The following is a 72089-nucleotide window of genomic DNA, read 5'->3' as shown; positions in this document are numbered from 1 at the left end:
AGAGGAAAACGAAGAGGACTGAGGAATAAAGACACTACAAGATATTTCACTGAAAATCCATTTCTGCACGTCTTCCGAGATACACCCACATTGGCTTCTAGGAGATTCTTCAGGCAGCTCTGCTGCTTTTCAAAAGAGGTAGCTTAAAAGTTGGGAGGCGAAGAGGTGTTTTTTTCCAGATTTTTTTTTCATAGTCTAAATGGTAGATGAAATCTTCTGAAAGCCTTGCTGTGATAGTAGGTGATGATCAGGTGAGCGTTTGGCTGAAAGCTTCAGAAAATCAAGCCTGTGATGCTGAATAATAGAATATATAGCTGGCAAAGAGCTGATCTCCTCCCCCAGAAAAATTGCTACCAGCAACACATTTTCCAGCATCCATTTCCATGTTAGACAATGGCTCGCGCTTTCAATCTGTGCAATAGGAGAAAGATGAAAGAAGAAACTACATCCTGCTTTTTGGGCAAAAGGCTTCTTGATGAGCAGAGTCTGAAAAAGTGCTGCAAAGGTAGACAGTTGTTTTTCCTTCTCATATTCACCTGAAAAGTCTAGGCTGTGAGATTCTTCATGCCGGGCACTGCTTGGAGGTCTGCCATAGGATGGGAGCAATGGTACATCTGGCAAAGTAGTGACAGCAGTGCCAGCAACAGCCACAGGATATGGAAAAGGCAAGGTGACTAAGTGTTGGCAATAGCTTTTATTAGGTCAGCTAAAAAAAAAAGAAAAAATGTATTGACACAAACAAACAAACAAAAAAGCATTTTTCTGGCCCATAGTCCAGAACATTTCTTTCTCATTAAACCATCTGGTAATAGCTGAGGCTGAGGAGAGATGTTATCTCTTGCACAAGCCACAGCCCAAGGAAATAAGGTTTTTTGTTTATGACTGGATAATCTGACCTCCCTTCAACCACAGCCCCCTGTACCTTTCTTTTATTAAATTCTGTCATGAAACTTAAATGGGGCAGAGTTCCCCCAATATATATATTGCTTTGCAGTGACAGAGATCAGAGAAGACCTTTCCAACAGAGGCTCCAACCATTAAATCCTATGAGCCAAACTCACCATGCTCAGTTCCTTGATGTACCATCTGAAATCATGCGTGCCTGTGCCAGAAAACTATAATAATGCTGGGCCAAAGGGCAGCAGAATGTCAGGTGTTTTGCAGTGGTGTAAATGAGATTGGGATGGGCTCCAGCTGCAAAGCACTGGAGAATCAGACCCAGGAAGCAGAATGAGGGACATCTGCAAACTCTTTCTCTGCGTGTGTGGCCAGCTTCTTTGACCCACTGACATTAGTGCTGATTTATGCCATAAGGTACAAAAAGTGCAGGAATAAAAGCAAGAGTTCCTTTTGTGATGGAGTAAATTACTCACTTTGGTGCAGAGTTTAATTCACCATCTGAATCTGAAAGTAATTCTTAGTCTAAATGAAGATCAAACTGAGAACATTCAACAGGTTCTTACATTAGCAGGGAAGATACTGACCCTACGCTTTAACCCTCTGAAGATAATTAGATTCTGGAGTTAAAATGAAAACTTTTAAATGAGAAGTACGGTTTGGTTTCTTTTTTTTTTTTATTTTTGTAACAGTGGGATTTAAGGGCAGGTTATGAAGCACTGTGGCAAACCTCTTTTCTCCTGAAACCTCACTCTCTAACTACTTGCTTAAGAAAACACAAATTACTGGAATTGGTTCAAAAGTCAATAGAGGAAGTCCTTTCTCTGCTGTCAGATAGAGGTTAAGGTAAACATGATACTGGCTCTCCTGATTAAATACTGCAAAATCCTGTAATATACCACTTATCTATGTGCCTAGGGTAAACAATTGCATGCTCTCTCTGCCATCAGTCCAGGGTGATTAAGGTTGGAACAAACCACTGTGACCACCAAGTCCAACCCCAACCCATCCCCTCCATGCCCACTGACCATGTCCCTCAGTGCCACATCTCTGTTTCTTGAACGCCCATTCTGTTTGGCCACAGTAATGACCAAAGATGCTCATGCTGCAATTCCCCATCCTCCATGGAGGCATACAAACAGCATCAGAGTCCTGATTGTATCCACAAGTAGAATGAGGGGCAGTTTCCTCCCCCTAACCACATATGCAATATCATTAGGCTTATTAATAGGAACTCCTGTCTTCTAAGTAACAGCAGATACGTTAATAAACTTATCAGTTGCCTTCAGGCTGTTGTCTACAAATCCCAAAGGGAAGTGTGGATTGTGGACTGCTTCCAAGCCTGTGAAAAGTAATTAGGAAACCAAAGCTATTGTCAGCAAGCTTAAGTGTGCTATTCAGGGATCAGCCACTCAGCAGAAAACATGAAGATACCTGCAAACGAAAAATAGGGCGAGGACTTCTGCAACAGGGAAACTCTGAAAGAATCTCTTTGTACAGCTGTAAATTCCAATACCTACTCTTACCCAGGGCATTTCAGGGGCTGATGTATTTCTTCCTCCTGGAGCACCACAATCCCTGGAGAGCTAGCTGCCCTCCTGCCACTCTTGCCATTGTTGGACAAGCTCTGGTTTTCATCCACTGTGACATTTTGTGAAAAACACCAGGCACGCTGTTTTTTTCCTTGCTGTTCGTAAAACTGCCCAGCATAAAAAAGAAGAGCTGGAATTCAAGTCTCCTTTACTGATGTTTTGAGTGTTATTTACAACCTGTGCTTATTTTCAGAGGAGACCTGTTGTCCAGCCTGTGTTTCCTTCTTGTTTTACCTTTCTGTCTTTAGCCTGTAACTGAAATGTCATCCCCGTTTATGTAGAAATGTTTTTTTCTCACTCACCTACGCATTAGATATTCTTCTGCTGGGACAGTTGTTTTCCTTCCACTGTCATATCCCCTTAATTTATTTCTGTTTGTGTAGACTTAGGGTCTATGCCCATTCCTGCATCTACCAAATGCAAGACACAAGCATTGTGGCAACCAAGGTGTTACGATCACATAGCAGATCATTTCCCTCATTTCCTTGGGTACCCAAAAGATCCAGGCAGCTTGAATTTACCCAGAATTTCAAGGTGAAAAGAGGAAGAGAAGGCTGCAGGAGAAATGAGGCAAGGTGCAGCACTGAACCTTGTCTATAATGGTGTCAGCAGTGGCTGAGCTCTTTTGAAGCTGAGCCTCCATGGACTCAGTATTTGCACAGGCATCAAGGCAGATTCTGACTATTGCACTGAGCTGACTGACATGCCACACACTCAAACCCACCTGAAGCACAGGGGAACTAAGAGGATGAAGGTGCTCTTGCTAATGATGCCAACAGCCAAAACCCAGGCTGCAACAATTGCTCATTTTCAGCAAGTAGAGGAGGAAGCTGTCAAATGACGAATGGCCTTGCCTCTGCTCACCTCCAAGTGCAGGAAACTTCCTTAAGTGAGGAAAAAACTGGGCTGCAGAGGCAGGTTGGAGAGGAGGAGACAAACTGACAAACGAGGTGCATGTTCTACGTTTCAGTCTATTCCTATTTCCTGCTCAGTATTTTTAATCTGAAAATAGTCAGACTACACCAAATAACATCCAGGAACACCTGAAGTTCTTCTGCAACAGAATGAAATCCACCAACTAAGAGACAACTTCCACAAGACCACGTCATCTAGCACTAAAAAAGAGATTGACAGTGTCTCAATCTCCTGAGGAAGGGCACTGACTGAGAATAAGTCACACACATAGGATCAGAGACAGAGAGGTCAGGTTGGATATTAGGAAACATTATTACTCTGAAAGAGTGGTCAGATATTGGAATAGGCTGCCCAGGGAAGTGGAGATGTTCAAGAACCGTGGAGATTTGGCACTGAGGGACATGGTCAGTAGACACGGTAAGGATGGGTTGGGTTTGGACCTGGGGATCTTAGAGCTTTTTTCCAAACTTAATGATTTTATGATTCTGTGATAAGGATACATCTACCCTAACCAAGTCCTCTGTCATATAATCATATACCTGGATGGTTGTTTCTCCTGTGAATTTTATTTCCATAAATTCCTCTGTTCGCTTTCTGAAGCCTTGTAAATTTTGGACATCCAAAGGGTCTTGAGATGAGGAGTGCTATGGGTGACAGCATGAACTGTGAAAAGGATTCTTCCTTTGTCTGTCCCCTTTCAATTTATTTTCAAGTCATTGCTAAAAATATGCAAATAATCCAGTCTTGAGGTTTTGAAAAATATTTTCTGTTGGATATGAGAAGAAAATAATTATCTCTACTTTGAAATGGGTGAAATTTTACTTGCAACCCTATATCCAGTCTGACAGACTTCACCTTAAGAAAGTCAGAAGTATATTGGAGGAAATCCAGGGTACAGCAAGCATGGCAGGTGTTAAAAAGTGACCTGAATGAATCACTGAATCACTGAGCTTTCTTAGACCAGAAATAAAAAGGCTGAAGAGAGGACATAATGGTCAGGCACTCTGAAGAACGTACTGCGTATAAAAAGACTGATTGTTGTTCTTTGTGTCTTGGAAATACTCTTTGGGTCAGGACACAAAGTCATTATATTCCTTTATGGGAAAGGAGATTTTGTTTCCAGATGAAGACAGTCTTTCTGGCTAGCTCTCAGCAAATGGGCTGGGAAGGGTGGGAATCCCGAAATCCTGGTGAGATGCAGGAAGATGGCAGGCACCCCAGATCGACAGATGGATGAACCTTGGGTCTGCTCCCACAGCCTGTATGGCCTCGTGCTGTTCCTGCATCCCTGACTGCGTTCAGAGGATGAGCAGTCTTTGAAGAACTTTAGTTCTTCAGTCAGTCTTTCCCAAAACATCGTTTTCATTCTGAACAAATCTTTTTTGATCAATTGGAATTGTTTGTTTTCTCAAAATAAGGATGGGGAATGAAAACTTCAGAAAATAACAAAATGACTCCACATTTCTTTTTTTTTTTTTAATTTTTATTTTTTTGTCTTTTTTTGCTGGTGAAATTTGATATAAAATACTTAAGCGTGTGTATGGCACCACTCCAGAGACTGGTTCCTTGCCTGTCCTACAGATGGGCCATCAATGTAAAGCACCTTTCATTGCTCTCTCTTCTAAAGACCAAATTCCTCCCCTCTCCATCTCTGCTTTTGGGTCTACAATTCAACTCTGAATATGAAAAAGGATTTTCCATCCAGACATACACAAAAGGAATTTTAGAAGCACAGAGGCAGTTTGCTCTTCTTAGTGTTATACTTTCTGGACTACCTCTGTTGCAGTCTCCTGAGGGACAGATATTTACCCTTATATAGGACTCTGGTTTGAAAATCCATCTTCGGGAGTTTCAGTAGCTTCTTCTCCTTACAGTTCACCTCACTGAAATGCATTTTGTTAATGTACAATTGGTTTTCCAAGTTTTCAGTCCCTACACCCAACACAAAAAACCTACTCTGTGAGTGTTAGTAGCACCAATGCAGATGGGAGATCATTAGCATTGGGCTGTATTTGTTTCACACCATTTATAGTACAACAGGGATTCAGTACTAATGGTCTAGACAGTGATTGACTGTTCATATTTTGAGGCAATCAAAGCTTCCCACTGACAGAATGCAAGGGGCAAGGGACTTTCTATAGATGAAATGGTAAGAAAGGCAAGAGCACATTGTAGCTTCTGCAAAAAGCAAGCATATAAGACTCATTGTAATAGTGATCCATTTCCTTACTATGATGACTCCAGAGCCTTGAAAGAAGTCCTAACAACACTGAAGAGTAAATGAATGGCAAGTTTGAAGTGATTATTTTCTGTACTGTCTCTTAGCAGTTGATCTTTTCCCGTAGGGGAAGCACATAACCATATATGTCAGTGGCTTTCAATATGACTCCTAGGGGAACCACTTACTTTTCCTTGCATCAGTAGAAAACCTTGTATAATAAAAGTAAGCTTACTAAAATCAAGCTCCTGGCTCATCTTCTCCATACCTCTTGTAGTACTTCATGGACTACCCGACTTTAAGACCAAAGCAAAAACTGCTTCTGATAATGCTTCAATAGATATTATTATGCAACATATGCCTACAACTTTTAAAAACATCTGTCAATTTATTTTCAATGATAATTTGTGGCAGTGAGTTAAATAAGTGATATATGTATTGTTAATAAGGCACCTTGGATAAAGTATATCCCAACCCCACTCCTCTGAGCTTCAAAGTTCAACCTCTTCAACCACTTTCTAAAGAGGTTGATTAGAACAGTCTATCAACCACGTGCTCACTGTACAATGGCAGTTTTGTACCATTCCTCTACAATATTTCTTGCTGGTATAAACTACATAACAAAAATATTTAGTTTTCAAACTTTCCTTGAGAGTCCACCTTGCAGAAATATTGATTGTTTTTGACAGTATAAAAATATATATATATATAAAAATTTATATATATATAAAAGGGTTTTGTGAAAGGAGCTGCCTGGCACTGAACAAAACAATCCTGTTGAAGATATTTTCCAGAGCTGAGGAATTAACTGGAGTCTCAAGTAACGTGATAAAAGTTATTCGAGGCTCTGTGAAGTTCCGGGACCTGTGGAAGGACAGATATTCAAGAATACAACAAACATAAATTAGCATAACTCCAATGAGGATATCACACATTTGTCAAAGGAACAAATAAAATGAAGTCCATTTTAGCAGTATTGATCTTCAGTAGCCAGGGAGTTTCTTGTTTTCCACCCTGGGAGACAATGGAAATCTTATAGCATCCCTGTAGAATAGGAAAACTGAAGAACAAAGTACTGAGAACGAGGTCTCTTACTTTTCAGCCTACTTTCATAGGCAAACAAGGCAGCACAGTCACACTATCCATGTCATCATCTGCCTTCCTCTGCCAGCCCTAAAACAATTTTAGCCCTTTTTACAGTGTTTACCCAATTTGACAAGAAGGGTGAAGTCTGAAGGATATTATGTCATACTGAAGATAAAATTTTCATTAAAGTACTACAAGGGACTGATCCCCAGTGCCTCTGTGATGCGACTAATGGAGTCTGCAGCTTGTTTCATATCAAAAAGCTGCAAAATATGTGGGCTCCTTTTTTGTATCTCTTCCATCTGAGCAAGATGCTCTCTAGCCACATGATTACTATTGCTCTTTAAGGAAAGAGAGCTTTTATTTTCTGCTGATCCTTTTTAGCCCAGAATGGCAAACTGCTACATGCACAATAATGTGAGCTAAAGGCTAAGAAAAATTAAAGCATAAGCAGGAGAAGAGCATAGCTTTCATCTTTGCCCTGTTATTGTTCACACTGCAGTCTTTCTCAGCACTTCTCTCCCACTTGTCTGGCAAATTAAAAACATAGGGAGATAAAATAAAAGGTTTCATTTCCAAAAATTCTCTTTTCTTTCTTGAAAATTATTTTCAAACCCTTTCTGTTCCACTGTGTATGGGACTCCTACAGTCATGCTTTCTTTGAAGCATGAAAGGATATCAAACATTCAAGAGCTGTGCTAAACATTTGACATATGATGCGGAAAATCAATAATAGCATTTTGGAGCACCTCCAAAGCAGAACAATCTCGCTAATGGCCAGGTCAGCATGCACAGTCCTTGCAGCCTGGCATTGTCTCTATTTCATTTCTGGCTAAACCGAGGTGCAGAATAAGGTTGTGGATTTATTACAGATCAAGCCAATACTTTTTAAATAGGAAGTTTACCTATGACTGCCCTAGAGGCTGGCCTAAGCTGTGCTGTAAGGCTTCCCTTCCTTATTATAAACCTCTGCTTGAAGAGGCAATTGGCTGAACTGGAAGGCATTCATCAGAGTCACACTGTCACAGTACTTAGATAAGAGACATTCAGACAGAAAAGAGCCACAAACTCCAAGCCCCAAGACCATCAGCAGGTGCTGAGCACCCTGTTGTCCAAAGATGTTAATTGCTATCTCAGTAGTACAGAAGGAACAAACACAAATTTCACATCTTTGGTAACGTGATGATTCAAAGTCTTTTCACAGTACAGAGATGGACAGATAAGGATGAGCCATTTCTGAGGACTGGAACCCACACTGGCTGTCCATGGTGATGCATGGCAGTAACATCTTCCATTTGCGCTGATAATGGCTTCTTCAATGAGAAGGTTTTTTTAACTCTGCTTTCGATGCTGAGAACTCTGCCACGAGAAAGTGGCCAATCCAAAATCACAGAAAGGCAGTTGGCAGTTAGTACTGATGACATGCTGGCAGAGAGCAAAAAAAAGGAGTTTTATAGAATCATTGAAGTTGAAAAAGACCACTATGATCATCAAGTCCAACCGCCAACCCATCACAATCACGCCCATTGAGCCATGTCCTGAATATATATAAATACTCATTTCTTCTTCTAGAGACCATTGAAGTAAGGGAGAAATAAAATGAAAAGCATATACGGTCTTTATTTTCTCATCATGTACAGGAGAGGGGAAAAAAAACACTGATCACCTGTAAAAGGAGTGATTTTCTCTTCTGGGAAAAGAATCTATTGAATCCATAAGAGGCTGTTGACAGCCACCAGAAAGCATTGAAAGCACTGAGCATCCGAGATGCCTCCCTTGTTTACAGCCATTGACAATGCCAGGGAGTTGGATGCAGATGAAAGGTGAGGCACAGAAGTGACAAATGGATTTTCAAAACTAGTGAAAGCATATCTAAAACTGGGATTAGTGGTTGTTGTGGTGGTTTAATCCATCAGGCAGCAAACCACACGCAGTCTTCTGCTGCTTCTCCCCAGGTGGGACGAGGGAGAGAACTGGAAGAAAAGCAGAAGCTGTAGATTGAGATAAAAATCATTTATTATGATAAAAGAGGAAGATGGAAATGAAAACGCAATGATAATTACACATACATATATATACTATATCTGCAATGCAGTCATTCACCACTCACCAACTGATGCACAGCAACAGTACAACTGCCTGCCAATGGTTGTTCCCTGTGCTGTGCTTTAAGTGTCTCCAAGAGTTTCTGAAATGAAGCAATGGGACCTTGTGTGCCAAACCGTGGGTTGGTTTTCTTTCCTGTGACCTCCATGTCCTGCCAAGCTGGGCAAGCATTACCACAACATAAGATCAGCTTAAGAGATATCTTTCAGCATTAGATTAAAAATAAAACAAAATAATAAAACGAAATAAAATATACTGCGTGGCCAAGAAGAAGTTATCATCTGAATGCCAACTCTTTGCCCTGTATTGCAAAGGAACTCCTGGAAGGCATTTGCAATGGCCCCTCACAGTTGTTATGGTCCATGAAACACTCATTGTGACTACTTCAGGCAAGCAGTCACCTCTTCCAGGGTCTATGCATGCACACAAAGGTAAGTTTCAGGTTGCCTTTCCCATATTCTGCTGCCATTTCCAGGGCTGCAGCTCCCATTAATGATTATTTGCTCAGGGCAGAACCTGGCAGGACATCGTGACATCACAGAGCACTGATGATAAAGATGTTTTGGATGTGACTGTGGGATTGCTGAACACCAAGTGCCAGAAGGGCCTTTCCAGCATGGAAAATCACCATTTTTATGACAGCTGTATGTAGTTTGTTTTTTAAATGTGCTTTGGAGTTGTAAGGTAATTTTTTGCTTTCTCAGACAGCGGCACACAGTGAGCAGTGCATTGCTCAGGAGGCTTGGTTGTATTTCCAGCACTGACAATGGTAGAAGATACATGACCAGGAGAAATTCATTTCACCAGCAAGAACCTCATCTTTCCTCCTGTTAAATGAGGTAAATAATCTTGTCTCATTTTTTGATGAAGCAGAAAGCTTTGAGATTCCTGAAAAACAAACAAGCAAACAAAAAAAAAAACAAACCAAAACACAACAATAGAAATGTAACAGCTGGGAAAATTAAGGTTCTTGACTTTTTTTCTTCTTATTTTTCCCTTTTAGAAATCCATCCAGAAGATTCCCCATTAATCATCAGCAACAAGGAGTCTCTCACCTGTGAGGGAATATTTAACTCGAACTTGCATGTGAACACTGAAATCTGACTGTGTAGATCCCATCATATGGGTATTTCAGAGTCTCACCCAAGTAGATAATAAAAGCATGTTGTGGCTTTGCATGAAAATAAAATTTAGCATAATGACTTTCTGAGCTAAAGCTTAGTTCAGGTAATGCACTAAGGGGGCTTTCTGTTGCCTGGCCATTTCCCCACTCTGTTGTAAAAGATTAAGTTGTTGAAAAGAAAATCATGATTGCTAAACTGGGTGGCTGATGGAAGGAATAAAGAGTTTTGGATACGTGTCAATTGTTTTGGAAGACTGGCTGATCTAAACCACTTCAAGGGTGATCATTATCAGTACATCTGAGCAATTAGTCTCATTTTCCAGCAGATAACAGCTACTAACCACAGCTGAGTGCTTTGTGGATCATAGCCATTTCTCTAGCTGTTTGATGCAACCCGCCTCTGACTTTTCAGGGGTCTGCTCAGAGCTGTTCTGTAGCCCAGGCAATTGGATCAAATCTAACTGCTCTGAACCAAGACCAAGAAATTCCTCTGTAAGTGATACATTTCTAGTGTGAATGCCATAACTTGGTGCTCAGCTGCTCCATGATATTGAATGTAGAAACTGTTTAAAATAGCAAAGTGAACTTTTGAAGTGCTCTTTTGCTGTCACAAAAGCATTTTCAGGTTGGATATTCAGAGAAATTTATTCTCTGAAAGAGTAGTCAGGCGTAGATCAGGCTGCCCAGGGAGGCAGAGAAGTTAACATCCCTGGAGAAGTTCAAGGAGCATGAAGACCACACAATGGCTTGGGTTGGGTTGGAAGGGGCCTCAAAGATAATCTAGTTCCAACCATCAGTGTTACTGATGGGACTGGTCAGTGGTATGGTGGTATGGACGTGGTCAGTGGTATGGTGGTGATCTTGATGATCTCAATGACCTTTTCCAACTTTAATGGTTCTACAGTTTTGATCAACAGGACTGAAGAACGAGACCCTTAATGTATCCTCCAAATGCACAGGATGTAGAGAAGCTTTTCTCCCCACACCAGGCCTGGGAACAATTTCACCATTCAGCTTTGTGTTCTCAGACATGCCAAGGAGATGATTGGTCTGAATAGTTCATAACTGGCAGTATATCTTTGCCTCTGCTAGGCCAAGATGGGCTTTACCCATGTTCTTGAAGTGCTGAGGAATTGCAGAGCATGTAAGAAGTCTCAGATTCCACACTGCTTCCAGTACAAGATCACCTGCATTCAGATAACTAGGAAGATGATACATGGTATGAGTCACCATGATCTGTGAGTTTATTCCCTGATGAAACAAAAAGTTGTGTAATTTCAGAGACGTGAATACTCACAAGTTGAAACAAGATCAGTAAATCCATCTTTTAACTAATGCATCCATCCACCCAACACATTTTTTACCTGAACAAAGTCAGGTTTCAATACTGACTCTAAGCACTGGAACTCTAAAAGTATTAGGAAAAAAAAAAAAACAACTCCTATTATAATGCTATTACTATTAAATTGGCTGGCAGCTTGTTGCAGCTCTGCATTGCTCATGTGCCCTTTTTCTTAAAGCTTTCCAATCTCAAATTAATTAATACATGATGCTGTTTTAAAGGCACTTTACCCTTGACAGTGACCCTTGAAAGTGGTCTTATCACTTGTCTTAACTATCTTCAGCTTCTCTTTCTTTGTGCTGAGATTGTCATTATTTAATATGAGGTGGTTTCTTCTGAAAATTGCTCTCATGTTTTTGGGTATTTAATAGTTACTGGTTGTACCCTGAAGTGCTCTTGTAAGTTCTCTGCTGTTATCTCACTGGCCCGTGACAAGCTCCAGCTTATCAGCCACTGTGAAATGGCACTATTTCATGTTACATTAATTGCCATAAAAGCATGGTTTGATATGAAAAGCACTCCAAATTTCGAAGTGCCAGGCTCAATCTATCGGATTATTACTAAAAAGTAAAGGCAGCTTTGGAGTGGATAAGGCAAAGTGCTCTCCTTCAAGAGCAGAATCGTGAGGGTTATCTCAAATCTGCTCAGACATGGATGCTCAGATGCAGTCCCTGTTGGACTGCACTAAATATGCTGCCACAAGATTCCTAAAATACTTGAGATTATACTCTTATCTTAATTTTCCTTGGGAGGACTTTACATATCTCAAACTCAGCAAATATGCCATTTACTTAGCTTATTTACTCATTATGACATCTCTGTTTTCAGTATCACCAGAGCCATGTGCTTGATGTCCTCATGAATTATGAGGACAGCAATTTCAGACAATTTGAGCAGAATTGAAAAACATTGCAAGGCTGTGGTTCACCACTACTTTGCTTAAACAAACTCCTCTAAGTAGACGTTGGCTATCATTTCATTCCCTCCCTCCCCAGTATCCTCAGTTATTCTGTCATCTTTTGTTAAATGGATATAAATGATAAATGTCAACAAATTCATGTGCCAGACACACAGGTCAAGAAAAGAAGTAAACATGAAATTAGCACAAGGTAATCTCATACTGTTTGCAGAATATTTAAAGTCTTGAAATGTAACTTCTTGTGGTTTAAAGTAATGACCAAAATAATCACATGTGATTATTTTCTGCATTATGAGTTTCAGCCCTAAATTTAATGATAATTATCTTTCTAGTCTACCAATGTTCTTTGGATTTAAAGTCAGTAGATTAATATGCACATGAAAAATAGATAAAGCACCTCTAATATTTTCCTGGTGGTAAGGTTTTACTTTGCATGACTGACTCATTATGTGCAATTAACATTGGCATGATTGCAGTTTGGTAAATTAAACTACAAGCCCACGATGAAAAGACAGAACCACAGAATAACTTCAGTGCAGGTGAGGCAGCCACGTAAAATCACAATTTGCAACAAACTGCTAAAAAAGGAGCCAAATAAATCTAATGCTTAATTTGCTGTTGGCTGTGGTAACAAAGTTCACTGCCCGTAAGAAATTGGCAGAGATTTGAATCTGAACAAGAACCTTTGCAATAACTTCAGCTTAGTCTGTGATGCTGCTGACCTCAATTTTTGAACAGAAAGGAATTAGCAAACATAATCACATGCACTGCTCAAATGAAATTGTGCTCTGTGCAGTGCTGTAGTTCTGGTGGTCACGTCCATCAAACACATCTCCAGTGCTGCAGACCAGCTACATGCTGACCATCACAGATTCCACTCCAGAAAGGAGTAAGGGATGATTCAAATGATGCATTCCCCTTACCTTCTGTCTAGGCTTTCTATTACTGTCTACAAAGGCGATGATTTCAGTTACTAGAGAACCAGCCACATAAGGCAGATTATGCTCAAGGAAGAAGAACACTTTCACTTTTTATTCTCCATCCTTTCACTTGATGAAGAATAAAACATCATTTTTGAACTTTCCGGACTATGAGCTTCCCACACTTTGCCAAAGTCCATCTAGTAAAACCACAACACTCTACAACTGCTTTTACATGTACTTTTCTCACAGAGCACATTCTAAATTGTGTAAATATAGGAAGTCATGTACAGGAGACGACTGCCCTCCCTTTTTCTCCATCAGCAAAGCACCTGGCCTCATCTCCTCCCTCTTCCCATCTCCCTAGCTATTGCAGTGCAACCACGAAATTAAGCCTTCCTGCTTTTTTAATTCATTCCCTATGCCTTTCCCTGCCACTCTCTACCCTAACTTTGGTTAAGAGGTTCCATTTTTTGATGCTTCCAGGGTGCTTTTTAAATTCCTCTTACAACCAGCATAGAAACCTCTTACTTATCTTTGGCTGCAGCCTTCCCACGACCAGTTTTCAACAGGCTGCTCAGTTTATCTACGTTTTCTGCAACCAGCACTAAACATGGCCAGCTACGGGGTAAAACATAAACCTCAAGGGAAACTGTGCTTCACTTTCTTGTTTGCTCTGGCTTTAATGCTGCAAAGTGTTTCTGTGTGACCTCTTTCTGGAAGGCATTTCACCAAACAGAAGTGTTTTGCTGCAGTAACCCAATCGGTTGTTCCTGGAGCCATTGGAAGTTCTGTCATTGTCAAAGCAGCGTGGCTTGCATTGGGTGATCATGCAAATAAAATCCAGCATTACAAACCTGCAGACACAGTGCAAACACTATTAGCAGCTGATTCACTGATCACTGCTTTATTATCACTTGTCATTAATATGAGCTGTGAGGAATAACTCAGGGTACCAATGGATAACAATCTACATGTGAATGGTCATTATTTTTGGCAGTGCAATTTAAAACTACCCAGTTCAAACAATTACTTCATTAATAAATGCTGATAGCAGGATGTCACCTGTAGCATTATCCATGTCAGAGATAGAGTGCAAAACAAATGGTCTGAGATATCTGATTTTATCACTGTAATTGGAAGTTTTTTTCCTTTATTAGATGTATCTCCTGCAATTGTCCTTCCACATGTCCCAGAAATGAGCTGATTTTGCTTTGGGAATCTTTAGTGTTTCCAAAAATCCATATGGATTCTCTTGTGAAAACTGGGAAAAAAATGTCCAGCAGAGCAATTGGACTTCATTGAGGTCAAGAAAATCAAAATTATTTTAGCATGGAAAGGCATTTCATTAAGCAGAAGTGTTTTCTTGAAGTAACTCAATCAGATGGATATTAGTTTAGGTACATGCATAAATCTTCTGTACATGTTTTCCTGGGATTTTCAAGGTACTGTTGGAGAGATAGAATGGTTCTTAATGTATTCAGGCTCTACCATGTTACTGTGGTATTTTCTGGATTCCTGGATTAGAAGTGGGTGTATGGACACCATTCTTGACAGTCTCACCCTGGACAGCTCTCATAAACTCCAGGCTTTGATAACCGTGGAAAAACATGTACAAAAACAAGGGCAAAAAATGCAGTTCAAGCATTTTTAGATTGTTTGTGGATCAAATGATTCCAGGCAACTCGGGATATTAACTCTGAAACTATGATTTTTTACTCATTTACACTTAAAATTCCATTTTTTTTCCTTCTAAACAGCTGATGTATGTGATTTGTGTATCTGGGGTAGGCTGGATTATCTGAGAATGTCAGAGGGAATCAAAGAGGAAAATGTATTCTGACGCCTAATTTTACAAGTACATTTGTTCTGCCAAATAATTAATTCTTTACATTCTTCCAAATGGGAAATTATGCTTTCTGGCATGGAGGAGGGTTTGTTATTCCTAACTGTCTGAAAAATAACAACCTTTTTTGCAGATATCAGTCCATGTGGCACTTATAATTTATAGTATTTGTAAATACTAATGGAGATAATGCCAGGTAAGCTTTCCAAAGGGCCTCAGAATCGAATGTGCTTTCAAAAGACTGTTGACCAAAGGCTTCAGACCAATCTGTTTCAGGGACATGACTGGCACACGGTCTTGAAAATATTTCCCCACTGGAGTAGCGGTGTTGAACTCAGCAGTTTAACATGTCTGAGAAAGTGCTGGCAGGATTCAGCACTCCTTAAATTTCTAAATTTTTACAGTGCTGTCTGGACATGTAGGAACAAGCTCTAACTATATCTGACTTATTTATGTTGTTTGTGCCAATCAAAATAGTAAAGAACTTGGGAAGTTAGCACCCCGTTATCTGTTTGTCTCTACACTTTGCAACCCATAGAAAAAAATGAATTAACTCTTTCCCTCTTTGCTTCCATCCTTTTTCACTCGTTACTTCAGTTTCTTGATGTTTGTAATTCATTCTTTCCACACCATCTTCTAACATGTGATTTTTGGCATTCAGGCTAATTATAGAATTGAAACTACTTTCAGTTTTACCCCTTCAGTCCCTTTAAGAAACAAAACTTTACTCTGAAAAAAAAAAAAGAAATATTCTGCACTTGGAGGTGTTCAAGAGTCAACTGAGCATGGCCTGAGCAACCTGATCTAGTAAAATCTGTTCTGAGCATGGTGTTGGACTTCCTGATGAAAATATGATGTTACAATTCTATGAAATTTCAGCAGAACTCTATTTCCCATAATGGGTGATATCACTAAACTAGACAGGTATCTTCATTCCAAGGGATGGAGATCTAAGGAACATAGTCATATGAGTGTGGCACGGTGCCTAACTTTTTAGTTCTTTACTCTTTGCTTTGACCAAAAGGTATGAAACACATTATTTTCCTCTTCTCCCTTGATTTTTACATGTTGGAAGACAGCAGCCTCTTCACCAATATGAAAAACGGCTTCATTCTACTTTCCTGACATGTCAAGTTTCCTCCAATGTTTTGCGCAGTTCTCCACGTTCTCCAACAAACTCCTTCACCCAGTTCATCTCTTTCAAACTACGGTACCAAAAATTATACCTACCACTTACATCCCAAAGCAGTGTGTGATAAGAACTACCTCAATGGCTTACAGTACTGTGCAGATGATGCCCTGCTGCATTCCCATCTCTATAGGTCAGTTTCCTTGTTCACAACAATATGAATTCTTGACATTGTGTGTCTGCAATTGCCCCAGTTCTCCTCTACTAGTTGCTGCCACTCATCTGCTCTTGTGTGTTGCAGAGATGATTATTCCTGCCTAGAGACAGAATTCTACATTTAGCATTACTGAATTGACTTTGTTTCTCCAGACAATTTTTCCAGTTTTTCAGGACAATTTTAGATTTCAATATTTTTCTCTCATATGTTGGCATCTGCCAACATCCTGCCTGTTGATGTGGATTGTAAATGCCACCAGTCTGTAGCATCACAAAATAATAAATAAAACTGTTGACTGGCACTTCTCCTACAGTGGACTTCCACTACTTTTTCTTAATGCGTCGTCTGGTACTTTTCACAAAATAGTTATTAATGCTTCACTCCTTTCCACTCAAATACCAAACTGACACTCCCAGGCCCCTTTCCTCCACACAGTCTTCCAGCCACTCTGCCCCAAGCCTGTAGCATTGCCTGGGGTTGTTGTGGCCAAAGCGCAGGACCCAGCACTTGGTCTAGTTGAACCTCATCCCATTGGCCTCAGCCCATCTATCCACACTGTCCAAATCTCTCTCTCTAGGGCCTTCCTACCCCGAGGCAGATTGACACTTCATCCCAGCTTGGTGTCATCTGCAAACTTACTGAGGATGCACTCAATGCTCTCATCCAGGTCATCAGCAAAGATATTAAACAGGACAGGCCCCCATGCCAACTCACGGGGAACACCAATCATGACTATTTTAATATTATTCTGGAAATTGAGGTACTGCTAACTCACTGTAGTATCTGATCCATCTTTCCAAAAACTGGCCCTGTACTGTATTTACCCATTCCCATTCCTCTACCTCTGTTTTCTCTGTGATCATTACCATACATCTGCTTTTATTCAGCTGTCTTGCAGAATACGTAAATGTGAATGTTATCAAGCCCAGATCACCTAAATGGTACATCATTTTTCTTCCATTACAGCCTGACTTCTTACCGTGTCAGTCATGGTAGCTGTACCAAATACATAACTACATCTGAGGGAAAAAAAAGAACAAAAAACACCCATTGAATAGCTCTATTTTTTATGGCTGACACCTTTCTCTTCCTTGAGATGAGAAGCAACTATATCTTGCATATTCTACTAACTCTTCATTTATTTATATTTATATATTTATATTCAGATATCCATTTTCTTGTCTTAGACAGTCTCATTTTTGTCCCTATATATTTGTTCTTGTCTGTTAATTATGCTCCTAAGTGCTTTGATGAAATTTCTAGAGCTTGTATGCATTCTTATCTCTGAAATCCCTAAGAGTGTCCATAGTCAAGCAGATCTGTGCAATTTTCTTAGGCCATTCTTCATGTTGGGATGAATCTGTTTGTCTCCCTTTAACAGAATTTTCTTAAGGCTTTGCCAGATCTCCAGAATAGTTCTTACCTGGATCTTACCTACTTCCATTTGATGAAATGTATTTTCCAAAGACTATAACCAATATTGATCCTTATTTTCCCAATATCCCCTTAGCTTTATTTCAGTCTTATCCAAACAGTCTTCTATTTTTTCAGTGAGTTCCTGCCTATTAAATTAATGCTCATGACATTTCCTTTTCTATTTGATTGTTTTATGTAGTTGCCTCCTGCATTATTACATTTAATAACGACTAGAACATTCTAGCTGCTTTATATACCTCCTGCTCTCTTTTCTTTCCAGAAACATCTGGATCAAGGAATTCCTTACTCCCATCCCTTAGTTGCCACCATTATGTATAATTTCGACTAATTCTGTTAATTTCCCAGAAATTGATTCAGAAATGAAACATGAATCTTTCACACTGAGAGCTGGAAGGAGGCTGTGGCACATGATCAAAACATAATCACTACTTAGCAAAGGAGTGAATTGTTGCTACGCAAGGGACCTTTCTCCAAGCGTATCGGTTCTGGCATCTCTCATGAACACTAAAACCAAATCAAACATCAAATAAAGCCAAACAGCACGAAAGGCTGTTTTCCACAGCTCTGGGAAATTGCTGGAGTGTTTGTTGGGGTGGTTCTCATCCTAGCTTTGTAGAAAACCCAAAGACTATTCCAGCTCCCTTGGATACGCAGTTTTACAGAGAGTATGGACAAATTCCATGGAGAAGAGCTTTTCCCCAGTTTAGTGGCCAGATTGTCTATATTCCTTATAGTTTATCTGCTTAATAGGTGCTTGAATCTCTTTGCCTTCTATTTCCTCCAGCAGCTGATTCTAGGGAATTTTAATATTCTCTAGGAAATTTCCTGTAATGCTTCAATTAGAAACCTTCTCACATTTGTCTTCTTTTCTTTTAGGTTTCCATGTTTAGATGACAGAGACACAATAAAAAGAAAAATTAGTTGGATCTTGCTATTTGGATAGGCTTAAAAGATAAACATTACTGATTGCATAGGTTATCTCTTCCATTTCTTTTTACATTCTGCATGTTTGTCTACATCATGCTTATAGCCATTGTGTCTGAGCAGCTCCTGGTAATGTACTAAACTATGTGACATGCAAACATCATTTACATGGTCAATTCTGTTCTTGTCTTTACCCCTCCACACTGTGCAAGGAGTCTTGTGTGATCTTTTTGTTGTTTGTTTGCTTATTTAATAAACACACTGTACTTGTCATATTATTATACACCCATGTTTAAAAAGTCAGGACCAAGGAAGAGAAAAGCAGCAGTACTTAGCCTCACCAAAAGCATCTTGTTATGACCAAGATTAGCTTTATTCAGGTCAAGGGAATTCCACTGCAACAGAAGAGTGAGAGCATTAACCAGGATTTTCATCTGAAGGCTATGGTAGATCTTTTCTATATCTTGGTCCTAACTTCCTCAGTATCCAACCATTAATTACTCTCTTGCACAACATAATTGATTATAAATATAAATCTCTTTTTGAAACCAGGGAAAGGTTTTCTGCCTGGAAATTTTGTCAAAATCTTGCAGTGTTAATGGATTTACTAGGTGAGCAACATCTGTGACAACATATTGACATCAACCTGTGGTTGACTCTTCCCTCTGATTTGAAAGCACCTGGCTAAAAATTGAAATCTGAGATCTGAGTGACTCATTTATGATGACTTGTGGGTCTCATTGCCAAGAATTAGTGGAAAGCATGCAATACAAATGTACAAAGTAAATCTGCAAGTACTGGGCTGTTCACACTGTTCAACGTCATTTGGATAAATGTCCCAGAAACCTGAATATGTATCACACCCTGCACAGGCCTTGCCTGGTATGCCCTCCTTTGGCTACGAATCCCAATTAGACGACCATCACTGTGATTTGCTATTGTGGATCTGACCTGATTTCTAGAGAAGACCCAATTAAGCAAATTTCTCAGCTGTGTGGTTTTTTTTTAAATAGGAACACGTTGCTTTGAATACATTGTTTTGAAGGATGTAGTGTTGCTTTGGGACAATCAGCACTGAAAAGAATCCACTCAAGCTGTCCAGCAGATACTTAGGAATTAAGTATATCATATGAGAAGGAAACAACACATTTTCTGACCTTTGCCAACCACATGGAGATTCGTCTCTCTTACACTTTGTGTCCTGAGATGATGACCAAGATAGGAATTGACTTAAATCCCGTAGACCTTGTTTTTGCTTGCAAATTGACTTAAGCTCATATCCTAATCAGGTACTTGAACCGTTTACATCTCTTGGCTGAATTCCAACTCAGGTTCAGCTCTGATGAAATTGTTTCAGTTCATTAACCAATCTGGCGATGCTGAAACAGCTCTTTTGGGAAAATACAATACTCACAGCTAGAACAGGGAAGGTTACCATTGCAGAGTTCAGAGTGCCTTGGGGAGTTCAGAGTAAAGCTGTAGACCCTACATTTTGTGCCAGATCCTGAAGGCAGAGCATCCTAAATCTTCCCCAGTTCCTTCAGAGTGAACATAGACCTGAGTATCCTCAGAATCAACAGTTGGGAAACAAGTGGCATTAGCACAGTGGTGGACCCACCTCCCTTCCTAACTGTGTCAACACTCTCAGCCTTGGAGCTCAGAGACAAACACGAGCACTAGATTTTGGGGTAGGTCAGGGGATGGATGGGGAACACAGGTTAAAAAGGTACATCTGTGCTAACAAGGCACAGCAGAGAGTGACAACATGGTTCTTCAAGATGATAGAAAGGAATTGGAAGCATGCCTTTGCTTGAGAAGGACCCTATGATGGTAATGTTCCCAGATCTGGCTTTAAAGTTATCAAAGTAGTGCATGTTTCTCTGTCACTCTAGAGGGAGAGCCAGAATATGGCACAAAAACAGGACGTTTCCCTTGAGCGCTCCCACTGTTGATAATTACTTTCAGCTCAGAGGATTTCCTGAATCTCATGCAATTTGCTCATTTATTAAGTCCCAGGAGATCTTTCTTCACATACTTGTGTAGAATCTCCTTGGAGCCATTTTCTGTGCCACAGCATCCTCTGACAAGAAAGCCCATTGCTTAAACAGCCACATCCTCCATGTACATCTGATGTGTGAATTTCATTCAACAAACAGTTCTTCCTCTGGAAGAGATAAAGAACAGTTTGTCCTTCTCCACTCCAGCTGATTTTTCATCCTCACCTTTAATCATCCATTTCCCAGCTTAGGGACTCCTAATCTACTCAGTCAAACTTCATAGCAAAACTGATCTCCTGAGGTCCCTTCCAACCCCTACAATTCCGTGATTCTCATCATTAGATGTTGTAGTTAATGTCTCTTAAACTAGCTCCCGTGTGGACATGGGGCCAAGCCTGTATTAAAGCCGACCTGTAACGTGATATTCAGTAATAACTTCTTACTTTCATTTGTCAGTGACCATCTTGATCTCTGTTTCAGCAGCAGATTTTCTGTCTTGAAGGAGTCTGAAGTCAACAGGAGTGGACGCTGAGAGCTCTCCCAGACAAATAATTTTCCTAGCATTCAGCAAGCATTCATGCTAATTTTGCTTACATTCATCCTGACCCTGCTGTGCTAAGGTGCTCCCATTACAGGGAATTATTTAGATTTGGGAGGCACCCTGGATAGCGAGAACCTGATTTCTGGTCGTTGTCGCCTGTAGCAATAGGCAGTTATATTCTGAATAAACAAATATAACCCAAGGCAAACATTTGCTTCTTACACTTTCTCCAGCAAACATGGTTTTAAATGTGGGAGAAAAAAACAAACTCTAAAACCGCCTCTCGGCTTTTCAAATTTTGCATTCATTTTTCATGATTTATTTTTCCACATCCTGGCAGAAAGAGGAGCAGTAGAAAACACTAATCTTCAACCACAGTCATTTCCTGAATACCAGAGAACTGTTGTCAAAACTGAGGATTCACTCACTGCTGAAACATCTGTATTAGATTACTGCACTTTCCTTTTTGCTCCTGCATCATGGCATGCAATCAGCACTGCTCCAAACCAGAAGCTGGAAGCAGCTGTATCCTTCAGAGTCATTCCAATCTTCCCCCATCTAACAATGTTGCAATGTAATTTTTACAGCAAGGAACTCTTTTTTGATTTTCTGGACACAGCTTTACCCAAACACTGAAGAGCAAATACTAAATCCCATTTCTTTCCTGGAACAGAGCTGAAAAAATCTCTTTTGTGTACCTACCAGTTTTATAAGCTGCTTTTAATGCACACTTCTCTGGAAGTGTATTTCTCCACCTTTCCTCTCTGTATATTTATATTCCAGTCCCTACTAAAAATAATGATGATCATTTTAATAATGACTGATCTCCCCCAGCCTGATTTAGCTCTTTAGCTGACACAAGATTATTTATTGTCTTCTGCCCTGTAATTTCCATGAGTCTTTGGGAGTCATGTCTTCTGTCTGATTGACTCATTAGATTTCAAGCCTAACAGCCAGGATCAGAAGGACTGATTCAGATATTGCCTTTGGGGAGATTGTTCCTGACTAGCATGTAAAACCTGGATTTCTCTTGAGAGGCAGTAATGCAAGGAGACCCTATGGAATCATCACCAGAAGAAAGCATGACTCTACCAAGTGCCCTGCCAGTATCATCATTACAAGGACTATCTGATGTCCAAGAAAGGAAAAAATTATGAAACATACCAAGATATGCCAAAATATCCCCCATCTCCCCCACTTTGTACCCTGCAGCCTTGTGAGGGCAGGTGACCAACATGGGGAACTGCAGTGATCCAGGAAATCTAATGGCGGAGACAGAAGACTTGGATAATTTCCCAGAAGGATCTTGATTAATACCCTTGTTTCTTTGTCTTTAATGGGAGGATAATATGCAAAATGCTTTTGAAATTACCTCACAACTGGGAGGTATAATTTGAAGAAGATTCTCAGTAAATGAGGATAATAATTTGCCAGTGGGGAAAAATAAAAAATAGAAAATAAAAAATTAGACCACAGGATCACAGAATCATATAATCTATTGAGTTGGCCTTAGAGGTCATCTAGTCCAATTCCCCTACAATGAACAGGGACATCTACAGCTCAATTCAATTACTCAGAGCCTGGTCCAGCCTGAACATATCTACAGGGTTTGGATTTGACACCCAGCACTCCAGAAGCTTAGAGAAAAAGGAATATGATACAATTACCAAGTGGTTTCCTGGAAAGTGTCAACATTAGAAACACCAGAGTAGAAGGTCCATCCAACAGTCTGGCTGAATCACTGAGCTGTAGCACAAAGGAAGAGGATGTGATCACCTTAAGTCCTGGAGAGCAACCAGGTGTCACAAACAGGAGTAAGGTTGCACCATGTAGGTCTGCCATGGTTTAGTGGGTATGGCAGTGATGGTTTGACTGTTGGATTTGATGATTTTAGAGGTCTATTCCAACTTTCATGATTCCATGATTCTATGACCATGTGGTTTCCAAGCCCCACATAAATTCAAAGAAAAATTCATATCCATAGCAAAGCAACTATATACATCTGCATACAGTCACTGGCTCCAGAAGCAGTACCTACTTCTCTGAAGTACCTGGAGAAAAGAAGGCTGTGGGGTGACCTCATGGCAGCCTTTCATTACCTTAAGGGAGCCTACAAACAGGAGGGGCATCAACTCTTTGAAAAGGGTAGATAACAGCAGGACAAGGGGAAATGGTTTTAAGTTGAGGGAAGGAAGATTTAGGTTGGATGTCAGGGCAGTTCTTTACAGAAAGAGTGGTGAGGTGCTGGAACAGCTGCCCAGAGAGGCTGTGGGTGCCCCGTCCATCCCTGGAGGTGTTCAAGGCCAGGTTGGATGGGGCCCTGGGCAGCCTGGGCTGCTATGAAATGTGGAGGTTGGTGGCCTGCATGTGGCAGGGGGTTGGAAATTCATGATCCTTGAGGTCCCTTCCAACCCTGGCCATTCTGTGATTCTGTGATTCAGGCAAGGCACTTTTATATTTAGCACTACCCATTCTCCTCCCTAGCTCTGCCTGATAACAGAAAGCCATGTGCTGGGAAGCCAAGTGCACTGACTGCAGTGATGAGGATCACAGAACTACTTGGGATCAACTGATAAGAAATTGATGCTGCCATCCACGTAGCCTCAACAGCTCAGTGAAGTCACTGCTTTAGCAAAACTTATCTTAATGAGGCTACACTGACCTGATTCACCTCCAAACTAGAGGGTGATCAGCAGTGTTTTCTCACTTTTGCTAGCCAAGACAAAGGCAATGTTCTCTTCTGGCCTCTAACACAGGATGCAGTCATGCAGCATCTTTAGAGCCAGGGGGCAGAGAACAAGCCTCTACCACACGTGTCATGTGAAAAGCAAACATCTGGCTAATGATTCTACATCCACATTGCTGTGCCCGTTGTTAAATTCATTGTCACTTTTAACTCTGTAGGTTGCATCACATTACAATTTTTTTGGAGTAGCATTTGGAGATGTTATTTTGCTCTTCTTGTAACAACTTTGAGTGTTTGTACAAATGCAATCTCCTTATTGAAGGTAGTATTCCCAGGCTGGATAGCTATTGGGTTGTCATCACTCAATGAGGACACCGTTAATTCCTTTAGTTTGGGCATTGGCAAAAGCCAAGCAAAACCAGATAAGCTTTAGAGCAAAAAGACCCAGAAATGCATGTCATAATTTCCACAGTGTGGACAGGGAAGATTGAGCTGGTCATCAAGATGTGGTCATGGGGTTAAGCAGATGTCCTCCTCCAGTTCTTGGTGTTGCTGGAGGCTTCCACTACACAATGGGCCACATTTTAACAGAATGAAAAACAGAAGCATAGGAGAGAGATCCTAGTTTACCCATGCTACAGACCCAAAAAGTCTTTGAGATTGTGAAGCACAGAAGTAGATGAGCTCACTTTAACCTCCCAGGCGTTATATGGTAGCAGAACTGGCAAGACCAGCCTTTGCAGAGAGGGATTGTATTTGTGCTGCATGAAGTAAGCCAGCTGGACAGCACATTCATATGTTGGGCCAAGTCTCTCAGAAGATGTAAGACAGGATAGCATCTTTATTTTGGTGGGAGAAACAATGTCTGAATTCGTTCCCAGAGCGAAGGTGAATACCTTTAATTGAGTTGAAAGGGGCCACAGGAGGAAGCCTTCATTGCCACTCGTTGTGGGCATTGGAAAAGAAATGATACATTGCATTTTTTTTTTCCCTACATTCCCTTTGCTTTGCAATCATTTGATGGAGACAAGATATTCATGTTCCTTTATCAAAGTACAAGCTCAATTTGCACTCTTTGAAATTTGGCTTCTGTAATAGTTATGAGGTTAAATTGTAAAGAAAACCAAACTACAAAGCAGCACACCAAATGGGAACTAACTTGCAAGGGGCAAACAAAACTAGTGGCTGAAGATAGCAATGCAAGAGAGTGTTTTCCAGCAGAGGCTGTACAGTGAACCACCTCCAAGTCACTGCCATCAGAAGGAAAGTCACAGCATGCATGTGGATGGTTGGGTCCAATCTCTTGGTGGTACCTGTGCCATGTCCTTAATCAAACAGTCTTTTAGTGACACTTGCCTCAAGGAGGGCATGGGGAAAGAAGGCCTGTCAGGCTGTGAACTTGATTAATGCCACGCAAATAAATGACCCCAGCATTTATTCCCCATTCTCTACTACTTTGGGTGACATTCAAAAAGAATAATAAATGCATACTTACTGACCCCAGATCCTTTTTCCTATTGCAAAGTAGCTGCCAAAGTAACTCTGATTGTTCCTTCCTGAAGGCAAAGCTGAGAAACAGAACCCAGTTTGTGGTGTTTAATTTTAGCCTGAGCCTCTGCCAGACATTTCCATGCCATGGATTTATATTTGTTTGTGTTTATTTGTGCTAAATTAAAGGGTAGAAGGCTGGGAGATCTCTGTGTTCATTTAAGAAAGCACATGAGCTACTGCAAGAAAGTAATGTAAGTTGAATTTATAGATACTATATTTATATGAATTTATATATTTATTTATATTTATATGTATTCATCATGCAAATTAAATTGCCAGAAGGATTTAGGTATTGAGCTTAAGCGGAATGAAGATTTGGATGATTGGACTTGATGACTTTTGACTTGATGGTCTTTTCCAACCTTAATAATTCAGTGACTCAGTGATTCAGTGATCACTATCTTCCATGCACAACATTCTGCTGGCCTGGATGAACACCACAGGTCAGCTCAGCCTTCTGCTCCAGCCCTGCTAGCAGAACAACCTCATGAGCATCCGGTGTCACCCTTTGCCCTAGGTGCTTCCTTCTTCTTGCTTTGTCCACATCCTTTCTGCACCTTCACGCCCAGGATGTCTCAAAGCTCAGAGGTGCCTTCATATGTGGTCACCATGTCCAGAGAGATTTGACACCACACATGTTCCCTGCTCCTGATGGCCACGAAGAAGTCATAGAATGACAGAACTGTAGAATGATAGAATGACTTAGATTGGAAGGGACCTCAGTGATCCAATTCCCAGTTGCAGGCAGTGTCATCAACTGCTAGATTTGGCATCAGAAGGGTTTCCCAGGGCTTCATCCAACCTAACCTTGAAGTCTTCAAACCAAACACCTGGGACTCTTTGCTAACCTTCCCCTCCTGTTCTCCTAGTGCTCCTGAAAACCAGTTCTCCAGACATCTCCTTTATTTGTTATTTGGGGCAAGGTCTTTCTCAAGCTTTGATGTTGCCTAATGGTTGCTGGGATGGAACAGCATCACGAAAGCTTCTATTTGCAAGCCGAGTCTTAGTCTGGTATTGTTTTTACAAAGCTTTCTTGGGGCTTTTCTTTATAATTAAAAGAAGTCATCCATGGGAGGCAAACTTTAAAACATCAGAGGGGGTTTTGTTCAGGGCTGTTACCATACCGGCCATTTGGGGCAGCTGATGGTCTGAGTTCCTCTTTGGCTGGGAAAATACTAATGGCAAATAAATACCAACGTTTGGAGAACAGGAAATTTCTCAAAGAGAAATAAACCGTCAGCACAAATATTCTTCTGTGGTAACAGAGAACACTTTCATTGCAATTTTGACCTTCTGTAGCATTTTGATTTATATATTTAGCTCTGCTTTGATGTATCTTTTGTGCTACTATTTATTTTTACTCTGTACATCAGTGACTGTTCTTTTTAAACTGATCATTAGCAAGTGTTCTGCTAATTGTTAATTCTGCCTGCCATTTCTGAAGTAATTGATTTTACATTTTGCTCATTTCTCCCCTCCTCCCTCCCTCCCCCCTCTCCCTCCATACCCCAAAACCATTTTGAAATACAAAACTGAAAATGTTCTTCTTGGTATTAAAGAGCTTTATTCTATGGCTCTTGAAAGACCAAAAGACAAAGCAGAACATCCCCATGGATGTCCATCCCCCCTTCATTTCAAACACATCAACACTGCCACTGGAAAAACAAACACTTCCAATCAGCTCTGCAAACCAGGCTTACTTCCTTATTTTATCTCCCCATCCTACCTCCTTTAGCATGGTGTTCAGAGCCTTTCTCCTACACTAAACAGCCCAATCTTTTTCCTTGTCTCCTGCTCACTGTATTAAGCTGTGTCTAAGATTTTAGATAGAAGATTGCTCTTGCATTCAGGAATCCAAAGGAGTTTCTGCTCCTGAGAGCCTTTTCTGTTGACCACAGCCAAGTTCAGAACATGAGTCTTCATTGCACTATGAGAATGATCAATGTGCTTTGTTACCCTTCTCCTTTCCTTTTATTTTGTTCTTTTTCCCTTTGTCTTTTTCTATACAGGCATTCAAAAATGAAACTAAAACTCATAAGAAGTTCATAAATTAGCCTTCACATCAGCTGGCAACAAGGCATGAAATAGCAACAAAAAGAAAGTGTATGTTGTATCAGGGGAGACATTCTATTGGAGAGGATAGAGAGGCATCGGGGTCTGCTGCAGGAGGAAAAGCCCAGAGCAAGAGATGGATTTGGAAGAAGTAAACCTGTCCTTGTTAAGTGGGCTTGGGCCACCATTGCCTTCTCATGTGTGGTCTGGAGACCACTGGTGGCAGCCAGGACTGCAGAAAGACAGCAAAAAGGAAAAATGAAATGAAATGAAATTAAAAATAAATAAACAAAACAAAACAGGCAAAGGAACAAACAAAAAGACACATTCACAGATGCAGCAGAAAACTAACAAATGCACTAAAAGATATTAATGGTGTTGATGTGACAGTGGCCAGCATAGTTCAGGGAGCAACACTGTGAAAGAAGAGCTGAGAATTTTAGTACTTTTTTTTTTACTTTTTTTTTTCCTTTCAAACAAGACAGCAGCGCAGGTTTGAATCATTGCTCACAATCACTTCCATCCCGTGTTTTATTATGTTTGAAGCCCTGGGGTCAGAGGATCAGAGAAGCCAGCAGAGCTCACTAGCCTCCAGCTGGACATGGCAATGAAGATCAGACCCATTTCCCAGGAGATCATTGAATTGCTGGCCCGTGGCAAGCCATGCACATCTCTACAATCACTTAAATACTATAATTCCAGCATGATGAGAACAGGATCCACCTCTCCAGTTGCTGGACCCAGGGGATGCTGCAGCCAGCTGCACTGTAGTTCATTCTCCTCTGCAGAGGAAAGGTGCACTGAAGGCACAGCACTGCGAGTGCAAATATGGAATACATGCAAATGTGGACCAAAGTGCTTTAAGCTGTGGTCTTCTGCACTGAGAAACTGCCTGACTTTTACAAGGCAAAGGCACAAGATGTAATTACCATGGTGTAAAACATAACATGTTCATGGGATTCATGTGACTTCTATTTAAAAAGCCCCATGCACAGTGCCACACAGAGCCCCTGTGCCTGAAATTCAAGTCCTAGGATAAACTCAGCCCCAGACAGAAGGCAAAACATAGCGAGGAAAGAGCTGCCAAAGTCCCCATGCTGATGATGGATTGATGGTTGGACTACAGCATGTCAAAGTGGGCATGGTTGTGATGGGTTCATGGTTGGACCTGATGATCCTAGACATCTTTTCCAACCTTAATGGCTCCATGATTCTATGAAAGGGGAGAAAACGCTGCAGTCCTTTCAAAACTCAAGAGATTGTCCATGTCCCAGGATCTCACAGAGCTGTGTTCCTTTCAGGCACTTCTGTTCTTCCATGTAGACCTACAGGAGCACTTGGATTTGGGTTTAGTGAGTTAGCATAAACCTGTCCCTTCTCAGTTTAGATCAACTGTCATAGAACCACTTTAGAATGAAACAAGTAGACAGATGGAAAGCAACAAGGTAGCTGGATTTCAATGAGTTGATACTTGTTAGCCGAGCTTCAGTGATGGTGTCGGTTGTGCTCCCCCTTGCTTGGAGGAGAAAGGCACCAACACAACCCTGAAGGATTCATGGGTCATGTCCCAACAACACGGGCAAGAGAGGTGGGTCAAGAAGAGGAGCAGAGCTCCCCCAAGAAGGACAAGACTCAGGGTAAATGGAATCTTCACCCTATTGGCATTTGTTAGCATGTCTTTTGGGAGAAACCTTTCTTTTCCAACCATTGTGCTTTACACAAGAAGCTCAGTCCAGACTCAACTTTGTAGAAATGCACATTCTCTTTTTCTCTTCATGTCACATAGAATAGTTGAGATATGTTTGTGCAGACAGCAATCTTTGTAGCTACAGAGATACAGCTACAAAATTCCATGCGTTGCAATCATCCCATGCTGAGTTGAGCATCCAAACAAGAAACAATAATTCATTTTGCCAGTGGACATGTTTTCATCAAAGCCTAAGGAAAACGAATAATTTGACCTCAAGTGTTGGGTGGTTGGGCTTCTCTTTTTAATTCACATTTTTAAATTCTCTCTCTCTCTCTCTCTTTTTTTTTTTTAATTAATTTTTAAGCAGAGCAAAACCATCCCGCTGAATATTTTCCTTGTACAGTATTTGCTCTTGATTACTTGTGTGTTCCAGTTGCTCTACTGTGCTCATTCCCAGCAGGGTCAAAAACCCAGCTCTAAGAAGATGGGTTAAATCTTAAGGGTCAGAAAAGTGCACAAAAGAAATGAGGAAGATCAATAAAGTGTCATTTCCTGCAGTGAATGTCAAGGAAAATATATGGGAATTTATGTACTATCATTTTTTGTTCACTCTCATATCCACTGAATCAACAGACGTGCCCTGCTCCGTTAGTTAAATCACCTCACTATCTACTTGAACTGCCCTTTAAAGCCTTTTTTTAATGCAATTTGTTAAGAAAGAAAAGTTGAAAACTCTTGGATAAACACACTGCAAGGAAATATTTCCTGTGTACAGCCAAAAGCAGCTGAGGGAGAACCCCTGTCCAACAGTGGAGTCAGTCCCCATCACAATGTATGGCAGCAGAAGAGTAGGGTCACTGGGAGGAAACCAGCATAAACAGGATTTGGTTTTATCAGTGGGAGAAAACAAAACAAAACAAAACACTGCTTAAATTATCCATAACTACGTGCCTATACATGTTTTAATCATATGTTGCTGTTTCAAAGTCCTGCAGCAGGTTAAGTTGCAGACACAGAGCTGCCAATCACTCAGAGTTGCTATCGCTGAGTGCAACATCCATCGTCCCTGCTACTGGTACAAGGGGTGAACAAGGGGCACAAAGCAGGCAGGATGCCTGGGCTGGAGCATCTGGGGGGGGAAGCAACCAGTGCTGGCAAGGATGCTTGCTGGAAGTCCTGTGTGTTAGGCATGAAAGACCTACCAGACTTGTAGGGCATCATTTTGGTGGGATATTGAAGAATGGAAGATGGGTGGGATGCCCTTGCTGGGCATCACTGTGGTGGGATGCTGACGATGGGGAGTGATGGAAGGGGGTTTCCAGCTTTTTGGGCACCATTCTGCTGTGATGCTAGAGCAGGAGGGTAACAACCAACATTGTAGGGCATCACACCCTGCTCTGGGTGGTGAAGCACTGGAACAGATTGCCCAAGGAGGTTGTGGATGCCCCATCCCTGGAGGCATTCAATGCCAGGCTGGATGTGGCTCTGGGCAGCCTGGGCTGCTGGTTGGTGACCCTGTATGCAGCAGGGGGTTGGAACTAAATGAACATTGTGGTCCTTTTCAACTCAGGTGATTCTATGGTTCTATGATCCTATGATTGTAGTGGGATGCTGAAGATGAGGAGTGAGGGGTGAGGGTTTCTTGCCTTGCAGGGCATCATTCTTTTGAGATGCTAAGGATGGGGGGTTTGCTGCCAACCCTGCAAGGCACATTCCCAATGGGACACTGAAGATGTGGTGACCCAGCATCCCTTCCAAACAGCCTCTCTGTGCGGTATAGAGGTCGGGTCTGTGGTACAGTGGGTACCACATCCTCTCCTCTGCCCCATCCCACTGCAACGACCCCCGGAGGGGGTAAGGGGGGGGGGTGATGTCCGACCGTGCCGCGGGGCAATCCCTGCGCTCTGCTGCTCCCTGGCGGCTGCGGGCGGCGGGACGGCGATCTCCGGCTGCTGCCCCGTTCCGGGGCGTCTGCATCCCAGCGCTGCCTGAATCCCCGAGCGGTGCATGATGATGCCCACGAATGTGCGCCCTCTCCCCTCGCCGCTGCCCGCCCCCGCCGTGATGCTTCCCCACTCTCCCACGCGTGTCCATCCCTGTGGGTTCCTTTTCCCCCCACCCCGGTGAATCCTATCGCCCCGTGTGGGTGCCTCCACCCTACTGGGTCCTGTCCCCGCGACTGGATGCCTGTCCCCCCCATCCTTTTGCCTCCCCGCGGGTTGTGCTACCGGCTTTGCCCTGCCCCGGGGCTCGCCTCGCCCCGTAGAGCCGCACCGCCTCCTCCTTCTCCTTCTCCTCCTCCTCCTCCTCCTCCTCCACCTGACACCCCCCGGACCGGCCCACCCCTCCTTCCCTCCCTTCGCCCCTCCCGGAGCTCTCTCGACCGAGCGGGGAAAGCGAACAGAGCCACCGAACGCTGCTCAGCCGCTGCCCCAGCGCAGCCCCGGAGCATGCGAGGGCAGCGGGGGGGGCCCGTCCTCGCTGCCCCCCTCGGTGGGACGGCGGCGGGGCCGTCGCGGGGAGGGGGGCACCGCAATCCGGCGTGAAAAGGGCTTGGAAATCCCTCCATCCCGACTCGGGGGAGGCAGACCTTGCCCCAGTTTTTGGGGGTGAGGTGCTGAGCGAGTGGTGGAGGGGGCTGCGAGGATCATGCCGGGGGGGCTGCGCCTCGGCATCGCTTTCTCCTCGCCCTCCATGGAGCCTGGACTTTTTTTACGATGACTTTCCCTGAGCTGAGCAATGGCAGCTTGAGTGGGAACAGGACGGGACAGGGCAGCCAGAGCGGTGCCAACCGATCCTGGGGGCTGCAAGGCGAGGAGTCTCCCGAAGGCAACGGCACCACGCTGACATTCGCCTTGGACGTGCAGGCGGTGGGTGTGGGGGTCTTCTTGGCTATCTTCATCCTCTCTGCCATCGTGGGCAACATCCTCGTCATCCTGTCTGTGGCTTGCAACCGGCACCTGCAGACAGTCACCAACTACTTCATCGTCAACCTGGCCATTGCTGACCTGCTGCTCAGCACCACCGTGCTGCCCTTCTCGGCCACTTTGGAGGTGTTGGGTTTTTGGGTGTTTGGCCGCATCTTCTGCAACATCTGGGCAGCGGTGGACGTGTTGTGCTGCTCCGCCTCCATCATGAGCTTGTGCATCATCTCCGTGGACAGGTATATCGGCGTCAAGTATTCCCTCAAGTATCCCACCATCATGACAGAGAGGAAGGCTGGGGTCATCCTGGTGGTGGTCTGGCTCTCCTCCATGGTCATCTCCATTGGGCCGCTGCTGGGGTGGAAGGAGCCACCGCCGCCAGATGAGAGCATCTGTAGCATCACCGAGGAGCCAGGCTATGCCCTGTTCTCTTCCCTTTTCTCCTTCTACCTGCCCCTCATGGTCATCTTGGTGATGTACTTCAGGATCTACGTGGTGGCCAGGAGGACAACCCGGAGCTTGGAGGCGGGGGTCAAGAAGGAAAGGAATAAATCCATGGAGGTGGTGCTGCGCATCCACTGCCGCAGCGTGCTGGAGGAGCCTCTCTCCAGCACCAGGAGCAAGGGACACAACTTTAGGAGCTCCCTCTCTGTGCGGCTCCTCAAGTTCTCCCGTGAGAAAAAAGCAGCCAAGACTCTTGCCATCGTTGTGGGCGTTTTCATCCTCTGTTGGTTCCCCTTCTTCTTCGTCCTGCCTTTTGGTAAGTGACCCTGTTCCTTGTCCCAGCCAGAACCCTGTGGCCTTACTCCTTGGTATAAACTTTCAGGACACAATTCGTTTGTGGAGATGAGGGAAAGGTGACAGATAGAACAAGAACCCAGCCGTGAATTAATCCAATTAATTAACACTTGTTCAATATTTATTAATCGGAGGCACATAATCCATCAAAATATACAGCAACTGGATAAAATAGCAACAACAAAAAAAATTGGCTTAGTTAATTTATTCTGCATTCAGTACTTTAATTAATGAAGTTCAGGCTGGGGAGGCAGCTCTGTTTCGAACAGGCTGTAATTACAGCACAAGTGTTCCCAACAGCTTTACAGTTCTGCCCCCATTTTCTCTTCACCCCAGTTTTGGGGAGGGCACCTTAACTGCCTCCATGTGCTCAGGGCTTCCACCCCAGCTGGGAACTGCTGGTGATGTTGGAGATGAGGGAAGTTTAACCCCGCATGGGGCATGTTTAGTGGGCATGGTGGGGATGGGTGGATGGTTGGTGATCTCAGAAGTCTTTTCCAACCTTAAGGATTCTATGAATCTCTGTCAGAGGCTGAAACATGAGTCCTGATGACTTCTCAGGAAGCTGAAGTTGTGTTGGGACCTGGAGCAGGTCCAGGTTTTACCTTGAATGGTGTGGTCTTGGGTGGTCTTCCTCCCACGAGAGTCATGCCCTCAGTTCCTGGCTTTGGGTGTTCAGTTGGGTTTGTCTGCCAGGTTGTGCTCTAAAGTTTTGACAAGACCCCTTCCAGCACAAACACCACACCTGGCCCACAAAATGCAGGGAACCCAGAGCTTTTCACCTCATCTCATAGAGCAGCAATCATCAGCTCAAGGGAACAGATTAATCATCTGGAGTGATGTGGCTAAATCAGGGGAGAAAGCAAAAGTGTTAAAAGAACTAACGAATGTACACAATGGGCTTTGCACAGAGCTCAGCAAAGCAGGGAGGTTTGTCACCCACTGTGGGATCTTTGTGTCCACAATCCATCACACTTCTCGTGTCAGAGCAGGGAAGCACTCTCAGCTCTGCTAAGTGATCACCCAGTGTGAGTAGGGATGTTGGTGGTTTAGCTCAGGCTGTGGTAAGCTTCTCTAGCTATGAAAGCCAAAATCTGAGAATACCTGTTTCCCTTTCAATATTGGGGGATTTTTTTAGTGTTTTCCACTGACAAAAATATTTTTTTAAAATCTTATCTGTCCTGCCTTGAAACCCTTGAAGCAGCTCCTGCAGTGATGTAAGTCACAACTGTTGCACTGAAGTAAAAGGAAAATGCTGATTTATGCCAGCTAAAAATCCAGGCTTTATTCCTTAAGTGCCTCCTCTGAACCCGTTTTCTTCCTCCAAGCTTGCAAGTTCTTTATAAACACAGTTTTGATCTCCACTTCCTGCCGTATTATGTGCATAATATAAACACAGCAAAAGTTCATTTATTTTGTGACTACAAAGTATGCTGCCTTTGATTTCACCTCCCTGTCATTAATTGCATTTTCTGATTCAAGTTCAGCTAATCATTCAATGCTATCTAGGAGGAAGACAGAAACTTTTGCAAAGTCCAATCTGTGATTTTACAGCTCAGGAGAAGACATTCAGAGAAATCAGTGAAGTTCACTGCAAATCCATGAATTGAGAAGCTCTTTTTTGGAATGGTTGTAAATGGTTAAGTGGAAAGGCCTTTGTACTTGCTTGCTGGACAAACATGAGAACGTATTTGGAGCCAATTGGAAATGTAATAAATGTATATATTTTTAATGAAAGTGAAACACTGATTGGGAACAAGTAACATTTTCATTTGAAGTTAAACATATTGTTCCAATTTAAGGAAAGGATGAAAAGAAGTTTATTAAAAAATGAGCACTCAGGTGCATTTCAGCATGAGATGCTGCATTAAAATGTAATGAATGTGCTCCCTTTTCTTCTGAAAATGTGAAAACATTTTGACTTTCTTATTCTATTGGTCATGAGTTTGCAAGAAGTAGCCATTGACTGTAGACCAACTGTTGCCTGAATGGGGATAAGTGATGAGTAAAGCCTTCCAGCTCTGCATAGCATGGGCTGAGTAATCAGAACATCTGCAAATGGCTCTGCCAGCAGCATCTGTGTTAGGCTGTGCACGTCTTTGCATCTTTCTGCAGCACAGCTTCCACTTTAATTAAACAAAATGAATATTTATCACATCAGCGCTGAGAAGCTACTACAGATTTTAAGTAATGGGACCCATGTATGCACTGAGTGCTCTCAGTTGTTTCTCCATGCTTGAGTAATCTGCAAACGTGCTTCTTTAAATCAGCTCTCATTTCTAAATACCTCCACAGACTACTTATCAGCTGAGTAATTTAGCTCTTGGGCTTGTGATACATGTCCCCAAGCATAAGATGCCATCTCCAGGAGTTTTAACACAATTACTGGTTTGCAGGGCTAATGAGAGTTTTTAAGCTGCAGGTTGTTCAACAAGAGATGAAATCCTAATTACAAGATAGTCCTAATGGGCAGTGTCTTTTGCTGGGTGTATAGTAGACCTCTACTAACCTGCCTTATCTGGTTATCCCATGTAAAGGTTGTGATTTATGCCAGGATGCCTCTTTGCTTTCCAAAGACCTGGCAAGGGAACATAACTGGAGGCTTCTCAGAGATGCTGGGCAGGTATTAAAGGGTATTCTGTACGATACAGTTGATGTTCCTTTGGTTGTCTCATCAGTACCTCCTCCATCACAGCTGTAGAGACATGATATATAACCTAGTCTAGATATTTTGAAGTTTAATGGAAGCAAAATTCTCACGTGAGGAAAAGCTCAATGCTGTATCAGCTCAACCTTTTATTAGACACAGAAGAATCTACACATCAGCTGTCCCTTTAGAAACACAACGATAGAGAGCTCATTGGCTCTTCTGCTAATGGAAAACCAAGTTTAGGTGCTGAATTAGTCCTTTCAGTAGACATTTATGCAGTAGTTGAAGGAACCAGAATCCTCCGTACAACACCTGTAGATAGTTAGCTCCTGTCTCCAGTGTGATGCAAGAGGAAATAAATAAGAAAATGCTAATACAGCTCTGCTTCCCATCCACTCTTCAGTGTCTAGGGAGCATGAAAAGATCCCAACTGGGACCCTATTTGGGACCATAGGAGATTGAAGGCAAAGCTTTTCTTCATCACCACCCCAGGAGCACGCAGGAGGAATAACCATGCCTTGGGATGAAGTATGTACCTCGGGTGATACCTCCAAAACTCTTGGTTTTTAACAAGGGTAGTCCAGTCTGGGTGGTGGGCTCATATGTTTGTTATTCTTTGGATTAGATTTTGAGGGACGTGGTTAGTGGGCATGGCTGTGATGGGTTGATGTTTGGACTTCATGATGCCAGAGGTCTTTTTGAACCTTAATGATTGCATGAAGTCATTGCAAATGTGAGAAGGGCACAACACCCATAGCTAGTGCCACTCAAGGCCAAAGTTGACAACCTAAGGATCCATTCACCCTGTCTCCCCACAAACAGCATCTTACTCAGACAAGAAATCCCTCAGTACAAGAAAAATCCTTGTCTTACACTTGCCTAGAGAAACAGTATCCTGGCTTTTTTTTCTCTTCATCCTGAAGGCAGCTACATAAACTGGGTTAAGAAAGGTTTTCTTCAAGCCAAAATGAAGTTACTTTTGTAGGTACTATTTTGCAGAGGGCAGAAGATGTCCTTTCACAAAGTATTTTGCACAAGATGGGCTCACAGAGGCATAGCATTGCTCATATTTTGTAAACTAACTTGTAAAATAAATGATGGAGAGGACAGTGTGGGTAGAAGCACATTTCAGATGAGACAGGGTCTCTTCTGGTAGGAGAACCTAATTCTATTCTAGTAGAAGAGCATTTAGCACATTTTTCCTAAGGAAAAGCAGGGCTTGTATCATCACTCTATGCCTATGTGCATGTCAACCTTTTCCCACCCTCTGCTGAAGCCTTTCATCAATCTCAGTTGCATTTAAGAAAGTGCTGAATGTCTCCAACCTATTAAATTCCCACAAGCTTCATTAATGTGGGCAGATAGGCAAATGAGTGGAAACTTAGATACCCTTCCCCACGGAGGGAAGATTGATGGATTGATGGGTGGGTGGTTGGATTTGGTGATCATAGAGAGGTCTTTTCCAACCTTAGTGATTTTTTATTTGATTCTGTGATTGCAGAGTGAATTTTGCTCCTTTTTAGACACTAAAGAATTATTCACTAAAAATGCACATTTCCACAGAAAATCAGACTTCTTTAATTTTGTTGCGCTCAGGAGGACCTGCTCTAAAGTAGAATTTGAGAGAAGGAGGATAAAAGAGAAACCATTCAGATACTTTGATCATAAGGACAATGCCTTATATCTTCTGAAATGTTCTGAGTCATGGTGGAAGTGGCAGAATTGGCATGGAAAAAGAAATGGGCAGCTGCTTTGACCTGGAGAAGGATTTTTGACTGGATAGTGGGATGAACTGGAATCAAAGCATCAAGTAAAACAGAAAGCAGAGCAACAGCAAGGGACTATTCCGTCCGCCAAATGTTCCCCACTGATCCTGAGCCACAGGAACCATAATTCCTTAAAAATGCCAACAAAGATATAAGCCCAGAGGCTCAAAATCTGTTCAGTGCCAGGCTCCAATTTGATTTATCGGACACCACCCAGGCAAAAGAGAAAATTCTTCTCATCTGCTTTCCACCATAGGATTTTTTCCATCAAATGGATTTGTACCACATTAGAATAAATTAGCTAAATCATGGGGGATGGATGGATCTTCCAGCCTATCTACATGTCTCAGGGAAAGATTACTTGGCCCTGAACCATTCCTGACCTTTTTCTTCAATCTATTTTTAAAGCACTGCAGTATGGGCAAATCCATTAATTTCCCAGGAATATTAAGCTGCTGCTTAATCAGTTTTCAAATGTACTTTCTGCAAATTTTCTTTCCTGGTTCAGGGTATCTACAATAACTTCAGAGCTTTGTTGCAGCCTACCAGAATTTCATTTTGTATGGCATGATGTCTAGGATATGCATGGAAGGCAAGGCAGGGGGACACATGGGAGAGTCTGGGTATGTACAGCCCCTGGCTATGAGTGATCCACATTGATTGCATCTACCTGAAGATAATCTAAAACAGGCAGACTGTCTATGTCTGTTGCACTGAGTGACACAGTTCAGTGCTGTGGTGGGGATGGAGTGATGACTGGATTTGATTTTAATGGTCTTTTCCAGCCTTAATGATTCTATGACTCTATGAAATAGCTAGCAAAAAAAGAATGTTTAAAGCCCAAGTGAGTGCATGGATCTCTTTCTACCCACCACTCTATGTAGAAGGTAACAGATGGATGCTTGTAATACAGTTTTTCTGCCTTGTTACAAGAGATGCAGCAATCTGAACCTCAAACCACAACCTAGACACCCAACTTTAAACATATGCTCTTTCCTACTTGGCCAAAGCAGTGTAGTGACTCAATGAAGTGACTGAGAATAGGACCCAGATCTCCCATGGCCTATATATGGGATTACTGTGCTTCCATTCCACCCACTGCTCCACCAAATAAAACTATTTAAAGCCAAATGTCTGTTTTTATCTCTGTGCCTTGACGCATCTGGAGGCAGTTGCTATAATGCATGCACCCCAAACATTGAAAACACTGAAAAATGTGAAGCTACTGTGGTTCAGTGGGCAGAAAGTTATAAATTCACTCAACAGGAATTTTCAAACCAATAGGAAAATATGCAATGTAACATTAAATGCATTTATATTAAGCTGAAAGTTTGAAAGGTTTATTATCCTTACACACACAAAACTTTGTCCAAGATATTATGGGAGGCAGTTTTTAATTCCCCTGATCTATCTGCATTAATTCATATCTGGATAAATATTTACTCACTAATTCTCATGAACTGGTTAATGGGTGTAGCAAAAATAGTTCTTTGTCATGATCATGCAAGGCAGCTGATTAGTCTTCCTGAACCAGCTTGTTTTTAATTGGCTTTGTCACAACAAACAGCATTAACTAGGTCTTAGCAACTGTGTCATGATAGGAGGTTGTGTTGTAAAATGTTCTTACTACCTGCAGGCTTTAATTAGAGGTGCATTCACTTTAATGAATATATACATCAGTTTTGCTCGAGGTTTTTTCAGAAACTGAATGTATTTTCTCTCGGAAAGCAACGCAAATCAATTGTCCAGGATTTTTACCTGATAGGATTCCTGTGCTTTATTCCAGGTAGGGTAGATAGGGTTGATAGTACCTACTAAGATTGTTGGACCCCTCTCAAATAAAGTCCCACTTTCTAGTGTCAAATAATCTTAGGGAAAGTTTTCCATTCCTACTGTAAAGACAGTCCCTGGCTTTGGATGCCAACAGTGCTGTCTTCAGTCCATTCCTCTTCAGTTTTCTACGTAGGCAGTAATGAAGAAGATGTATTTTTAGTCTGCGGTTCATCTCATCCTAATGTTCCTAACTAAACCAGAAACATGAAAACTTTTGACCCCAAAAGCACCAAGGGCTAAATAAAGACATATTTTGGAATTGCACAGTAGGTAGGATGGTAAAACGGTTCTAAGGCAGCTTTGTCTCCTCAAAGATAGATATATATGTTCATAAATATATATGTGTTTGTCACTGAGATAAGTACCTTCATAAATCCATGAGGAAACAAATAATTCTGTCATCAGAGCAGGGCTGAGCAGGGTGATTTATAAAGCATGGAGCCACGTACTTACCAGTGAGGAGACACTGAACAGCTTTGTTGAACTATTACTCAACTAAGCATCCACTTCTCCTTGCAGCTGCCGTGGCAGGGGCACTGCAGATAGAGTAGAGAAGAATTCTGAAATTAAAATTAAACTCTTTAAATGCAAGAAATTGAAGTTTTGTAAATGTGCTTCCACTTTGACTTTGTCTATCTTTTGAGTCTTCAGCTTTGCAAGTCCACTGCTTTTCATTTTGAAGTTTTATTACATAAATTGTAGTACAAATTGTTTGGAAATCAGTCTACACTTAGCATAGGTGAGTTAAATGAGACAGTTTTTATCACAGGAATTAATTGTGAAGCAAGGAACATAAGAATCTAATAAAATATTTGAGAAAATATATCTTTACAGCAGTGGAAGACCAGAACTGGTAGTTGCAAAGGCTGCAGTCCACATGTATCCAGCCCATGAGTGTTATGCTTTTTTTTTTTACCCTCTTTTTATTATGTTTTAGTAAAAAATAGCTTTTAAAAGAAGTTTTGTTATTTATACGCATTAACTATATTTTGTATGTATCCCAAAGACATTTCCTCTTCACTCAAAGCAGCCCAGGCAAACCAAAAGTTTGGACACCCATCTGGTGTGGTCTGTGCACTGTATTTTCATCACTTGTCTTTCCATGTGCACTAATGGGATTCCTACAAGCATCTTTCATGTTTTTAAGATAAACCCACAAATCCAAGCAATGCTGATGAGGACAGATGTTGTCTGAAAAAGCAAGGTTTATAACCTTTGTGTTCATAAACTTATGGCCATGAGGTCGGGGACAGCCATTCCCTTGTCGCTGTGGTGGAGCCCTTCATTCACAGTAGCTCATTTCTTCACACGGGATTTGAGATTTGAATCTAGGAAATGGAGATGGAGAAGTGGAAGGTGGTGAGGAGATGAGATGGAAGAGCAGTAGGCATGGGATGCAGTGAGACCAGCGAGGTGCAGGGATGCTCAAACTGGGAGCACTTCTTGTCTCCATCAGCCCTGAGATCGTAGGATTTCAATGTAACACAAAACCAGAGGGCTTGCTGAGCCCCAAAACAGAGCTGTCTCCTTTCTCTCCCAGTGCTCAAACCCCACAGGAGTGTTTCCAAGTGCCAAATGTCATTTATGGACTTGTTTTTGTTTACGCACCTGCTATTACTTTGGTTCTGGTTGGGAGGGTTTGGGGATTTGCAAGTGAGTGAATTCATGCGGAATTGCTTCAGAATTAAAGTTCAGCAGCTGGATGCTTCCATGGGAGAAATACTTTCTCATTTGGCAGTTAATCATCATCGGTATTCGCTGTAAATATTTCCTTTGAAGTGCCATTAGGGACAGTGAGTGATGAGCACTTCCTTCTTTGCCTTTGCAAGCTCTTTCTATCTGGAGAGTTCTGAACCCTTCACACCTGGAACTGAACACACAGCCCCAAACATCCTCTTTTCTCCCACTTCCTAAAGAGCATCTTGTAGCCACAGCAGTGCAAAAATGATGTGGTGGGTATTCACTGGTGGCATTGACCATCTGCACTCCAGGCTGGTGAGGAAATCTGACAGAGGTAAAATTCACACCCTCCCACACAATGTAAACTGAGGACAAACTTGTCCCAGTGGTGACAGCTCTACAGTTCAAAGGACCACATAGGAACAAGGAGAACATGCACAGGTGGCCTTAGGAGGGAAGGAGACAACACAGTTCATCATCATTTGGTGCTAGAGATACTGAAGCACTGCTAACAGACATACTACAGTCATTTGGTAGCTCTCCAGCATTGCTGACACACCAGTCAGCCACTTCTGCCTGTCCTACTTTCTCTGTTATAACTCTGCATAAAAATCATCATGCTGAAACAGAAGACCGTACTTCTCCTTGCACCATAATTTATGGGCATGATTAGCCCAAGGATGGATTTACTGGAGTGGCTGGAACAGGATATGGCTGTTTAGCTGCTCCTAATGAATAGCCTTTCTCTAAGAGTTCTCCTTAGCTGTTGCATTTGGAGCAGAGCCAGAGAACCACCAGGTCTGGTGGCAGAGACTCAACTGTCAGCTCACTAAAGAGAGGGCATTTCCTCCACCCGGGAAGTTTCCAACCCGAAGCAATTCACAACTCTGTCATTAAAGCCTCTGAGATGCAAATTTTAGTTTTCCCCACGTCCAGTAGCTAGGAAAAAATAAATAAATAAATAAAAATTGCAAGGGATCTCTGCAGTGAGAAATCCATGCCCTGGATAAGCCCAAGCTGTGTGTCCATTTGTTCACAGTGGGTTCATTTACGACTGTCAGTGAAAGAGGATCAGCAGGAGAGAACAAGGACTGGGCTTTGCCCTGTCAGGCCATCCAAAACAAACCTGCCTTAAAAGGCTTCTCAAGCCATGTGGGCAGGAGCAGCTTGGTGTATCTGGGTTCAGAGCCTGCAGTCAGAGCTGCCCCTCTTCTGCTCAGCAGTTTGTATTCATTATAGTTAATAGGGTTTGTGTTTTTCTCTATGAGATAAAGGGTAGAGTAGATCACATCGTTGTCCTGTGTGCATCCAGGAGTTGGATTTGATGATTTTTGTAGGTGCTTTTCAACTTGGGGTATTCTGTGATTCCAGATTCTATGATCTTCTGGATTAAAGAGGTCCAAAAAATATTCTGGCTGCAATTCCTTGCAAAACTGTAGCAACATAGGGTCTCAAGAGCTGAGAAGGCACTGACAAAGAGACGTGGCAAATCCTCCAAATGACATCCATAATGGGGAAAAAAATATGTGAGGAGGCTCTGCAGGAGTTCTCCCATGTAAGGATTGATTATGCAAAGACTGCTTGAGCCACGGGCAGCCCCTGCTATGAAAGAAGGCAGCTCCAGCCTTTGATAGGGATGCTGCCCTGAAATTGATTCCAACGTGGATTCTACAAACTTTATGAAATCATTTATATGGAGGAAAGCTCGTGGAGAAATTTTAGAAGGAAATTAAAGTCTGAAGGAAAAAAAAGAAAAAAAAAAAAGAAAAGGATGATAAAGCAGCATAGAAGCAGTGAGGTGCAGGACATTTTCACAATATGGACTTTTCCCATGGCAGTGAACCAAGAGGGGCAACTCAAGAGCAGTGTGAACACGACAGGGATGGGCACTTTCCATGCAGCAGAAAGATCATCCATAGTCACGGCACGGCCATCCCTCTGTGCTAGGATGGGCCAAGGTTAGGGAACCTGAAGTCCAGGGTCTCAGAACCAGTTTCAAGCCCCTTAGTTAACTGGTAGAGCTATCAGTGGTGCTTTTTTTTTGCTCCCTCTGAGGTGGAGGATCTGATGTGCATTCCTATCCATAATTTCAGACATGCAATTTGGGAGGGCGTGGGTCACACAGACATGACACAAGACAAGGATGGAAACACCATCAGCTGTTCACCAACCTCTTTTAAATGCAGACAGAGAATGGCCTGGATTCAGAAAGGGTGCCAGCTCTTGAACCTCTGCCATTAAAGCCTATTTATCCAGGAGACACTTGTCAAACAGCACCAGAAATGTTTTATAGCCATGGGCTATTTCTGTTCCCAGAATGCTTTCTACAGGAATTATCAGGAAAGCTGTGAGGATGTGTTATGAAGGCAAGCAGGCAGTCTGCCATGTGCCCGTCTGCCTCCCTCCATATTGCAGGGAGGGACTTGGAGAATCAAAACTGAGCTCCTGCACATCACAAAACTCTCACAGTGTAGTTCTCACAAAGAGCTGAGCATGCATAGGCATGAAGGCTGGATCAACACAGGAAAACTGTTATTTTGGCAGCATTCAGACAAAGAGGCAGAAAATAGCTGTGCAGATGTTGGTAGATAGCTTTGGCTATCCTAGAAAGGAAATCAGGAGGAAAGAGCCCTATTCACCTTGCATCTGATCATTTCCCAGCCTACCCCGCTCTTTCCCTGAGTCTCCTTCCCTGAATACCTGCTTACCGCTGCTTCTGCTCTCATCTATTTGATAATCAAGGCATGTAATTATTGCTAGTTTGCTAGTTTTCAGAGGTATGTGGGACCAGACTCACAGGTGAAGACTTCTCCATATAGTTGTCTAGGGGTGGGTGGCTGCATGTGGTCTGAATGTCTCATCGCAGCGGGCAGATTGGAACTATATGATCTTTGAGGTCTCTTCCAACCCAAGCCACTTTATGATTCTGTGATTCTATGATCTCCCATTATTGTCCATGGGAGTCTAGAGAGAAAGAGTGCTAACCAGATGCGGAGTGCAATTTTGTTCCTTAAGATGGATGTCCAATGTTGTCCAAGATGGTAGATGAGGCAAATATACAGAGAAGTTGGGTGAAAGACAAGATTTAAAAAAAGCCCTACTAATTCTGAAGCTTACAAGAACAAAAACAAATGGGTCACTGCTGCTTTCCTCTAAGATGGTGTAGCCATGAAGAGTAAAGTTGCCTTCCTTTGCATTGCTGTCAAGCACTAAATTCCACACCTAATGCCTCGGTGCTGAAAAGTAGAAAAATGTATACAAGTATTTGAAAGAAGGGCTGAGACAGGGAGAAGAGCATCCAAGTTATGTTGTGAGTGTGATCTGTCTGTTTCTCCTACAGGCTCCATCACTTGTGCATCAGTCTGGGCAAGTAGGACCCAGCTGGCCAACTAAGATGGGGAATGTGGAGACACTTGTCAGTGGTGGGATTAGTTTCTCCATTGAGGAGGTATGCTCATAGTAAGGCTGTGTTATTCTCCATTGAAGAGGTATGCTCATAGTAAGGCTGTGTCATTCTCTAATGTGCACAAAGCTTGTCCCATCCCAGCTTTTAGTCTTTGCCTACTTTTTTGTACTGAGACATGAGAACCAGCTCACAAAACAGCACTCGGGATGTGCAGGCTCCCCCTGGGTTTCATTAGCATCCCTTGATGGCCCCAGCAGGCAGCGTGGCCACTGCTTTCCTACAGGATGGATCCCCCTAAAGGTCAGGGGAACTGGAACGTGGGCGTTTCATTTTCCTGCTACAATGTCAGAGCAAGGGAAAGCATTTGCACTGAAAACAGAACTTTCCCTGTATCTGAGGCTCTTTAAGTTAAAGGAAGTGAGAGTAGTGAGCTGAGTGGAGATTGTTTATATTGAGTGTGACCTTCAGCATGTCTCGATTTATTCCACACATCCAGCTGGAAAAAGTCTGTTCCTTCACTCTCTGCACTTCTGCTGCATACCCATCAGCATACACATAAAGAAACCACAGGTGATTAAATTAGCAGCCTAATGGACAGAACAAAAATCTTTTGCTCCTAAAAGAGACATTTACCACCCCAAGCAGAACGGGCTGACTCACAGCAGAATTCAGACATGTCTTTGAAGGACATGTAGTCAGATTAGGTCTACAATCCCACCAAGTGCATTGGCGGTTCCTTGGGTACCTTCTTCCTTTGTAGTTTATCATCCTTTCACTTCTTCTCCTCCTGTCCATACCCTGTTCTGGTGTCCACAGACTGCAGGTAGCTGTTTCCATCTTGAGAAAAGAGTGATTGCTCCTGCAGATCGCTGTATTGCACAATCCCATTCAAAATCAAATATGGAACTTCATGTGTGCCCCAGTCCATAGCCTTTGTTACCAATGCTTTGGGGACACCATTCCGGATCTTACAGCTCCTAAGTGCAAGAAAATTTACAGTTTTCACAGGAATATATACATGCCTCTTTTGTAATCATTTAGATTATTTCCACCATGTCACCTTTTCCTTAAGTGGTTCTGTTCTCTCTTTGGATTTCACCCTTCAGGCAGATAGAGGGTCAGATGCCTTCTTCCCTTACAGCCTCTGTTTCGCTGTATTGAACAAGCCAAAACTCATCTCTTTTAATAGGCTTCCTTTTTCTTTTATCACTCATATTCTTATACTGGTCCAATTGGATTTCCTGTTCTTTAGAAGATCACAGGTGATCTGGATGCATTAGGAGACCAACTCTGCGCTCATGATCAGCTCCACATTCAGTCCTTTGAAAGAGCGTAGGTCAAAGGTGTTTCTGGGCAAGCAGTGCTTTGTGGTAATATAGCAATGACATTTGGTTTCAAACTAAGAGGGGGGATTTAGGATGGACATAAAGAATAAGTTCTTTACAGTAAGGGTGGTGAGGCATTGGAGCAGGTTACCCAGAGAGATGGATGACCCATCCCTGAAGACACTCAGGCTCAGGCTGGATGGGTCTCTGAGAGCCTGATGGAGTTGTAGGTGTCCCTGTTTATTGCAGAGAGTTGGACCAGATGGCCTTTAAATGTCCCTTCTAACTCAAACCATTCTATGATTCTGTGAGATCACGCCTCCCACCTGGAGGAGAGATGCAGAAGACAACAACCTTCAGTCTATTGGTGGCTATCCTCTGCAAATGCCACCATGCAGTCATGGTGATCTTTTAAGTCAACACTGAGATTTAATCATGGCACAGAGATCTCTAAGGAAGCGTGCCTGAACAAACAAATAGATGTCACCTTCTGCCTCCAAGTGCGTGCTCAGGGTTGTACCAGATGGTTCATTTCATGAGCTGATCCTGTTCGCTGCCATTTCATTTCATAAGGGGATCTCCAAAGGACTCACTTGCCAAAATCATCTGAAAATAGCTCCCCGGACCACTGCTGGAGGCACACCTCAAAGCTGTGAGACATTTTCAGGCAGCGCTGAGATGTGGATTAAGAATGCTGCTTCACTGTCAGATGTGAGTCATTGTGGTCACCATAGTGACCAGGTCAAACACCTCAGAAAAATGGTCTGGGAGTCAATTTTTCTTTCCCCATATCCACTCCTTGTCACTTCCAGCCCAGAAGTGATCAATGCTTTGAGGATGCAGCAGCTTGCCAGGCTTCAAGGGGGTTTCACAGAGCCATTGAGTGATTAAGTTTGGGAAACACCACTAAGAACGTCAAATCCAACCGTCAACACATCACCACCATTGCCCACTAACCTGTGACCTGTGTCCCCCAATGTGGCATCTACGTTTTTCCTGAAAGGACAGTGACTCTACCATCTCTTTGGGCAATCCATTCCAGTTATTTTGTTCCAAACCATTTGCATTTGAGCTGCGGCAGTCCAGGAGAAATCTCTTCTAAAGAGACAGAAAAATTGAATCAGCCAAACACAGTATCAGGACCTGATTTCTCTCCTTTTTTTCCCATCAAATACTCCATCAGTAAAGTTTCAAAGTAGTCTGGCTCTGGGAGCTGGTCTGGGCCATACTAAAGCTAACTCTGCAATACTGGTGCTCATGTACTTTCAGCAGCACACGGAACCCAATCAAAAGGGACAGCCTTTGCTCCAGTCAGAAAAGGAAGCAAAGAATCTCAGGATCAGAAGTCCTCCTCAGATTTAGGAACCTCTTGCTACCCCTGTTAATTCTGTATTTATACCTGGTGTGCCATCCTCTCATTTCTACGTTCCTCCAATAGTGCTGTTTCCATCCAACTTTGAACGACTCCTTTGTCTGACTGATGTTGGGTGGCCACTCGGGAAAGTTTTCCTTTGATTTCATTCTCTCCTTGGTTGTCTTAATTTTTTGTTGTTCGCTCTCATTCCCTACATGAAAAAGAAATACTTTTGCAGGTTTGGATAGGTAAACTGGAGTTTGAGTCCTGCAGACTTGGGCAGAGAACACCAAGGTTGACACCAGAGCTAAGCAGTAGCATCGCCTCCATCACCCCAGGTACTGGTAAGGAGCAAAAAGCATCCCACCAGGAAGATGTTTACATTAAATTTGGGAATGCTTGCAAAACCACACAGAACAGCCTACAAATGAGAAGCAAACTGAGCTGTTTGTTGCTATTAACAAAGAAAACAGACAAACAAACAAAATAGCGAATGCAAGAATGTGATCATTTGGGAACATTTCATTTGTTATTCCTACTAACAAAAGCCTATTTTGCTGCTGCAGCATCCCTGAGCATCCAAGAGCTGGAACTTCCATAGCCAAATGGTAGCGTCTCACTCCAGAGACTTTATTGCCTTGATTTTGAGAGCTTAACTGTGCGAATGTTCACCATTAGGACATCACAACTGACCCACAGCAGATGCACAGAAGAGTGCCACATACACACACACAAAAGTGCTTGTTTTCAGCAAAAAGTTTGATAATGATGCGACTAAATTACCCAAGGGAGATCCTGAAGGTTGGTAATGCAGGTTCGGGGATCCAGTGAAAGAAGATAGGAAGATCACCAAAAGAAAATTAAACTCTGTATTTCAAATTGGCCCACAGTGTTGCATTTCATTTGTTGTTCTGATTAGGCTTGATTTTGTTTCTAAAAACAAATATAAATTCCAATACAACATGCTTTGGCATTCCTGTCCCTGGACCTCAGAAGAAAAGTTTTGTTTAGGAATGTTTCAGGAATGAAACTCTGTGTTTGACATTAAAAATTATTTCTATCTCAACTGCTCCGGCCAATACATTTTACGAGTATGCTCTACATGAATATTTGCATTTGTCTCCCCTAATCTGCATGCTTCTCAATGAATGAAATAGCCAACCCATACATTTTTTCCCCTGCTCTCATCAGATGTATTTTTTTTTTTCTGGCAGGCTGCATGAGAGTTGTGTCAGGAGAGATACCGTGGTACTGCTTGGAAAGCACTTGGGAATCTCTCTGTGTAAAGGGATTAAGACTGTTGGAGAATGAAGTAGATGTGTGGCATTGCTATGAACATCCATGACATTTCCTAATCATGCCCCATTTTCAGTTTCGCTCTGGAGAACAAGTGGCAGGCTGAAATGCACCTTTGTTGATTTGTATATTTCAGAATTACTTTAAGTGGTCTCTTTCAAAGGACTCTTAATGGCAGAGAGTGAGAAAGGATGTCCATAAAAGAATAATCACCCTTGAGCTCTCCCACATCTCAGGCAGGAGGGGTCAGTCTGACATTCTTGGCTTGCAAGTTGAACATGCCCTTGGCTGCAGAAGCAGCATTAGGGGCCAAAGAAAGCAGAATTCTCCGAGCTCTGTGACAGGGACAGCTTGGTATGGTGCTGTCTTGGCTGTAGGGAATTGTGAGCACATCATCTTCAGAATGGATACTCTGGGGAGAGCAGGGGGAGAAGTGGGACCAGACCACTGTGGAATGTGCCACAGGCAAGCTACAGGGGGGAAGCAGTTGTTTCCCATTGAGAAATAGCTGAAGACCCCAATGGAGGAATAGTTCAGGGCTCTGCAGGAAAAAGCATGTCCCCTTCCGTGGCTTGGGACCTTGCCCAGTGACACACCACAAGAAACTTGTTCAGACCTCAAGTTCCATCTACAAAGCACTCTATGTATAGAAATGACCTAGTTCCACTGCTGCCGTGGACAGAAAAACTTAAGGAGGGCTGGAGGTACACTCAAAAGAAATCCCACACAAACAGGGAGCAGATTGTCAGCCTCCAGACTCATCTGTCCTCACTTGCACCATGACCTGGTTGTTGGTGAATGGCACCGAGTCATGTTCAGCCATGTAGTCAAACTCTGTGTCATCTAAAAGTCTTTCTCTGAGGCTCTGAATTTCATGGCACCCTCGCACCTCCTAATGTAGGCCACATCTGGGACATCTCTGCCATGAGAGATGAGGAACAAGGGCAGGTTCTTGATCCGGAGGTCCTCAATCCCCTCTGGGAGCCCTGACTTGATCTGCAGAGTCCATCCACAGATTGCACCATTTCCTCACTCTGAGTGAGCATCCAGGGATTTCTCTGTGCCAAGGCATCAAAGAGAATTGATGACCAGCTAATTGATGCCAGGCCTCCTTGTTCCTCAGGGAGGTCTCTGAGGGAGTCAAGCCAGGAGAGGTCAAAAGGAATGGACAGAAGACAGAGATGGTATGGATGTACCAGGCAGTGAGGGGGGCAGAGAGCACCTTTACCCTGGGAGAGAAATATCCCAGTTGGTCCAATGGTCATCCCCTCCTTTGAGGATGAATTCTGTACTGATTTGTCACCTGGCGCCCAAGGGAATATCTCAGGTCAGCCAAGTTCTTCCTCTTCTGGTTCAAATAGCCCAAAGCGAGGGCCAGAGAGAATGACCCCCCATGACCAAGAGTTCTCTGAAGAATGTGGCTTAGAGGGAAGTCATAGTCCCTTCCCCATCCCCTCTACAGGGTCACTGTAGGATGTTCTGCAATTCAGCAGCATTGGTGCTTTAATTTTTCAGGGAAGCAGAAGCTACCTTAATAGAAGGCTCAGGATAGGAATCAAGCCCTGAGATAATCTGAAAAATGATGTCTATTTATTAAGGCATGTTCTGATCTTCTCCAACTACTGGAAGGACTCTTTTCAAACGAAAAGCAAAATTACCTTGGCAAAAGTATTTTGCCCTCCCTTCTCATCAGCAATCAAAAAAGAGTCCTTAGTTTGCTATTACTTACATCATTTCTCTTCTCCCAGATCAACAGCTTAATTCTTTGTCCAGCCCAGCATGGCTGGGGGTGGAAGTACTGCCTTTTACAGCAGTCAGAGCTGCAGGGCTCAGAGGTCTGATGACATCCATGCTGCTGCAAAGAACAAGCACGTTGGGCAGACCTGTATGTATTTCCATTTGCTAAATTGAAAATGGCTATTCTGGGTACAAAATTGGCAGCTTAACTGTCTGCGGGTGATTGATTGGCATCTTTTTGTATTATATTACTATGTATGGTACATAAGTGAGGAAAGAGGAGTTAGGAAAAAGAAAAGAAAACCAGTAGGCAGAAGTTAAAACTGGAGAAAAGATACACTTGTGCAACCTCTACACTCCTCCTTCCTTTATGCAGCCATGGCAGAAGTCTGCACTCTCCAATGCCAATACAGAGTCAGCAGCATAAGCAAACCATTCCTCTTTGACTTTCTCATAATATTTGGGGTGTGGATTCAGCCTCCAGCACACTTGTGAAGCACATATCATTCTCCTGTGTGCAATGGTCTGAATTGTAGAAGATTAGAATCATAGAATCAGTCATAAAATGGCCTGGGTTAGAAAGGACCATACAGACCATCCAGTTGCAATTCATATTCTGTAGACAGGGTTGCCCCCCACCAGGTCAGTTTGCCCAACTCCCCATCCAGCCTGGCCTTGAACACCTCCAAGGATGGGACATCCACAGCTTCTCTTCCTCATCATTCTCTGAGTAGAGAATTTCTTATTAAGATCCAATCTAAATTTCCCTTCTTCTAGCTTAAAGCCATTCCCCCTTTTCCTTTCATTACCAGACCATGTAAAAAGTCAATCCCCCTCCTGCTCATAAGCTCCCTTCAGGAGAAGCATTTAAGCAGATACAGAACACAGGAGATTCCCAAGTAGTGCATTTCTAGCCAACAAAGGAGGCAACAAAGGAGGATTTCATTTGGAAATGCCAGTTGGAAAACCAAGTGGAAATGTTCCAGGTTTAACAACCTCTACTTCAATTGCTACTCATAGCTCCAGGGCAGTGCTTTCATGCCAGTTTCCCATGGCTTTCTTACCATGCAACCAGCAGGCTGAAAATCTTGGCAGTTCTGTGCTAACCCGGTGAACGCTCCTGGATTCAAAACAAGTAACCTGGAAGCCTTGAGTACACTGGCTCCAGAAGGGGCTTTCTAGAGCTTTGAGTTTTCCTGGTACAATCGTGTTAATATTGGAGATTTTAGGGCACTCTAGATTGAAAAATTCTAAAGACTACCTGACTTCCATTCTCTAATCTCCTCTTATGATCAAACCATGGAAAGCCTGGGGAATATATCTGGGCAAGAACTTTCCATCTGCTGAACCCTGCAATTGGTTTGAAAAGAGAGAGCCTGCCCAGTGGTGCACACCAGGTTGTGACTGGCTGTTGGCATGGCTGTCTCTGTAGATTAACAAGCATTTCCTCCTCAGCTGGTAGTTCTCAGGGTTGCAGAGGTCCATCATTTTTAAACAACAGTGTGCATTGGAGGTTCTTGGAATTTGTTTATTTGTTTTTAATTTATAGTTCATTGGAAATTTTCATTAATTTTTTATTGCATTCTGTTTCGGGAAGAAAGCAAATATCAAACTGAAATTTCCCACAAGCTAGACATCTGGATTTCCAGAGAACATTGCTCCCAAGCATGCACTGACACACTCTGCAAAAGGTTCTTAAAATTCCACCTTTTCACATTAAAACCATGGGGATCTGTGACATGAAATATAGATGACCAGGGCTGGAAATTATCTTAAGAGATGACCTAGTTCCTCCCTTTCCTTCAGGTCAGAGAAGCTGGATTTGGCCTAGAACAGGTTGCCCAGTGAGGCTGTGAATGCCCCCTCGCTGGAAGCATTCAGGGCCAGGCTGGATGGGGCTGTGAACAACCTGGTTCAGTGGGAGATGTCCTTGCCTATAGCAGAGGGGTTGGAATTAGATGATCTTAAAGGTCCAAAACTGTGATTCTATGAATATTTCCCTTACTTGGGAATTTCTGTTTGCCCAGAAATTGGTTCCAGTGTGCATCTGCTTTTGTTACTTCATACATGTTGGGCAGTGCCTGTGTCACTAAAAACCTGTTATATACAGGTTATCATTGAGGAAAAAGCTCTTAAGTTCACCAGCAGTGCAAGTTGTACTCTATATTGAAAACTGACTCTAAATTCAGCTCCTGCTGAATAATTTCAGCCTTTGCAAAGCTTGTCTCCTTTTTCCCCATCTTTGTAAATGGCTCTTTTTTCTCCTAGGATGTTCCTGTAACAGACACGAGCATCCTTTCCCTGAGGCTGATTGTCTCATGGTATGAGTTAGTTCAGAAGATGGCCATTAGCAAGGAAGAACTCTCAGCTGACATTCCCATTTCTTTACTGAAGCAGGGTCAAACATCTGTCTATGTTATTCCCTAAGCATGAAGTAAGGTCACATCTGCAGAACAGCTTACTGCTTTACTTTCCAGAGGTGAGTCAAATACAGCACCTCCCCATACATTCCTAACTGGGGAATCACATAGATTTCATGAGGATGTTTTGTCCTCTCTGATCAGACATGAACTTAGTGGTACTGGTAATGGGAGTGAACTGATGTTCTGTAGTTGTTTTTAGGAGATGTCAAAGAGGTTATCAGAAGGGGGCAGGTGCAGCTGTGCTATTCTTACTTTCCAAACTTGGAGGACATTAAAAAAAACCCAACTCTTGACAATGTTCAACCTTGTGAGTTAGCCCTTAGGTAGCCACATGGTTATGTGCAGCTTTTTGGAACAGAGTTAGCCCAACTTCCATGGAAAATTCATCTGTGCATGGAGAGATTTGAGCATTCCAAGAGTAACGGGGGAGTCCAAAAACTCCCTAGGGTACTATGGAAGTCTTCATCTCCAGATACATGAGGTTGAAGTGCCAGACCTTTATTTTAGGACTCACGTACAAGCACAGCAGCCCAAACCATTTTCTCCATCCTCTCCATTGCACACACACCAAGACATTTGATTCAGTTAGAAAAGCATATTATTTTTTTTAATCAATCAAGGAGCTTCTGTCTGCAAACAGTAATTACTACCCTCATTCCTTGCTATGTTGGGTCATGCACTTTGGAAGTCAAATGCATATGCATTTGAAGACCAGAAGTCTGGTCTATCTGTGTGATGCTACACGGCCTGGTATGAAATTGGGAGATAGCAGCCATCAGCATAGGCAGGATTGGAAGAGCTGGAATCGGGATTTATCTGCTTTCCTCTTGAAACAAATGCAAGGAGGTCACTCTGTGTGTCTTCATCATGCTTAGCCTGACAGAGACCCTAAAGGAGAACATGAGGTCAGGTACCAGACTGCACAGCACAAGGACACTCCAGGCTGCTCTCACCAGTTGCTTTTTGAGTCTCCAGATCTGCCTAGGAGTATTGGCGTGCGATGCATTGATTTCTTCAGCAGCACAAGAAATGCAGCTATAACGCTGCTGGGACCTGAATGGCTGTTTGAAGCTGGCTCTGGTCTCTGCTGATGGCACTCAAAGGGCCATGCAAACATTGCCATCAGTGCCAGCAAGTGACAGCCGTTCTTTTGAGAGGAAGAGCCCAGAGTGCACTCTGTGGTTCTTGTTTCTTCTCAGCTTTGTTTGCTGTGGGCAATTACTGGCGTACCAAAAGACATCAGCTCTGGATGCGAGAGTGCAGAGAGTCCGACTGTTTTCAAATACCAACATTGCAGCTCATTGTAATTAATTTAATGTTGACATGATCCCCAAGAAGCAAAACCTTCATTATACTCAATTAAACCTCTTGACACAGAGGCTTGACTCATTGTCAGTCGCTCTAATTAAGAGCAAATGCACAGAGATGTAGACATCACAGCATATGTGCATGTCAAACACAGGGAAGGATGTTGCAGAGGGGAATAAAGTCCACTGCTATTCCCACTTCAAGCAGTTTTTGGAGCAGATGTACTATTCTCAGACAGCTATTGCACTTAGTGTATCTGGAGACCCTTTATAACATGGTGGCTTTTACACTTGTCTTATATTCAGGTCCCACCTCATTTTGGAACAGGGTTTGCTAATGTTAGTCACAGTTTGCAAGGCTAGAAGTTTCTGTCTGCTGTGATTTATTGACGACACAAGCACCTTGTTCAATAACTTCTTCAACTCACCCCATTACTCAAAAACGTGTTTATTCTTAGAAAGACACTCAGGGCTGCAAATAATGGAGAACCCATGTCTCTAGTCATGATTTTTTCCAGTTCCTTTGTATCACTGCTATTAAAAATGACCGCTTACTTTCCAATGTAAATTTATCTAGCTATAAATTCAAGCCATTAAGCTTTTCTACTGCCTTTGGCTGGATTAAAAACTCATTTGCTATCAGAAATGTCTTCCCCTGTATGTCACTGCAGTGCATGAGCGACCTGCTTCAATTTCTCTTGGATAATGCCAGTAGATCACACTCCATTAATTTCATGCTCTAAGTAAAGATTTCCAGACCTTTGCATCATCTCGTCGAGCTCCTCAGAGCATTTTCCATCTCCTCAGCATCTCTCCTGCATTGCGGGCACCGAAATGGAACATGGTTTTCCATAAGAGCTCCCTCTATTTTTCACTCTTCTTTGGTCCAGTTCATCTGTTCCTTTTCTTGGCTTGTTTATGATCCGAGTTTTTGTTATTATTACTAACACTCCATGAATCACTGCTCCGAGGTGGATCACACATGTCCTTCTGCCAACAGCCTTGACAGCCTTTCTGTGAAGGAGGTAGCTGCAAGATCAAGTCATCAACTGTTACTGGAAAGAAATGTATTTCCCTAAAGAACCATTTCACCAAAATGCTCCCATGTGCTGCTCTTCGGGGGGGCAAGGGCACTCCTCCAGAACTGACAATATTGCTACTGTATGTGATAGTGGGATTGAAACAGAGGAAAAGTTCCCCCCTGTTCAGAAGGATATTTTTTTCACGCAAATGGCCATGAATTTAATGAGAGTTCAGAGCGTAAATATTCTTAAAATCTGTCCCATAACATTCATGCTAGGGACCATGAGGTGACTCAGCTTCACCCTCTGTTACAAGCTATTTGGGTACAAACAAGTTGATAGTCCTGAAGAATCACTGAGGCAGATGGTTTCAGCTGCCAGCAAAATTGCTCTTTTCAGTGTTTTGAATATCTGAAGGTGATCTATAGGAGCAGAGTAAGAATCTGGAGCTACAGAAAGCTTCTATCTATGTCTTTGCTCAGGGTTTGATGAGCAAAGGTCTTGAGGGCTTATGCCCTACAAGAAAGCCTAAAGGTTTGAGGATTTGGGGCAGCACTGTTTTTGCATACATTCAGAAAATTTAACGTAGAAAAACAGAATGGTTTGAGTTGGAAGGGACCCTTAAAGGCCATCTGGTCCAACTCCCTGCGATGAACCCACAGCTCCATCAGGTGCTCAATGCCCCATCCTACCTGACCTCCAGGTATGGAGCATCCACCATATGTTGGATGCAGGAACAAGAAGGATCTGTGCTGCAGGGAAGCTGGGTCTTGTCTCAGAGCAAATGCAGCATCTCTATTTGGGGGCAGATCTGTTGCATGAGGTACACAAGTGACTTCTGCTCAAAGATAAACAAGCCTTGGGGACCCACTGGGGGTTCCCCAGCAGACACCAGATTCTTTGCTTTTAGGAAACACTGCTGGTGGAAGGCTTCAAGTAAAGCAAAATATACATGGCTTGGTTCTTTATTCATCAAATAAACATCTCATCAGAGGGAGGTGGCATGTGTGAAAAAATTTTGTGATGATGGGAGGAGAGGATATAATAATTATCTGGCATGGTACCAGACAGATTTTGACAGGGATTGTCCATGAAAGCAGCACTGGAAAGTCCACTTAAGGTTAGCTCCCTGGAGCAAGAAGTCAGTATGCAAAATTAGCACATCTAAGAGTTAATTAAGAGTCAAGGACACATTAAGGTAGGCGTACTAGATCCCACAGCTATTACTTTTGAGCAGTGAATGATGAGCAGGGGCGGCAAAAAGGTTTATTTATCTGGTGAAAAGGCAAGAGAGAGGCAAGTGGGTATCTCAGGGGATGTACACAAATTGCCATGGAAATTGAATGCAAATTCCCATCTTTTCCCCTCAGAATCAGAGATTAAAAAAGAAGTAGAGATAGGGCAGAGATAGAGTGGGAACATGTCAGTGGAGAGTGAGCCTCATCACTGTAATGAGGCTCTTTGAGACACTCATCTCCTCTCAGCAAAGATCCCATTGCCCTGTGCAGGCATTTAAACCAGGCAGTGTGACAAGGTCCTTGCATTCTCCCCCCTCCCCCCAAAAAATCTTCTTAAGACTCCCTGTGGCTATAAACCTTGAACAAAACAACCATGATGGCAGTTGGACTGCTGTTATAACCCTTCCCAGCATCTCAGTGCTCATCCCAGGCTTGGCTCTGCTGTTAGGTCAACAGAATAACCATTTTTTGGTGTGTTTTATGTCATTTTACCTTCTATTCACCCATGACATCCTGATGTGTGTTTCAAGTAAGAAAAGAAAACGATCATCTGGGATTTCTGGGCTTGTCACTCCTTCCCACTGACAGGTTGTGACATTATTGTGACATAAGTGTTGTAAGGGACCCAAAGGGACCATCGAGTCCAAACTCAATGCAACAACGCTGGCAAATAAAGGGGATAAGGGGTCTCTGCATTCCCCACATGCTTGGCACTGCCACACAGAAACTCTCCCAAACCAGGATCAGCATGCCCATCCATCCCTTGGCTCTGCTGCCCATTGCACCAAGTTCAGGCCAGACTCTTTCCATGGTCCCTGCTAACAACCTGAGTGCCCCTCAGTCAAAATCTGATCCCTTGCTTTGTGCCTGCTGACTTGACCCAAAAATATGGCTTAAGCCAGCACTGCTAAATAACCAGATAAAAGATGCACAACCGGACATACCAGATAGATGACATGATCCTCACCATGCAGATGGGGGCAAGGACTGAGGGGTTTCCCTCGTGACACTACACGTGAGGTCTTACCCCTCCAAGCTAAGGCTTCAGGAACTGTTGGGAGCTATGTGGATGTTGTTATCAGCATTCCTGTTGTATTTTTGGAGCCCTGTTACAGTGACCCATTGTTTCCTAGGGGGAGAAAAAAGTCTGCTTGGGGAGTGTAATGTTTTTAGAGCTTGATATCAGCTGAAAGCTGGTTTTTAGGGTTGGGAGATACAGAGCAGCTTTTATCTGTCTCCTTGGAATACTTTCAGGCTGGCAAGAAAAAGAAAATACAAACTTTTAGAAAGGTTTTCCTTCTCGTCAGAAGAAGTCAGAAAGAACAGCAAGCAATGAATAATTGCAGATTTTCCCGTGCAATATAACTGTAGAAGGGCTGTGCCTTGGAGCTTGGTGCGGAAACCGGGCATGCGTTGGAGGATTTTCCACACCAAGTTTGACAAGAAACAAGAAGTTGGTTGGCTGGTCTTGAATAACCCCTCCTAAGCCCACACAACAGGTCCTGGTTTTTCACGAAAGCTGAAAATACCAGCCTCCCCCAGTCTTTCTTCCCCACCCTTTCCTCCATGACATCACAGCTCGCAGCTCTCTGGAGGATGCCGTTCAGCATCTTTCACAGCCAGCGACTCCAGGAAGGGACACGGGCTGCAAGCGGTGCTGTGCCAGGCTCTGTGGCCGGTGACGTGCTGTCTGCTGGATTCTGATATAAACAGAATGTCCTTGGGACTGGTACGGTGGAAACACGCTAAGGAAGCTCCCACACCTCCTCCAATAGCGCATTTTCCAAAAGCTGGCGTCCTGCCACTACCAAGTTCTCCATGCTTCAGGGCCATAAGCATCACAAACAATCAGCTGAAAACAGTTTTTCACCTTTTAGGTCAATCAACCTTTCTCTATTCGTGCCCTGGTGATGCCTACCCACTCAAGGTGATTGCTGCTTGCTTCGCACTGTAAGTTAAAGCCAGGACTCACGAATTTTGCTCTGGGGGAGAATTTTCTTTGGGTAGGGCCCAGTGAAAAATTGAGTTTTTCCTTCGAGCTTCTCAGATCTGGCCTTAGTGTACATAAAATGCCATGTGTTCCCAGCAAGATTCAGCCCTTCCAAAGCCTACCCTGCAGCCAAATCTGATCTACATATTTACGAGCTTGTAAACAGGACGGGGCGGGTGAGTTCACATTCTTAGAAAACCAAGTGCAGAGAAAAGAACTTCTGAGTTGGAAAAACAAAGAGAAGTCTTGGGACCGACCCAGCAAACACAGCGATTTTTCCAAGACTCAGATGACTTGCTTGGGAATTATTCTCCTCTTTCTCTTCTCCAGGATTTCCCAAGCTTTCTACTTTGTGGTAAAAGAAAATACACGCTCTCAATGTTTCTGACAACAGTGGAGGAGACAGTTTGACAGAAAAGGGATATCTTGTCTTGGAGATGGGTAGAAGCCAGGCTTCTGTTTGTGGAACTCACAGAGGAATAATAATTATTTGCATAGGAAGCTTCATGAGAACACTCAACACTGCTGAAAGGATTTGCATAGAGAAAGCCAGCTGCAGTGCTTCACACAAAGTCATTGTGTTTGCTAATAAAAGCAAGAACCAGTAGTCTAGAACAGTGATTCCTAAGTTGTGGCCTCCAGACCGTGCTGGTCTATGAAGTCTTGATAAATGGTTAATGGAAAAACAGATTTAAAGGGAGTCAGGCAGTCTGCAAAAAGCGGTGAGGATTAACAGCTTCTGCTTCAGAAAAGCTGGAGAACAACCAGTTTGAAGCCCTGTACTACACTGATTCATCATTTATAGATACAGAAGGACAAAGTTTCGTGGCAAGGGCTGAAGAAACATTTTTGCAATCTACTTGCAAAAATCTTTGATGGCATTCCATGAAATATATGCATCAAACAAGATATCAGAGGGATAAGTATAGCGATGTGTCTACTGACTTACCCACCTTGTGGGGAAGATTTTCATCACTTCATTCATTGTAATACCTCAGGTTTCCTCAAGTAGATTACTGTGATGAATCTTCAATAGATCCCTCCAGAATAATTTTTGCCATCTCTCTTCCTTAGTTGTTGTGCATTTATATCAGCATGCATTTATTGAGTTGGCAGCCACTGCTATGCTATCTTTTCATCTATCTAAATAATGATGTTGATAGTCATAAAATTCTTGTTGATTTTTTAGAATAGTCCATTAAATAAGTCATACAGTATTTCCTAATATTGACCAGGTGCTGCATTAGTTTGAAGTCTATTGGAAACCTCTGCTGACAAAGACTGAAAAACAGATCCAATGGATTGCCAATGGAAGCCAGTGGGGAATGCAACGAAGTAGAAATTGCCCTTAAAGCCACACATCTTCTTTTACAGAAGGATTGAATGGATACTGCATATTCCTAGCCAACCCCATGTTGAACTTAGCCCCATAATGACTTCCCATAGCATGTTTTTTCTTGGGAAATAGCAAGGTCACGGCAGTTTATTGCCAGTTGTATGGCTAAGACAAGAAAGATACAACAGGATGATAAAAATTCCACAAATCTCCTATATTTAACCAAGTCACACCCGTGAGACAGCAATGCAAACATCAGGAAGCTAAGGACATAACTGGAAGGCTGTTAGCTACACGCTGCTTGGAGTTATGGACCACCAAAACAGCACTTTATGCAAACCAGCAGTTTAGGAAAATATTATCCACGACTGGGAATTTTCACAGGTTGGCTTCATACACATTGTGTGTGTATGGTTAGCTGACAGGGAACTTGAATAAGTAGCATCTGTGGATTATCTTTGCCTATAGTTGAAGTTTTGTCCGCAGAATAACAGAATTATAGAATGGCTTTAGTTGGAAGGGATCTTTAAGATTCATCTAGTCCAACAAACAAAATGTGCAACGTTCCACTTCCAAGGCCACGTCTACTCCTACTTTACAAACTTGCCTGTAAATCCTTCCCTCCCCCACAGGACAGTCATACTGGCTGCATTACCTAAAAGTGTTTCCGAGACGTTATCATGCACGGAAGAGATTGCCAGGCTCAGATGCAGCAACACCATCGTGCTCAGGACGCTCCAACATTTGCACGACAGAGAGCCACGGGAGTGCTCCTCTCTGAATGACACACTGATTTTTGTATTGCCCTGGAGGGAACCTAGCAACATCGCATGGCCATTGTGTTCATTCAGATCCTGAGCCAGATGGAAATTTTCTTTTCAGAGGCTGCTCCAAGCTTGTTTCATCTGTTTAACCATGCAGGCAAGAATTTCACTGCGGTCTCTGTTGTGCTTGCTCTAACATCAGCAAGTGAATTCCAATCCTCATCCTGCTCAAACAGAAAGATGAGCTCTTGACATGCAACTCAGTTACCCTGACTTCTTCCTTCTCTCTGGAGACTTATTATTGTTATTTTTCCTTATTTGCATTAGGCAAATAAAAACCTTCCTTGTATTTCCCTTTGGATTTGCCAAATTGGTGAGTCTTTCAGACGTGCTTTTGTTTTGTTTTGCTTTCCTAATTTTATTTACGTCCTTTTGCTGAGTCTCATAATTTTAAGGTTTGTTTTAAAGTTCCCTTTGGGGCTGGAGACAGGCTGCTATCTGTGAATCATTAAGGAATAGGCAGTTGGATATACATCTATCTTTCCCAAGCATAATAGATGCTGCAAAAATATTACTTTTAAGGGAGTCTGTACCAGGAGCCAAAGAAAAAAAATGAAAGGAAAAAAAAAAATCCAACATCTTTGTCTTTTTATTAATCCTGTGACTCATTTTTAAAACCCATCATCCTACGTACCTTTGATGGCAAGTTCATCAGGTGACCCGGGATTTATGGTCAACAGCAATCCGGGTCCTGACTTCACTGCAAATATGAGACAGCAAATGGGTCAACATTGCTTTCTACAAAATGTGAAGCAGACATTCAGTCTTGCTCTTCATTCCTTTGCAAAAATGTTTTCTTAGCCATTTTTCAAAGCTTTAAAAATGGAGAAATGAGCTTGGTTTGCAACATTCAACCCCAGATGTGGTTTCAGAATGTCTCTGCCTCTGCTCTGCCAGGTCCTGTCCAATTCATGTGCACATAGCTCCTGTTAGATATCAGGAACCAGGGAAAAGCTCTCATACTGCTGACAGAAATATTTGAAATGGATGGTTTTATAATCATGCCACAGGGCTACAGAGCTGGAAATCAAGGGAATCCACTCTTGCCTCTTCTAGAGATCCAAGACTCTGTACATCTTTAGAGCAAACTCTATGCAGCAGCAGGCCATAGTCCCCAAGGGTAAATTAATTTTCCTTTCTTATCTTCTGCAAGACATTTGTCTTTATAAATCCCTAATTAAAGATTGGAAGCATTAGATTCAAGGTAATGAATCTTTGCATGATGCTAGCATGGGGTATCCTGTTCCTTGGAAGAGGAATGCTAAGGATGTATGCTCCTCCTGGAGATTGCCTTCTGCTGTTTTCAGTTGTGTGACCCCAAACAAAGCATCAGTGCCCTCCCAGCCTATACACTGGGTCCAGACCTGACTTCATTGTACTATGGAAACTTGATCTCTGCTCTCTGGTGACAGGACTAAAGGGAATGGCATGGAGCAGAATCAGGGGATGATCACGTGGGGTTTAAGGAAAGGTTCTGCCCCAGAGTGCAGTGGACATGGAATAGCATAGCCAAGGCAGTGAGCACAGCCCTGAGCTGCTAGAGCTCAGGAATCTTTTGGACAGTGTTCCCAGACATAGAGCTTGGAATTGGGGTGGTCCTGTATGGAAAGAGGAGTTTAAGTTGATCCTTATGGGTGCCCTCCGATTCAGGATATTCTATGGTTCTGTACTTCACAGTCTCTGGCCCAAAGCCTCTCTTAGGCCCCATGCACTTTCCTAGTGGTCCTAGAGAATGATTAATCTCTTGCAGGAGTGATGGATCGCTGGAAGAACAGCCCACCAGAGTGGATCTTTAGTCTTAAATAGACGCTTTGCATTTTATGCCCTGTGATGTGGCATAAAGGCATATGGAAATGATTAAGGGTACAGAGCCTGCTGCAACATTGCTAAGGGACTTCACAATCATGTCCTGTTGGCCTTTTGAGAGCAGTCTCCAGAGTGAATTGTTCCCTGGATGAGATGTATCTGGAGGGATTGAGTTGGAGCATTCTAAGCAAATGAGCAGTTTGGACAAGTTAGGTTTCTGTTGGTAGATCCTATTGTTGCTGTTAGTTTAGATCATAGAATTACAGAATCATGAGAATCATTGAGGTTGGAAAAGACCTCAAAGCTCATCCAGTTCAATTGCTAATCCAACCCCACCATGCCCACTAACCATGTCCATAAGTGTCACACCTACCCGTGTCTTGAAAGCCTCCAGAGACAATAACTCTATTTCCCTGGGCAAATGTATGTGTGAGACTTCCACTGAGCCACCCTTTGTCACTAGGGAGGTTCACTGACAAAATGTTCCCAGTGATGGGAGTCACAAGGGAAACTGTTGCTTTGAAAGACTGCAAGATTCTTCCCAAGACAGGAGAGCATGAGGTGCCACTGACACTAAGAATGAAATTCGTCCCAAGTCACCCTGATATGCCTTTATATAACATGGTATCTGCCCATGAGCTAAGAGTCCAGTTGGGAGAAATTCACCTGGCCAGTATGGGCTAAAGCTTCACAATGAAATGGATTACTACATCCATTCCACTGACACTGTCAGTTATGCCACTGAGTGGAAGAGGAGCCCTGGGACCTTTTTAGATGCTTAAACTTAGATGGGTGAGTTGGTTAGCAGGTAGATTTTCTTGGAAAGATTCACATGGCAGTGGATTGCCTTGGTGGTTCACATTCACAGGATTGCTTTGAGAAAAGCCCCAGTGAGAGCTCTGGGAGCTTTCATCCAAACTTCTACTGATGCGGTGTAACTTAGGGGAAAGCTAAGGAGACATCATAGAATCATGGAGACTTTAGAGCTGGAAAGATTCTTCAAAGGTCATCTATTTCAGCTCCCCTGCAATGAACAGGGACACCCACAGCTCAAGTTGTTTATGGCCAGATCCAGCCTGGCCTTAAAAGTCTCCAGAAACACGGCATCAACCATATCTCTGGGCAAACGACAGCATGTTAGGAGAGCAGTGAATTACATCAGTAAATTAGGAGAATAAGGTTCTGTCAAATTATTATTTGCTTGCTTATGGGAAAACCATGCTCAGTTCTCAGAGTTGATATGCTATTGAAAGTGCCAAGGTTCTCCAAAGCTCCCAGAAACCCCCATGGATGGCATCTTCCATCTTTGCAACTTCTGCCCTCAGCCCTAACACAAGGCTTCACTGAGCCCCACCACATTGCAGATTGTCCTCTCTGCCACAGGGACCTTGCATTCCATGGGCTCATGGGCTTTGTCATTGCTGGAGCTCTCCAGAAAGAGCCTATCCAACCACCAGTGTGGGACAAAACAGTGCTGCCAAGAATATCAGTAATAAATAGGGAAGGGGTGGTTTCTCCATGCTCTTCTTCCCAGCAGGATCAGTGTGCAGAAGTTCAGAGAAACAGGCATGCCTACATGCAGCGATGCACACAGGCAGCTTACCAGGGTTTTTATTGGCGTGACAGAAGCTGTTGCTTATCTTCAGCTTGTTTATGGGGCTGGGCCACAGCTGGAAGGCTCACAGGCCTGAGGAATTCCACTCAATATCCTAATGCCATCGTCCTCTGGGGAAAATGCTGGAGTCACTGTGAACGCACTGTCCTCCTCCCTTCGCCAAGCAGCTCTTGGATCCATCCTAGGAAGGCATCACCCAAAGATATGCCACCAGTTGCAGGGAGATGTTAACCCGCTGTGAACCCTGATATGCCTGCAGATGGCCAGAGGAACTTATTGACAGTAGATGGAGGAGAAGGTTGTAAAAGACTAGCTAGAACTTCAGATTCCCAGCCCCACACATAGGCAGAAGTCTTTGCTGATATCCAGTCCGTTGTTCCATGGCTTGGCAGACATGTCAGTTGTACTGTCCTTCATAGAAGTCCAGCAAGGAAGGGTACAAGCTATGTAACAAGTGGAAACTGACAAAAATATGATTGCTTTGGGCCAAATTTAATTAATTTACTTCATGTGAGCCTGGAAGAAAAGAAAGAAAACACTTTGACTGTGGCCAGAAAAGCCCATAATGAGCTTCATGCTCATAAGTACTTTATGAACTAGAACTCAAAAAAGACTTTCAATGATCCCCCCAAGAGCATTATTATATGGATATATATATATATAATAGGAGAAAATGAAGACCTCAGTAGCATCTGCACAAGGCAGCACAGAACTTTTTTGACCAGCCAATGGATGAAGCTCTGCATCCCACCCTGCCTGGGAACATCCTCCACCAAGATACAACTGGGAGTTCAAATACAGTGCTGTCACACAGGTCCTAAAACATTTGGACTCCATCTACTGCCTTTGATATTGCCCTGTTACGTTTTTGATGTTTTGAGATCATCCAAATATGATCCTGCACTGAGTTTTCAAGCTCATATGCTAATGTATCATTTCTCCTTGCTATACCTGACATTTTATTCCAGTTTTCTATTTCTAGACCTTGGAGGTATCGGACTTTTTCCTGAGCATTTTAGGTGCCCATTAACTTAGTGCTTTCTTCCAACACCATTTCTGCCCAGGGAAGAGGTAGGGGGGGTCAAGAACCATGGAGAGGTGGCACTGAGGAACATGATCAGTGGGCATGGTGGGGATGAGTTGGGTTTGAACTTGGGGATCTTAGAACTCATTTCCCATCTTAATGATTCTGTGATTCTATGATCCATAATCCTACAGCTCAATTTGTAAATCTTCCATCTATCAAAATGTAATTCAATGTTCATGTGCACAAAGAACAAGCTAATTCTCTCCATACTTTATTATTTTCTTAAATTCTTCTTAAATGCCCCAAAATCTCTTTTTTAGAAGTAACTTCCCAGTGCTTACCAAGATAGCCAAATGCTCCAGCATGCACAAGATTACAAGCCAGAGAACTATTCTGGGGACTCCCTGCCCTGTTCTGTTCATCCCAGTATGATCAAAAGAGGAAACCATGGATGCACACAGTACACGTTTCTTCCAGGGGGCATGCTTATTTGCATGGTAATGATGATGGTAATGAGTCCCTTGTCTTCAGATGTACACAAGGTTCTAGGAGGTGAACACCAGCCAAAGTAGAAATACAGGGAATTTGTAGCTTGTGCTATTCAGTTTGTATTCACAATCAGGATGTTAGAACAAAGAACATAGCACAGAAACTGCACAGTGCAATGAAGTTTTATTTTCCCCTTTCTCAGTTAAAAAAAAAAAGTATTTTGCATAAAGCTATGGTTCCTCTAAGAACCAAGTGCACAGTGCAAATAGGGTTCACAATAATACTGTGAAAGAGATGATGGCAATCGTCCTTTTTCTCCAGTGGGTAAACTGAGGCACAGAACCTCTCCCTTGACAAGAATGTGAGTGAGATTTCATGCCTCAAGGATTTATTTGCCTGCCTCGGCCCCCAGTGCTCACAGCAAGCTATGGCAGAGTCAAGATTGGACAACGTAAGGTCTTACTGCAGAGCTGAAAGCCAGGGAACCCATGGTCCTGGAGATTGGACCAGGGTGGAACATGGAAAATCACAGGATCATAGAATGGCTTGGGTTGGAAGGGACCTCAAGGATCATCAAGCTCCAACCCTCCTGCCGCGGGTAGGGCTGCCAACCTCCATATCTAACACCGGACCAGGCTGCCCAGGGCCCCATCCAACCTGGCCTTTAACACCTTCAGGATGGGGCATCCACAGCCTCTCTGGGCAGCCTGTTCCAGGACTTCACCAGTCTCTTGGTAAAGAGCTTCCCCACCCAAAATGTTCCCACCATTCCAGCCAAGACATGAAATTAAGGATAGGAATTGGTGTTGATCTTAGAAACTACCACTGGTCCGTGTTGCATCAGGATGGAATGTTGCATCAGGATCCTTGGGGCGACCTGGGGGTGCAAGAAAAGGGGAAGGCTCAAAGCTCAGGTGGCTGGAGAATGGAGAAGACACTAAATGCAGTACAAATGGAGACTGCTCCTTCACTGCTGGGGCCTAAACACTCCACGGATGGTGCTTCTGTGGTTAGATTTTGATGTTGTGAGTCAATGAGCCAATACAGCTCTAAATTCAGCACTATCCCAGAAGGAATAAACTCTTTGACTCAAACACAACCACAGCAGGGGCGCGGCTTCGGCAGACCTCTATCCGAGCTCTGTTTGAGACCATGGACTGCACCACCAGAAGCTGCTCATTACTCTGCAAATGCCATCCATCTCCATGACAGCCCCAGGTCTTTTCAGCACAGAGACATCAGGCCTGTTTGCTATCTTTATTGCGTGCCACCCACAGCACATATTGACAGCCAGCATGAGCTCCATCCCTATGGCTTGAGTTGGCCTATGGCAGATATTTGATTTATACTTCTGTGTGTGTGCTTTCCCTGCCCTAATCATCAGAAAATGAGGAGATCTCTCTGTGATGGGGTAGCCCACATACCCCGCTGTGTATGAGCCAACATACCCCACTGAGCCCCCACTACAGACTAAGTCTGTCTGCAAACTCTGCACTGTGGAGGGGTGGATGAATGTAAGAAGGCTTTGCCTAAATCAGAGCTCTGAGTTTCCTGGATGATGGCTTTTTTTTTTTTTTTTTTTTTTTTTTTTTTCTTTTTCTTTTTTTTTTTGTGTGTGTGTGTGTGTGTGTGTGTGTGTTTTTTTTTCCTATCCAAAAAGTAGAAAACCACCATTGTGGGGATTTTTAATGCAGTCTATGGAAATTCAGAGCTTTAGTCCTGAATATCTGGCACCTGTTTGACTGTTTTGACACCAGGCTTTTGAGCATGGGGAAAATAATAATGATATCCAGAGCTAATGTTATTTACTAAAATACGAATTAACGCTCAGTCACATGGTGACATGATTTGTCATCCAGAGCTAAAATTAAAAGAAATTAAGGCTGAGTCAGAAAGTTATTTCGGATGTGAGTGGGTAATGCTAAGGAATGGGGCCATGTGGGAGCAACACTGACATCCTCTGGCTGCAAAGAAAACCTCAACTGTTTTAGGAAAACCAGCAGGGACTTCCAGCTCAGAGGTGGTGTTCAAGACCAGGTTGGATGGGACTTTGGGCAACCTGACCTTGTGCCTGAATCAGTGGTGGGCATCCCTGCCTGCAGTGGGGTTTAGAACTGGGAACTGTATGGCCTTTGAGGTCTGCCTCCCCAGACTATCGAATCTTATCCCCAAAATAATACCCTCAGACATTGCTATAAGGTCTCAAAAAGCAACTCAGTCCTGAGATATGGAAGATGCCTCATGGATTTGGCTCTCCTGCATCAGTTTAGAGCAGGACAGCGACTACAAGCCCTGTTACAGTGGAGGCTGGGAGGTTCCTGCTAAGAAGATGGTATTATCCATCTTTACGTTCTATACCTTCCAGCACTATAGTGCTCAGATTTTCCTTTGATATCAATAATACTGCAAGCCAAGGACCTAATGTCAGAAACACAACTTCAGCTTTCTTTCTGGACTCACCTTCCAGGAAATGGCTGTCCACCAGCCTTGCTACACTGTGCTGCCATGTCCTTTCACTTTTTCTAACCTTATTTCCTTCCATCTCTTCCAAGGTTCTTTCTTCCCATCTCTGAAACCTTCAGAAATGGTCTTCAAGGTCATCTTCTGGCTGGGATACTTCAACAGCTGCGTGAATCCCATCATCTACCCCTGCTCCAGCAAAGAGTTCAAGAGAGCATTCATCAGGCTGCTCAAGTGCCAATGCCACCGCAGAAGGCGGCCCATCTGGCGTGTCTACGACCACCACTGGCGAGGGGCCTCGGTGAACAGCTGTGTGCAGGACTCCGAGACGGACCTGAGGCCCAGGATTAGCACCCTGAATAGCTCCTTCATATTTAACTCCTCCTTGCAGGAGAGAGCGAGCAAGAGGCGAACACTCAGCTTCAAGGGCTGGAAAATGCTCACCCCTTTCCAGAAACCAGCATCCGCCCAGCTGAAAGAGAAGATGAACAGCCTTTCTAACAAAATCCGGGGAGGGTCCAGCAAAGGAGGGGTGACGGCCACCTACAAGACAGAGGTGGAGTCTGTCTCTATTGGGATCCCTCATGACTTTATGGAAACCATTGACTATCAAACCTATGATTTAACAGACTGCTGTGGGTTGAGAGAAACGGATATTTGAAGCCGCTGGGACAGGTGTCGATGGTTTCTTTAGTGGTATCTTGCAGAAAAACAAAGGGGTACCATCTATGGGTCTGTCAGGCAGACTGGAAGCAGCAATCAGGTATAAAATGCAGTTGCCCAAAGGTTTTAGAAGTATCCTCCATGGAGACATCAATTCCTTCTATGGGATTATGTGTTCCTCAAATAAGAGCCAGTGGAATATCCCATTGTAATGAGCTGTGGCAAGAGGGGGAAATGTGGGGTGAATATGGCCTTCAGAAAAAGTCTGTTTCCTCCAATGTGATGTTTATCTTGTACTTTGGAGGAAGCTGTCCAATTAAGGGAACACAAGATGTCTTCTTTGCCTTAAAAACACCACTACTGGAAGGACTGAACCCCAGAAGGTGCCAACTCTGCCTTAGTATACATGATAACGTTTCCATCCAGAGGTGGCATCCAGAATGGATGCTGTGAGCAGGAGCTGGCAGCTGATCCTTTAGACAACATGTTGGGAGCTTGCAGGACTGTGGGGCTCAATAGAATCTTTGGCCCAGGCCTTTGCCTGGGTGAGCAAACAGCAGTATTCCCAAGCAGGGCTGGGGGATCTTGTCCCTCAGCCATCATGTCTGTGGTGCCCAGAGCTTTGCCACCACCACATCATTTGGTTTTAGGACAGAGGAACAGTCCAGATGTATACACTGATCCAATGGGTGTGCAGGTCTTTTTTCTCTAATTCCTACCTGTGACACGTTTCTAATTCCAGTTTCCAGTGAAAAAATGTGCAGCTCACTTTGTTCCAGCAAGCATCCTGCTGTGACACAGAGAAAGCAACTCCTTTTGATGTTGGCCATCCCCAGCCTTTTTCTTTCCCTTTCTTATTCTCACTTGCTGTTTCTGTCAAACAGCACTGAGTAAAGATGCATCCTAGGTGCTTTGCTCATGTTCGCACTCAACCAGAGCTGTGACTCAGCAGGAGTGTGGTGGGCAGACATAGAGCCATTTAAGTTCTGGCTCTATTACTCATTACTTAAATGGAGCTGACGTGCAGTGGGAGCTCCCTCACATGGATGCATCTTCTCTCCAGTCAGGATCATACTGGAACATGAGGAAGCAGCCACATTGCACCAGGAAGATATATAGTCGATATCGGGAAGGATTTCTTCATGGAGAGGATGGTCAAACACTGGAATGGGCTCTCCAGAGAAGTGGGGGAGTCCCCATCCCTGGAGGTATTTCAGAGGTGGATAGATGTGGCACTGAGGGACGTAGCTCAGTGGTGGAACTAGTCAGGTTGATGGTGGGACTTGGTGAACTTGAATGTCTTTTCCAACCCAGATGATTCAATGACTTTATATTCATGACTCCTTTCCCAGGCAGCTTCCCTTGTTCCTGACACATCAAAGCCTTAGCAGCACTTAACCTTGGTTAGTGTGGACAAGAGCTGTGTTTGTAAGAGTGTGGTGTTTTATTTTGCCCTACTCACAGTGTCACAGTCCCCTTCCCTCAGGAAGGCACCATGGCCTCCTCCCAGGACCTCAGGGAGGATGCAGTTGGGACAGGATAGCCCAGCCCTAAGCTCACAGACCCTGAGCTGAACATTTAAGAAAACTTTTCTTGGCCATATATTGTAGGCATTGTTTTTATCAAGTTTCAGACTGTCAGTGAGCCTAAGAGTTTCCACAAATAATGACTATAAGATTTAGCCATGGGCAGAGGCACGAAACACATAGGTGGTGGAGGCAGTCTGAATCTGAAGGTGAATTAAAAATGGGAACATAAAGATCAAGGGTGGAGACAATGCTGAGTATATTCTGTATGGAAACTAGTCCACATCAGCACTGTCTTCCACACCTTTCAGGAATCATTCATGAGCATGCCTACTGCACATCCACCTAATCATTGTAAGGATGGCTGTCAAAGGAGACAAAGAACTCCCAGGCATGGCATGGAGAATGCAACTTCCTACCTGCTGTTCATCTGCTTTAAAGGAAATCTAAACCCATGCTGAGAGATGGCACGCAGAGTAGACCCTATCTCAGCACCCATAGTACCTTTCTGCCCCTTACTCAATGCAATGGACTCTGAACTGGATGAATTACTGCAGATTTTGACCAAATATTTTCCTCCCAGCCATTAACCTCATCAAGACAAATGGGCAGCACTGCATTTACACTGAACTCAAATGCATTACTACCTGCCTGTGAAAGTCTAGCCAAGGGAAAGATGGGCGCTTTCCATTGGATTCTTTCTGATGCTCAGGAGCAGATCTGCCTCAGTGCTGCTGCACAGCCTCGGTGGGAATCCAGCCAGACACCCATAGCACTGAGTAAAGTGCTCATCCATGACCATACTGACACACACGCTCTCTTTATTGCTTTTACATATGTAATATATAGAGAAGGGAAAGAAGGAATATTCTGAGTTTTTTTCTGTCTCTCAATCCCAATCTTTGAAAGACTCACAGGATAGAAAAGGAGGATTAAATCTGTGTAAGCCCACCTGTGCATACACATACAACAGTGCCCACACTCTGGCCCATTTACTTTCCCCCATTGCAGCTGTGGGTGTTTAATCAGCCCCGAGAAGATACTCTACAAGGTGCTGTAGGAAAAAATCTCAAACTCCACACTAAGAGAAAATACTCATTTCTCACCTAAGGACCTCCTTTCTTTTAGGATATTGCATCAGAAGAATCCATACTGGGACTGGATTCTGTACATCCTCATTTAGGGGAGACTGGGTCTGCCTGTGCTCCAGGGGAAGAAAGACAATGTTGTATGAAATGTGACCTAAGTATTTAAGCTTGAGCATTTCCCTCTGATTCCATTAAACTCCAAGCTTAGAAAAACGAGCTCAGACTTCAGAAGGTAAATTTTATCTGATCCCATTGATTTCTGTGGACCAACAAGGAATGTGACCAGCTGAGAATAAGACCCCATTTCTCCAAATTTTCCAAGCGAGCCATTCCCAAAGCACTCATCCCTTGGTTATCCAGTAGCAATCACCTCATCACACTGGCTTTGTGCCACTCTTGCATCATCAGAGCTTGCTGCTTCAGTGAGTCGAGTGTTGAGTAGTGAAGAGCTGTAGACTCTCATGAGTCCCATCTGAGGAAGAAGGAACATCCCTGTCAGCCTGAGCTGGACAGCAGTTGGGTTGCATTACTATTGTTTACAGTGTGTATATAAGTGTACATTTTCTTTAGCAGACATTGGAATTTTTTATGTATAGATTTTTATTTTTCATTCCCAGACATATTTATTAGCCGGAGTATTTCTGTTTTGTGATTCAAGTAATGTTGGATTGATGTAAGCTCTATGAAACAAAATGCACATATTTTTGTTTATTTGTACCAAATACATGCACAAACCTGTCTAAAACATGGTTGTGAACTGCTGCTGTGTCTGATTTTTATAACAGAGGTTGTAGGGGATGAGGGAGGGAGGAAGTAAAATCTGTATACTACCAGCCACTGTGTTTTTTACAAAGGCTTTTTTTTTTAATTCCACAAGGATTATCATTCCCCCAGGCAAGAATTTGTGATGATAAGTCAGAAGAGAATGTTGTCTGCCTCATGCCACATAGGGATAAAGGGGTTGGACCAAGCCATGCCTTCTCCCAGGTACTACATGTAGCAGAAGGGGTGTGGATGCAGCCATGACTTGTGGGAATGAAGGAGAGCAAGAGGAGGGAAAGCTATTGCACAGTGTGTGGGATTTGCATGGTTTATGGGATTTGAGTTTTTTATGTCATTGTTTGGTCTGGCTGGGATTATTCAGTCAGAAGAAGAAGAGGCTCAGGGGAGATATTATTTCTCTCTACAACCTCCTGAAAGGAGATTATAGTGAAGTAGAAGTTGGCCTCTTCTCACAGGTAACAAGAGGTTATGGCTTTAAGTTGCTCCAGTGGAGGTTCATATTAGGGATTAGGAAACATTTTTCTTCAAAAGAGCT

General features: G+C 43.1%; 1 protein-coding gene across 3 annotated transcripts; it reads left to right on the top strand.

The window, feature by feature from the left end:
* Positions 1 to 31505: 31505 nt before the first annotated feature.
* ADRA1D (adrenoceptor alpha 1D) lies at positions 31506 to 71516 on the top strand. Of its 3 annotated transcripts, none has more exons than XM_052682472.1 (3): positions 31506 to 32872; positions 57825 to 57897; positions 67587 to 67957. In XM_052682472.1, exons 1-3 carry the CDS (start codon positions 31906 to 31908, stop codon positions 67843 to 67845), a joined length of 1299 nt encoding a protein of 432 aa, XP_052538432.1. In that variant the 5' UTR covers positions 31506 to 31905; the 3' UTR covers positions 67846 to 67957. The 3 variants fall into 3 exon arrangements, 2 of the variants coding, with proteins under 2 accessions (XP_052538432.1, XP_052538431.1); XR_008206622.1 differs by lacking the exon at positions 57825 to 57897 and adding an exon at positions 70812 to 71516 and having other exon boundaries at positions 31513 to 32872; positions 67587 to 68257; XM_052682471.1 differs by lacking the exon at positions 57825 to 57897 and having other exon boundaries at positions 31513 to 32872; positions 67587 to 71516.
* Positions 71517 to 72089: the final 573 nt, after the last annotated feature.

Source organism: Tympanuchus pallidicinctus, unplaced genomic scaffold, assembly GCF_026119805.1.
Source record: "Tympanuchus pallidicinctus isolate F22 unplaced genomic scaffold, pur_lepc_1.0 scaffold2, whole genome shotgun sequence".
NCBI classification, from domain to species: domain Eukaryota; kingdom Metazoa; phylum Chordata; class Aves; order Galliformes; family Phasianidae; genus Tympanuchus; species Tympanuchus pallidicinctus.
This window is presented reverse-complemented; position numbering and strand designations above follow the sequence as displayed.

Coding starts and splice junctions, on each gene's coding strand:
- ADRA1D (XM_052682471.1), top strand. CDS start 31,906: ATGACTTTCCCTGAGCTGAGCAATGGCAGCTTGAGTGGGAACAGGACG. Junction 32,873..67,586: donor CTTCTTCGTCCTGCCTTTTG/GTAAGTGACCCT, acceptor ATCTCTTCCAAG/GTTCTTTCTTCCCATCTCTG.